The sequence below is a fragment of the Physella acuta genome, unplaced genomic scaffold (genome assembly GCF_028476545.2).
Source record: "Physella acuta isolate Inbredline_101_S28 unplaced genomic scaffold, ASM2847654v3 ptg001929l, whole genome shotgun sequence".
Classification (NCBI taxonomy): Eukaryota; Metazoa; Mollusca; class Gastropoda; family Physidae; genus Physella; species Physella acuta.
Window position 1 is genome coordinate 72,493 of NW_026733434.1, and position 51,910 is coordinate 124,402.

General features: G+C 35.7%; 3 protein-coding genes and 1 long non-coding RNA gene across 4 annotated transcripts; 2 read left to right on the top strand and 2 right to left on the bottom strand.

The window, feature by feature from the left end:
- The first annotated feature begins 4,935 nt into the window (after nt 1-4,935).
- On the top strand, nt 4,936-11,020 carry LOC131931253 (histone-lysine N-methyltransferase PRDM9-like). Its single transcript, XM_059287974.1, has 10 exons — nt 4,936-4,957; nt 5,433-5,579; nt 5,926-6,051; nt 6,272-6,345; nt 6,580-6,721; nt 7,033-7,109; nt 7,291-7,500; nt 7,710-7,889; nt 8,941-9,043; nt 10,248-11,020. Exons 1-10 carry the CDS (start codon nt 4,936-4,938, stop codon nt 11,018-11,020), a joined length of 1,854 nt encoding a protein of 617 aa, XP_059143957.1.
- A 3,222-nt stretch (nt 11,021-14,242) lies between these two features.
- Nucleotides 14,243-16,725, bottom strand: LOC131931249 (uncharacterized). The gene is made up of 4 exons (XR_009384266.1): nt 16,683-16,725; nt 16,273-16,326; nt 15,053-15,130; nt 14,243-14,875 (listed from the first exon to the last, which is right to left on the bottom strand). It is a non-coding gene; the product is annotated as an uncharacterized LOC131931249 (long non-coding RNA).
- A 7,556-nt stretch (nt 16,726-24,281) lies between these two features.
- On the top strand, nt 24,282-28,894 carry LOC131931254 (uncharacterized). The gene is made up of 5 exons (XM_059287975.1): nt 24,282-24,364; nt 26,500-26,617; nt 26,808-27,001; nt 27,931-28,138; nt 28,587-28,894. Exons 2-5 carry the CDS (start codon nt 26,569-26,571, stop codon nt 28,892-28,894), a joined length of 759 nt encoding a protein of 252 aa, XP_059143958.1. The 5' UTR covers nt 24,282-24,364; nt 26,500-26,568.
- A 2,347-nt stretch (nt 28,895-31,241) lies between these two features.
- Nucleotides 31,242-36,141, bottom strand: LOC131931255 (uncharacterized). The gene is made up of 10 exons (XM_059287976.1): nt 36,117-36,141; nt 35,682-35,866; nt 35,400-35,483; nt 34,967-35,218; nt 34,238-34,659; nt 34,009-34,129; nt 33,719-33,923; nt 33,474-33,545; nt 32,884-32,961; nt 31,242-31,333 (listed from the first exon to the last, which is right to left on the bottom strand). The coding sequence occupies exons 1-10, from the start codon at nt 36,139-36,141 to the stop codon at nt 31,242-31,244; spliced, it is 1,536 nt and encodes a 511-aa protein (XP_059143959.1).
- Between the last annotated feature and the right edge of the window lie 15,769 nt (nt 36,142-51,910).

Genomic DNA, 51,910 nt, shown 5'->3' on the forward strand with positions numbered 1-51,910 from the left:
CCCCCCCCCTCCCCGAAGAAAAAAGTCTGGAAGAAACACTGATTGTAGGAAACAAAATTCACAGGGAAAAAAAACCACAGGAAATAAACCGAGAGTGATCTCCCGTAAACTTTCTCGAATATTCTTTTATGAAACAACAGGGGATGGCAACATACGAGACTTTTTACTTGAAGAGCCCAGTGCTAAAAGTCTTTCTCGTAGGCCTATGTACGAAATTTAAAGTCTTGTAATCGTGCAAAAAAAAAAAAAAAAAAAAAAGAGATTTTTGCAAATCTCAACGTTTTAGGGCTCCCTGAGTCGGAAAAACATAGGTTTGCAATCTTGTCCGTATGTCTGTGTGTGTATGTGTGTCTGTGTGTGTGTGTGTGTAAACACGATAACCTGAGTACCGTTACAACTTGGTGAAATTTCATATATACGTATAGTATTATATCAAAATCGTAGATCATAAGCCTATAGAGTCCTTGCATATGACGTCACGGAGCGTTCAGTGTGAAAACATCCGCCATCGCGGTGTACAGGTCCGCATTCAAAATGGCGATCTGTGCTGCGGAAGGTTGTGATACTCGAAGTGGCAGATCTAAAGTGTTATAATTGGGATTAGCTTAGGATAGAGAACTGTGATAGAATATCGTTCAAATCTTAATTGTATTTATGTCCACACTATTATATTGTTTATTAATTGTAGATTAGACAGATCATAGCTGTAATAGGAATAGTCCTTAGTGTATTTGATTGAACGTCCCCTCACTAGATACAAGTCTCAATAGCCTGTAGTTGTCCCAGTCGTAAAAAGTTAACGAAGTGTCTACTCGGAATAAGATTTTTCGGCAAAAGATAGTTCTGCGCATGCGCAGTGACCTATGGCTAGGGTTAGGGATAGAATGAGGGTTAGGGGTAGGATTAGGGATAGGGTTAGGGATAGGATTAGGGCTAGGGTTAGAGATAGGATTAGGGCTAGGGTTAGGGTTAAGGATAGGATTAGGGTTGGTATTAGGGTTCTGCGGTTGTAAACACACGCATGCGCAGTACCATCGAAAACATCGCCGCAAAGTCGTAGTTTCTCTCCATTGCGCATGCGTATCGCATGCGTATCTTATTCCGACTAGAATCGGCCAAAAGTTAATGCATACACAGGTCAGGCGCCCCGCCCCTCGCAGGACTACTGGGGTTAGGCAGGGGTTGGGTTACCTTAGGGCGAAGTTGTGTCCGCGTGAATCAATTAAGTTCGTTGAATGCTAGACTTGTGGCTTGTGCTCCGTGGCAGAACTCTGTGTTAGTGCGGACCGGGTTACACCATTTAGGGGGGGGGGGTGACACCAAGGCACAAAATATCAAAATAAATACAGAAAAATGATAAGTCCACTTAATTAAGTGATTTACTAGAGTGTTAAATAGTCTTTTAAGAGCAAATTTGACTAATCCAGACAAGGGTAGATTGGAGGGGGGGGGGGGGGGGAGGTGACACCATGACGTAAACCTGCTAATGATAGAGAAAACATGCTACATCATGTTGTGTTTATAACCGATTATAGATAAAAATCGTTAGTACTATGTCTGACCACCGTTTAAAGCAATTGCCGTGGGGGTGGGGGAGAGGGGAGGGGGGGGGGGGGAAGTTACATTAACTAAACTTTGCAAAATATGCCTAAGGTAAACGTTTCGGTTGAGAATCCTGATAAACTATATGTAAATTCATATATATATATATATATATATATATATATATATATATATATATATATATATATATATATATATATATATATATATATATGTGTGTGTGTGTGTGTGTGTGTATTACATATATGTATATATAAAAAAATTACGGGGGGGGGGGGGGGGTGACACCATTAAGTACCGCACCGGGTGACACCCGACCTCGCTACGCCACTGCCTCAACTCACTCCAGTCATCAACGACAACAAATCATATAGGCTACCAACTATACTGATAACTTCATACCATAAAGGGATTCCTTTATTTCGACTACCAAGGGTTATATTAAACCAAGGTGATAGAGATCGGCAATGAACAGAACGTAGACGCTGTCAATTTTTAGCCAATAGGCCTATTTATCGAGGTGAAAAAGTCACAGGAAAAAAAACACAAAAAAGTCACAGTTCTTGCTAGGAAAAAAGCCACTGAAAAAAGTTGCAATAGAAAAATTTTATCGGTTAAAAAAAAATCACAGAAATAAAGTCACAGAAAAAAGTCACAAAAATCTTTTCATATTTTATTTTTTTTTTAAATTTTTTTTTGTATGTATATTGCAGTGGCGTAGCGAGGTCGGGTGTCACCCGGTGCGGCACTTAATGGTGTCACCCCCAGAGGCGTAGCGACCCTTCCCGGGGACAAACTTTCAAATTATCGATTTGCACCCCCCCTCAAACTTTTGATTTTTCACCCCCCCTCATGTTTTTCTCTATATATTTTGCTATTTTTTGCCTTGGTGTCACCCCCTAAATGGTGTCACCCGGTGCGGTCCGCACCCCCGCCCCCCCCCCCCTCGCTACGCCTCTGGTATATTGTATGTTGTATTTTTTATAGCTTATATTATTTATAGACGTTAATAGCATTATGGTTTAATTAAAACAATTGTAAGTAAAAAATACTCTAAGATAATTTACACACCAATCTCAACGTTTGTTACGTATTTAGTTAAATACGCGGTAGAAAAGTTAATTATAAAAGAAACGTAGGCACATCATTGCGTTTTGCATAGGCTATTCTCTGGTCGGCCTACCCACATTATATTAGATTTAATTAAGCCTTGCTGGAACCTGAGGGCCATAAATTACATAAAAGATGCTAACTATGGTTGGCTGAGATCTAAGGACTAATTCCATGTTACCTACAAAGAGATAAAGTTTTATGGTGGGTTAGATACAGGTGGGGGCTGGGTATCATGTAGGTGAGAAATGTTGAGGCAGTGGACCACTGTTCCGACGCAGCTGGGAAAGCGGGAATTTTGATGAATAGCCGGGAAAAATCTTTAAAAAACCGGGAAAATCTTGCTTCCAGTCGTTTTTTGTTTTGTTTTTAAATTGACATAGGCCTAGGCCCTACCTGTTGGCTATCGCGAGATTTCTACAGGGCATTGGAATATATCAAATCGCTGGTTAGGCCTACCTAGCAGAGTCTCGCCGCGTCTCGTGATCTAGGCGCACAAAACTAGATCTCGACGGTTCTCGTGGTGCGATTTAAGCACATCAACGGATTTTCTCATAGATCTAGAATAATCTAGATCTAGATCTATTCTTGGCGATGCTTTAAAATTTATCAAAGACCTAGAGTCTACTTGTTTTCAAACTTGTATTCAGGGAATTGACTTGGTAAGTTTTTTTTTAAATTACATAATTTAATTTGGATTCTAAATTAAATTTTTGGTAATCTATCGTTTTAGGTACGTAAAATCGCCCGCGACTAGTAATGTGAAAAACAGGTGACTCCTTACATTTTAATAATTATTTCACATTTTGAGGAGGATTTATGTTTTGAAAAATACAAAAATGTTTCCTTGTTTCATTTATGTACCTGTTTTTAAACAATTGAATTAAAACTTTTCAGTAATAAATGAACACCAGCGATGTTTCCAACAGATGCAACCATGCTCATTTACTATAGCAGCCATCTTGTTTAAGTTTTATTTTTATAGACATATAGCGCAAGATTCAGGCGGAAGTCACTCTATTTTACAAATGGCTGCTGTTTATATAGCAAATCTTGCTTGCAGTCACCGCTGTTTAAAGTTAATTTCTGGCCTATATTGATATATTTAGCCATTGATTTAGGTTTATTATTCATTTATCTATAATATTTGACACAAACATATCACAATACACTTCTATTACAGCCTTGACAATGACGTAACGTTTTCGTACATTAATAGCCGCGGGCGATTTTACGTACCCAAAACGATAGATTACCAAATTTTTAGTCTAGGCTTTTTCTATACTCTACTACTAGATCTAGATCTAGTCTACTACTACCAGACTAGATCTAGATTCTAGAATCTAGATCTACTCTAGAGAGTAGAGATCTAGATCTAGACCGGAACAGACTACGCCATGGTTTTACTGGTTTTTTTAATGCTGTACAGTTCCGGAATAATAGCCGACGCTATAGGCCTATCGTGAATTTAACTCTCGAACTATTAATGTCTAATCTTAGGTAAAATCACGATCTAGATCTAGATCTAGCGTCGCTTATTATTCGGGAATTGCACAGCAGTAAAAAAAAAACCCAGTAAAACGATGGCGTAGTCTGTCGAGCCGTTCCGGAAACCACCGGAAATACTGTAAACCATAATTTATTTGCCGCCATATTATATTTAATTCATAATGTTTAAAAATGTGCATGAGTTGATTTTAGCTGCATTTTAAATACTGTTTTGCAAATTATTTTGTATTTCTAATTATTTAAGTGTATATTCTAATGTTTGCTGCTACTAAGTACTAAACATTGTTCTAGTTCTTCTTACTAATGTTACTACTTTTAACTTTAGTAAATCTAATCGGAATCGTCTTATTTTACTAGATCTAGATCTAGAGTTTTCTAGATCTAGATCTTTTCTTAGAATAGATCTAGAAAACTCTAGATCTAGTCTAGATCTAGTTGGGGGTCTTCCATAAATAACGTCACACTCGGGGGGGGGGGATCCGTAATTACTGACGTGTAATGAGGGGGAGGGGTCAGATAGTGTGACGTCATATTTTTTTTATTTTAAAAAAGTAATGTTAGAAACTGAATTTTAGCCGCTATTACGCGTTTTAGAAAACTTTTTAAAAATTGTAATATAAATTGATAAATTAAATAAACCCTATGTTGGTCGAGCTCAGTCAATATTTTAGAAGGAAAAAAATCGATGTTTAAAAAAAAATTCAAATTCAATTTTGATAATAGAAAATTCTAAGTCTGGCTCTGAGATTTGTGATGGTCACTGCTAAACAGAATGGTAATTAGATCTATTTACTATTTAATACAATGAGATCAGTTACAAATGAAGGAATGTTATTTAATTCATTAAGAGAGAGCAAAAGTAAATGTGCAAAATCAAGAGAGAGGTCTACTCCTTCACATATGACATTGTCATTTGTTGTTTAGTTGGCCTAAAGAAACAGGGCTAGTAAGGGAACAGTGGCTTAACTTAAGATAGTTCAATGTAGGTGCTTGAAATCTATTGCTCAATGGTGCTACTAGAAGAACCCTCAAATGCAGAACATGAAAACTTTTTACAGTTTCATAGGTTATCATAAGGAATAAATTTATAAAAATATTTTAAACATTAAAGTTGTAAACCAAAAAATCATCCTTTTTTTTTTTTAAAAAAAACCACTCTTTAAAGATTAGCAATAAAATGTTAGAAAAGGTTTCCTAAATTTAATGAAATATGTTTATAACTGATGAAAGAAATACTATTGTATTTTCAGCTATGGATAATATGAAGCTAAAAGTAGAACAATTGCCCACATCAATAAAAGAATTTTTTACACCTGAAGAATTTGCTGCTATACCTGAATATGAAAAGAAGCATCTCAGCAGCTTGAGACAAAATTATGAAGTGCTAAGAAGTGCAGGTAAGATTTTTATTTGCCATTTAGTTTTAGTATGTATTTTCTGTTGTCCTTTCTAGGCTTATCTATAGACTTTTATGGTAATGTTGTTATATAAGGCTTCAATTTTCAATAGTCATGAGCAGTGCTGTATATAGGTTTTTTAAGAACATTTTCTTATCTATTTGTTACTTTTCTCTTGATTTTATAGCACTTCCTATGCAAGTTTAATGTAGTTCTTAAGTAGAGTTAAATATTGGAAATGTTCTCATTTTTTGTTTCACCAAAGTTAAAAGTCACTGTTCTGCCATGTTTAATTTCTCTTAGAAATAGCTTTCCTTTACATAATTTTTATAAATTTATTTTTCAGGCCTTTCAGTAAAACCTCCTGAATTTATGCTTAAGAAAAAGAAGAAAAAAGTGGTGCTAGACTTATCCTCAGATTCTGATGATTCTGATTCTGACTGGACCCCAGCATTGGAAGCTACACCACGAAGTAAAACTTTAAAAAAATAGAATCAATTGTTTGTTGTCTCAAATGTTTTATTGAATTAACATCTGATTGTGCTAATATGTGGAGAGAGAAAGAGAACAAGAATGAATTGTTTGATGTGTCAAATGTTTAATTGGCTCAATAACTATGTGTATATGAGTGGAGAGAGAAAGAAAAGAAATATTTTCAGTGCATCAACATTAACAACTATATATGTAAATAGGTGGAGAGAGAAAAAAGACAACAAATGTTGCTCTGTGTCATCCTGAGATGAGTAAAGAGAAAACCAAACCAAAGGTTGAGATTTTTTTTTTTTTTTTGCATCAATTTAATAAAACTTCCTTTGCAAAAAGTATTCTTACAAAACTTCATCAAACCCATTGCCCTATAAAATCCAACCAGAGTAAATAAGATGGGGATAGGGGTTCAAAATCAACAGCTATCTTCCTCTTTACTTAAATTATAACACTTACATAAACTGTATGCATCATTAACATATAATGTTAATCTTTACAATTTAAAACTTTTTAGGCAGTACACGTTAAAAAAAGGCAGCATTGTTTTCCATCAAAAACTGCTGTAGAGAAAGAAGCAAGGCACACATATTCTCTACGTAGGAAAAGAGTGACAAGCTACATGTCTCTGCACATTCCTGAAGATGATGAGTATCTCTGTTAGTTTATTTGTTCATGATAAGTTTGTTACTTTGTGTTTTAGCTATTTTGTATATGATGAGCATCTTTGTTAGTTCTTTTGTGCGTATGCTTTTGTTAAAGTTGTTTACAAGTTAAAAAAATAGTCTACACATAAAGATAAAGGTTTGCTGAACTAAAATACAAATGCTTCTACTAGTTTTACACCTATTGTCCTTTTATTTGATTGTTATATTATTAATCGGTGTATCATCAAGTTAGTAGAACTAGACAGTTGCTTGTGCAACTATATACCACTTTGTAGTTTAGATGTTTTACATTTGTGTTGCAGTTTGTGAAGAGTGCAACATTGAATACATAGGGGATTGTACGAAACATGGTCCTCTAAATATTTTATCGGATTCACAGGTAAATAAAACAGTGCTGCTTTGAGTTTATATTTTCTCTGCACTATTTGTGATGATTAAATGCCTTGAAAACTTCATTGTCTAAGGCCTGGGATGTTTACCAGACCGGGTATTGTTGTATAACAAATAAGATTAGTAATAACTAATAGAAAAATGATATACAGTTTTCTATGGTGAAATAGGTTCCCCCAGACTGCATCAGGGGCAAGGACAAAGATTATTGTAAGAAAACTCTGCCCCCCGGTCTAGTCATTAAAACATCAAACATACCTGATGCTGGACTTGGTGTTTTTGCCTTAACATCCTTTCCTGCGCGGACAAGGTTTGGGCCATATGGTGGGAAGAAAGAGAAAAATGAGCAGATGGCACATGACTCTGGGTATTGTTGGCAGGTGAGCAATGTATTGAAAGAAACTGTTTGATGCTAGTACAAGTTTTTATCCATTTGTTGCCCATTTTATTTGTAGATGTTCCTATAAGGAACTTTGTTAGTTTAAACACTTTCCAGAATTTGTAAAGTACATGTATCAATGTTTTTTTTTATTGAACACATCGTTTCCAAGCACAAAGCATTATTTCTTTAATTTATATGCTTCCTCAGATTTTCAAGGATGGGAGACCATCCCATTTTGTTGATGCCAGTGACAGCTCTGATTCAAACTGGATGAGATTTGTAAACTGTGCTCGCTGTGAGGATGAGCAGTGTGTCACAGCATACCAGCACAAAGGTGAAATCTACTACAGAGCTCACAGGGACATCAGTGCTGGCACAGAAATACTGGTAACTAACAGATCATCTCATCATCTTTTCCTGTTCATGTCCAAGACGTAAGGGGCAAATGTAGTAGAGTTCATCTGTTTCAATAACCTTGGCCAGCCGCATTAGTTTCCCAGATGGGAGTCAGGTACCCATTAGAGCTGGGTGGATTCAGAGACGTTCTACAGACTCGAACCGCTGATCTTAGCTCAAGACATTTAAGTTAACAGTCATAAATTTAACCATTCAATCAATCCCATCCCTTACTAACTTAGATACTTCATCAAAACACTCAAAATTCACTTACATTCAGGGGCAGGCATAGCCATAGAATTAATTTTTTCATCCATGTTGCAATTTAAGAAGTGCAACACTTAAATTACTAACTGCAAAAATAAAGATATTTTATTGGTCTTGACAGTAAGTTATTTCTTGTCAAAATAACCCAATCACATCAGGTGTAGATCACTTTTTTTTAGCTTGGATTATTAGCATTGCTTGTAATTAAAAATAATGTAGAAGAAATGTGTTAATAACAAAAATTCATAATTAACTAATATTATCTAACCATTGCTAGTTTATAACTCTCTCGGAAAAAGGTGATGAGATGAGATTTTGAAAAGTTTTTGAATTGTGAGCCTGGACTAAAGAAGAAAATGTTGAATTTATTCCTGCAAGTGAATTTGAATGTATTGACTTTCAATAGAAATGAGATAATAGTAATTTACTACAGGATATATATATATATATATATATATATATATATATATATATATATATATATATATATATATATATATATATATTAAAATAATTACTTTCTTATGTTTTACTTATTAATCTCTTGTTTAAAGTTACTTGTGTTATAAGTTATCAAGAGGTAAGTAGCACTTCAATAGATTTAAGTAGTAGCATTCTAGTGTATGGTGTATTACTATGACTTTTAAATTGGAAACTATTTCCTAGGCTATTGTGCTAGCAATCCTTTCCTAGACACACCCAATGATTCTAATAGATTGAATCTTGTATTTAAGTTGACTAGTAGGCTACTAAACAGTTTTTTTTACATTTTCAGGTGTACTATGGTGACAGTTATGCCAGAGACCTGGGTATTCAGGTACAGAGAGTTGGTGTTGTAAGCAAGAACAGTTTAACAAACATGGAGAACAATGACTCTGGTAATAAGCTTACTCAGTACTTTACACTGATCATCTCATCACTGTTATCTAATTTTTAGTCTTTATTGTTGTGGCAATTAACTTGTCATTCTGTTTTATCAGTAGCTATCACTATGTCCACTGTATCAGTCAGTCATCACTGTGTCCAATGTATCAGTCAGTCATTACTGTGTCAGTCATTCATCACTGTGTCCAGTGTTTCAGTTAGTCATGTATGTGTCCATTGAATCTATTTATGCTGTCATCACTGAGTCCAATGTAAGAGTCGGTTACTCATCACTGTGTCCACTGTATTGGTCGTTAATGTATCATTCAGTTATCAATGTATCAGTCAGTCATTTCTGTGTCCTTTGTATCAGTCATAACTGTGTTCACTGTATAAGTCATCAATGTGTCAGTTAGTCATCACTGTGTCCACTGTATCAGTCATCACTGAGTCCACTGTATCATTCAGTCATCACTGTGTCCACTGTATCATTCAGTCATCTCTGTGTCCACTGTATCAGTCAGTCACCACTGCATCTGCTGTATCATTCATCTCTGTGTCCACTGTATCAGTCATCTCTGTCCACTGTATCAGTTAGGCATCAGTGTGTCCACTGTATCAGTCATCACTGTGTCCACTGTATCATTCAGTCATCACTGTGTCCACTGTATCAGTCATCACTGTGTCCACTGTATCAGTCATCACTGTGTCCACTGTATCATTCAGTCATCACTGTGTCCACTGTATCAGTCATCACTGTGTCCACTGTATCAGTCATCACTGTGTCCACTGTATCAGTCATCACTGTGTCCACTGTATCATTCATCACTGTGTCCACTGTATCTGTCATCACTGTGTCCACTGTATCAGTCAGTCATCATTGTGTCAACTGTATCATTTAGTCATTACTGTGTCCACTGTATCAGTCAGTCATCACTATGTCCACTGTATCAGACAGTCATAACTTTGGCCACTGTATCATTTAGTCATCACTCTCCAGCTTTATTATTATTTTCATTGTTTTTATATCCCTGTTGTCATCATCTTTATTCACATTATCACTATAAATAAATCACTTCACAATGTAAACGTTTATGAAATATTAACACTTATTGTCAGGTTAACTGTATTTTTTGTTAGCAATCCTTATATAAGTATAGCTGTCTTTCCTGTATTAGATAAAGTTGTCAGTTATTTTTATAAAAACATTTGTTGCAGATATATATCCATGTCAGCATTGCAGAGTGGCCTTTTCAAAACTTTCCTATTTGAATACACACCTGAAATACAGACATGGAGGTGAAGGCATTGCCAATAGGGGTTTGGATCATATTGATGACACTACTGTACATTCTTCTTCCCAGTCATCAAACTTACATCAAAACCAGATAACTCACATTGGAGAAAAGCCTTACAAGTGTAACAAATGTGGTACATGTTTTACACAGCTTGGACACTTAAAGGGACACCATAGAATTCATACAGGAGAAAAGCCTTACAAGTGTGACAAATGTGGTAAATGTTTTGCAAGACTTGGACACTTAAAGGGACACCATAGAATTCATACAGGAGAAAAGCCTTACAAGTGTGACAAATGTGGTAAATGTTTTACAGAGCTTGGACACTTAAAGGGACACCATAGAATTCATACAGGAGAAAAGCCTTACAAGTGTGACAAATGTGGTAAATGTTTTACACAGCTTAATGATTTACAGAGACACCATAGAATTCATACAGGAGAAAAGCCTTACAAGTGTGACAAATGTGGTACATGTTTTGCAAGACTTGGACACTTAAAGGGACACCATAGAATTCATACAGGAGAAAAGCCTTACAAGTGTGACAAATGTGGTCAATGTTTTACACAGCTTAGTGATTTAAAGAGACACGCTAGAATTCATACAGGAGAAAAGCCTTACAAGTGTGATAAATGTGGTCAATGTTTTACACATGACAAACAGTTATCCAGACATAAAAGTACCCACAGCTGAAATATGACTTTAAATTTAAACATCTCTATGTCTAAGATAAGCATCAATTCTAACGTCAGCTGACATGCCTTGTACTGTGGTTTCACATTTCCTTATGTAAAATAACTCAAAAAAACATTTTCTTTTCTTTTATCATTAAACTTTTAAATATCAAACGTTAGTTTTATGAATTGTTCTTACATATACTATATAGCTAGGGCCTACTTAATTCTAGTCAAATCGATGCAGTTTTATTTCAAATAGCAAGATCAAGAACAATCAGTTAGTTGAATTCGCTACAAAGTTTGAATGTTATTATATAGTTTGAAAATGTTAGGTAGGTTGTTACGACTGCTCATGTGTCGTGCTATGCCAGAGCTTTGTGTCACTTGATTCGATGCTATGAAGTATGAAATACCACCACCGGATTGAGGTTACAACCCTAAGCAACCATTAGGCTATTTCACATCCAGATGACTAGATGACAAATTGTAGATAAGACAAACTCAGTAATTCCTTCCTTCACTTTGTTCTTGTATTAGACTTCTTTATAATCTTTATTTCCATTCACATCTCACAAATCTTGAGTCATACCAGTCAACAAATTGAACAAACGTCCTTTCACACCGACGCTCAAGATCAGACGGCAATAACGCATTCACACATAAACGTCACTTCCTTGCGTACCGCGTCACACTTTCACTCGTTCAATACACGGCCGCACCATCAATCATGCGCACCAATTTGCCTAGTCAAACACACATAGTTTTTTTTTTTTTTGTAATAGACTGACAAAAAAATGGGTTTATAAGATTTCATAATTACAAAGTTTTACCTAATTAAAAATCAAACCATTGATTAAATTTAAAAGTGCATGTTGGGGAAATGGCGAGGCGGTAAATTGCGAGAAGAAAATGCGAGACACCTGCGGAATCACGGGTAAATAGCAACATTCAATTTTGAGGCTTTTGGGTGTTATGTTTTCTCACCAGAAGTGCGAGGAGAAAAGTCGTAAATTAAACAAATATATCACGCGCGTTGTATGTTATTTTTTAAATTCTTGATCTAGATCAGAATTTGTTTAAATATTTTAAAATCAATACTTCTCCTACGTTCGCCCGCTCACGTGTTCTTGTCAGCGGCAGAAAAGTCCCGTCTCGGTCGACTCAGAAAGAGTGGTCTGTGTAGGTGCATATAAAAACTTTAATATAGGTCATAGCTTAAGCAGTCGCAATATAACAAATTTGCTAGGGTCATAGTGTTCATATAAATTATAATGTAGTAGTCAGTGGAAGGAATATCCAGGCATATTGTTTATTTATTAATGCCAACACCTACCGATCTCTAACACTTTGTATTTTGTTGTACTTGTAGAAATCGTAGAAATATAGGCCTAATAACACTTTAAAAATTGTAATTGTATTTTTTATTAAGTAACTTTAACTATATTTTTGAAAATAAACAAAATTGATATTTGCTTTATTCGATTAAAAAATAAATCGTAGGATGTCGGTAATAAAACAAAATTTCAACAGAACAACGTTTGTGGCGTTTGTTCGTTCCACTGCAAGTGCAATGCTATTGGTTCTGCTTGACCAAATATATAGCTGACCTTCGCTAGTATTCTACTTGCCGCCTATATTTGACCTATATCTGAATCTTACCTAACATTGCGTTATCTCAGGGACTCTTAACAATTAAGCAGTTAGTTGTTGTTTTGTTAAGTTATGTTGGAACCTGAATTAATAGCCTTTATTTTGCGTTTTTACAGGGGGTATTTTGTAAATTATAATAGAAACTCAATAAATTATTTAATGATAACTGAGTTCAGTAATCATTTTTAAAAGAAATTGTTTTTTAGTTGTTTAATTTAAAAAAAAAAAACCAACAGCAAATTGAAAGTTTTCTAAGCTGAGGTGCGGGGTCATTTCTTTGCCTGGGTGGGATTCTGGCTTTTTGTGACGATGTGTGACGAAGCGGAGGGGGAGGTAAAAATCGTACCAAAAATAGATAAAGTGGATGGCCAGTGGGGGGGGGGGGGCATTTTGTTAGCCATCAAAAATGACTATGAAGGAATACAAGGGACAGGGGCGCAAATTCAATAGTTCAAGCCGGGCGCCGGAATGTGTCGCTACGCCTCTTTTGTTCTCGTTGATCTTAATTTAACAATATAGTGCCTTAGTGATAGTGATCCAGGAAACGCATCTGCAAGCGAAGAAAAGGTCTTGTAATGCCTGCAAACATATTGCTAGCATGGAAATATGGTCTCTATATTATACCTGATGAGAAGCACAACCCATCTGGTAACTTTCAGACTTCCAATAGAGAAATAAACAGGATTTTTTTTTACCACAAGTTCACAATAAAATTAACTTGGAACAAATTAACCATTGAGAATGTCGTTTTTGACATTTAAACTAATTAGCTCTTATTTGTATGCATGTATTAAGCACTAACATTTACAAATAGAAAAATAATTAACCAAAAAATAAATTTAGAAGAGCGAAGTTTTATTAAAGGCGGTTTAAAATAACAACATAACATACAATGGATCATAAACATTAGTTTAGCAGTAAAGTGGCCAATAATTTGAAAGTTTTTAGATGTTTTTTTTTAATATAGGCCTACATTCTATTTCTTGACACGAAATTTTTTAGAGTAGGCCTACCCTCTTATACACAGCACCCCTGTTACTTACTAAACTATAAACTGTATTTGGCGATTTGTTTCTTTAAAAAAAAAGACACAACAAACATGGTTTAGTAAAATTTTAATGTCTAACAAGCCGACCCGCTGCGTATCATACGCCGCTATTTAGTTGTTTTTTTTTCTACTTTTCAGTAATTTATAATTGGTAAATTCGACAGTAGCAATGCTGCCACTGAAAATATTTGCTTAAAAACCAGAGGCGTAGCAACCCTTCCCGGCGCCCGGGGACAAACTTTTCGATTTGCACCCCCCCTCAAGATTTTGATTTGCACCCCCCCCCCCCTCAAACTTTCGATTTGCATCCCCCCCCTCGAGATTTCGATTTGCACCCCCGCCCTCAAACTTTCGATTTGCACCCCCCTCAACCTTTCAATTTATTTTTCCTACCCATTTTGGCGCCCCCTAAGGTCGGCGCCCGGGGACATATGTCCCCCCCCCCCCCCGCCCCCCCCTCGCTACGCTACTGTTAAAAACACTAACCCCCCCCCCCCCCCACCACATCAAAGCAGCCTCCTCTTAGTTACCTCCTCTAAGTTTAAAATCGTTTCAAAGTAAATTATCTGCCACTAATAGCCGTTATCAAACCCGTCTCTATGATTGTAAAATGTAAACAGCGTGAACCACAGCTCACCAGACCACGCGAGGGGGTGGGGGGTGGTAGCGATAGAGAGGAAGAGAGGGGACTGTAAGGCGCGCTTGCAGCTTGTTTTCTAACGGCTCCCAGAAGAGAATTATATATATAGATTATTGCGATATCTGCATAATGTTATTGTCACATGTTAATTTAACTGTCAATTTTTAGAGTTGTATGGAAAACAATATACTTATGTAAACCAAACAGAGACCTCTCAATTATCACATTTTCTATTTATAGCGATGTAATAAAACTACTCAGCTTAAGAGATCTTGTTTTTAAATCACAAGTTAATCACATCAATTGTAATGTATGTAGTAACCAACATTTTGTGTAATTATCCCAAAAATTACCCAAAAGAATTAGTTACAGATATATTGATTCTAGGTAACTCTTACTACTATGATGCATAATTAAATCATAAGTCTTCAACCCCTAATTAAACTTGTGATTGTATAATTAAATACTTGACCCTATGGTTACATTTTGATAGTGACTTTTTGGCGCCACTGAAAATTGCTCATACTTGGAATCTGAAACAAAAGAAACATGATTATATGAGAGCATGTCATAATTTTTTTTTAAATCCAAATAATATGATGGAAACCAGAATTGTTAGTTTTTTCTAAAATAATTGTTTTTAATGTTTAATTTTTTTCTTCTAATTTATCGTTAACAAATAAATTACACTAAAAACGAAACATGCATACTATCAATTTCTTGAGTAACAACATCGATTTCGTCATAATCGTGTCTTTGCCGTATCTTCAATGAAGTGTCAGTATTCACTGTGAGAAAAAAAAAAACACTTTTTAATTGCATTGTTTTAACACATTATATAATAGTGGACTATACTCTTTTTAAATACAATAATTTACATTTATTACGATTATAAATATATGAAACTTTTTAGTTTTAGTTTAATAAAATGAATTGGCCTACTTTTACTTGCAAACTTCATTTTTGTGGTTACGGATATAGTAAACCCAAAAAAAATATTTTTGCAACTTAAATATTACAAATTAAAAAAGTAAAATAAAATTAGGCAAAATCTAATGTAGAGAAAATTAGGATTAATTAGTGCGAAATTTAATGTTTTTTTATTTTTTCCCCCCATATTTAATCACTTACGAGGTTACTTACAAACAGAGATAAATTAATAAATTATTCAAATGTAGGCCAATTTGTTGAAAAACCTTGTCATTAATTAAATCATAGATTAAGTTGCGATAATTAAACATACGTATAACTAATTGCAATGGCTGATGTGGCAAAACTAAGATTTCACACAATTAAATATGGGAACTGGGCATTACCCCCCTGCCTATTTAACCCCCGGACATCCCCCCCCCCGGAGTAATTACCCCCATGTCTATCCCCCCGTCAATTACCCCCCGCCCAGTCGGACATTACCCCCCTTCCCCCCCCCCCCCCGGTCATAGCTTAAGGTTCAGCTAGATTTAGAGCTAGGGTTTGAATTTGGGCTAGGTCTAGGTTTAGGTCTAGGGTTAGCGCTAGGGTTAGAGTTAGGAATAGGGTTAGGATTAGGGCTAAGACTAGGGCGAGCGCAAGGGTTGGGGTTAGGGCTAGGGCTAGGATTAGTGCTAGGATCAGGGTTAGGCTTAAATGAATGTCTAGAGTTGGGTTTGGTTTTGGGTTTATTTTAAGGTGAGGTGAATTGTTAGGTTTTTCGTCTTTGTCTTAAGGTTAGGATTAAGGTAATATAATGGTATAGAGTTGGAGTTAGAATCAGGATTCTATCTTGATGAATGGGGGTGGGGGGGGGGGGAATTCTCCAGGGGGTAATTGACAGGGGGGTAATTGCTCCGGGGGGGGGGGGATGTCCGGGGGTAATGTCCTGTAGCCATTAAATATACTGCACCGTTTTGAAATTAAATTCTACATAATTAGGAATCCAAACCGTTATTACCTGCCATATTCATATACGTGTTTGACATTTCTCTGCCTTCGTTGTTAGTAGAGCCTACGAAATTGAAAAAAAAGCCATTAGAATATATACTAAATACATTACACCTCATTGTGATTTACATTTCTGAAGCCTAACATTCAATATTATATTTAAAATTTGTTTAGCACAACAAAGAGGACAATTTTTGTTATAACAGATTATAACACACTATTTCTTTTCTATCATCTGTCGGTTGTCGTTTTTTAAAGAATGCATTCCTAACACAAAACACCTTAAAACATTTGGTTTAAAACCATCATATTTTTAAAATGTATTTTTTAAAATAAATAGGTAATTATATTTTGCAAATTGTAATTCATTTTATATTTTATTTTAAATGGTATATTTTATATTTGTGTGATATGCCATACCTTCATACATATCCTTCTTTTTCTTACAAAACACAAAACATCTGCAAATTTAGAACATTTTAGATTAAACTAAATAATTAATAATTGCCAATTTAACATAATTGTTTAACTTAGAAGCTCTGTGCTCTATAATGTTAATTACTATTATAAAAAATAATGAGTTTACGTATAAAAAAATAACAGTTGAAGTTTACCTTGTTTTACTGAACATTCGACGTAAACTTTTACCTAAAAATAACAGTAACAACTCTAACAGTAAGAAAATGAATAACTATTTTAAAAGTGCCTAAATCTAACATTGGTCATTCGTTTTACTATTTATCATAGTACGTATGTCTCTTTGTCTAATGATTAGCATTTTTATTTCACATGAGGGGAAACAACTTACGTTTAACAATGAGTAGAATAACAAGACCAACGATAACCAATCCTGCCAAAACCCCACTTATTATTGCAGGAAGCTGATCAATATCTGCTGTACTTATTGGTCCATTTATGTGGTTGTCTATAGAAATTAAACATAGCATAGCTTATAATTAAAAAGGTAGGTCTAGCTGTAGCGTGTGTGCTTGGTAACAGTGGGTTTTTTTTCAGTTAATTTTTCTCTGAGGTTGGGTATCTTGAAAGGTATGAGTGGCTTACTTATAATTTTTCGGGTGGTGTCGACACATGTTTGCTTATATAGTTTTATATATATTTAATTAAAATTTCGTTCGTGGGAGGGAGTGGTAGCCGTGTTTCCGTGGTGGTTGGGGAGGCAGGGGGGGGGGGGGGGGTTACCCTGAAGGTGGTAACAAACCAGCCGGTGCAATGTAGCCCACTGGTCTAGCGATGTTTTGAGACCCGGAAATTGTGTGTGAATTTCCCTACGTTATCTTTAAAATTGTATCCAAAAACAATGAACAATGTTTTTGTACTACTATTTTAAAGAGGTAGCTGGATAAGCCTTATAAGACAAGTAGGTATCCCGTCACATATAGAGAAATGTAATATTATCATTCATAAAATTAGCATGTTAGAAATGTAACTGTACAAATTAATTTATAGGACTATTCTAAACAGCTGTTAATTATATTCATTTTTAGCTAGAATTAGATTTCCTTGTTACATTTTTTCAATATGAATACGAATAAAAAGTGTGTTTATTGAAATTGAATTAAATTAGAGAATCAAATTATTAATAAATAACCAAATACGTTATGAGTGTTAATTTTCCCGACCCCCAACCCTAGTAATTTAGTTAGTTTTTAAATTGTAATTAAAATTAGTCGAAAGTATAATGCACTAACAATAAAAATAAAACAGCTCTAACGATGTTAATACTTATAAAGTCCTAATAAACAGCGTAGCGATGTGGTGAGGACCGCACCGGGTGACATCATTAAGGGGGGTGACACCAAGGCAAAAAATTGTAAAATATATACAGAAAAATGATAATTCCACTAAACAACGTGATTAATTATAGTGTTAAATAGTCTTCTAAGAGCAAATTTGACAAATCCCGACAAGGGTAGGGGAGGGGGGGGGGTTGACACCATAACGTATACCTGCTAATCCTAATATATAAATCCCCACGTTCGCACATCTCTCTCTCTCTCTCTCTCTCTCTGTCTGTCCGCAAAATATTTTCGCCGGACATCACGTCAGAATCGGCAGCGATATATGAAGAACTTTTTACGGACTTTTGTTGAAAATAATATGTTAGATGTTTTAAATGTATAACCACAATTTTAGTTAAAGAAGAAAAATAAAAATTAAAGGCGTATTCGAATGTAGAGAAACAGTATTATTTATGCAACCGGAAAAGCATTAATATATGTGAAAAAAAAAAACGCATAAAACTGTGACGTCACTATTGCTTATACATTAACTAATGACGTCATCTGCCGTGTTTAGAATGAAAAGAAATGAACTATTTCATTCAAATTTGATTTAGATCTACGTACACTATGAAATGTATACAATACAATTTTTCCGGCCTAAACTCATAAAATTTATTTTATGTATTTGGATTCTAGATCTAGAGATTCTAGATCTAGACTAAATCTAAATCTAAATCTACGCAATAACTAGATCTAGACGTAGACGCTAAGATCTAGATTTAGACTCTAACTTCTCTAAAATCAATTCCAAAAATAAATTTCTATATTAGGACTAAACTATTTCAAGACTTATTTATTTTATACAAAATCTTTGTTTGGAACTGGCTAATTTGGGATAAAAAATCAATTTGAAAGAATAGGCATATTCGCGTAAGTTAAGATTTTAAAATACGTGTTTTATTCTCCGTATTGTATAAGGTGCCTAAATAGCGGAGATGTTAGTGTACATTAAACCACGCAGGTGGTGCGGGTTCGAGACACAGCAAGTCAACTTGGTTAATGTATTCTTTTTTATTATGCTCGGGCTAAACTTAAAAAAAAATTCCCGGCGCCGCAGGCGCTTCAAATTTGGCATGATCTTGCCTTGGTGCGACAGAACACGGGGGCCGGTTGGCCGAAAAGTCTACGATGTGGAGGTCAAAACTGACCTCGACTGACCGGTACCTTATATGAGCTATAAATCGAAAAAAATGTCCACGGAGGAACCTCTTCATAACTCTTGAGGTCGTAGACCGACATTCGGGCGAAATAATTAAGCATTCAAATTCTCAATGTTTTCGAAAGCCTAAGCGAAGCTGGGCAGCATGCCTAGTGATATAGAAAACATGCTACGTCAAGCTGTATTTATAACCGACTATAGATAAAAAAAAATTGTTAGTATTATCTGAGCACAATTTAAAGCAATCACCGTGGAGGTGGGGGGGGGAAGGGGTGAGTTGGGGAAAGTTACATTGAAAAATATGCCTGAGGTAAACGGTTTGGTTGAGAATCTTAATAACTTATGTGTTAATCCATGTATATGATTTTTGGACGGGGGTGACACCATTAAGTGCCGCAACGGGTGACACCCGACCTCGTTACGCCACAGGATACAGTCTACTAGACCAGTGGTTCCCAACCTTTTTCGAGTGGCGACCCCCTTTTATAAAAAGTAAGTGACCCACGACCCCCATAGTATTAAAAAGCCGAAATTAGTATGGAAATTAATAAGCACTAAAATAAGATTTTCTAAGAGACATTCAATGTGAACTACTCTTGATAACTGTTTTAATAGCATGAGTAAAATTGCATACTATTCACTAAACCTTCGTGGTTAAGTTTTTAATTAAATTTTTTTTTAACGTTAACCTATGTCATTATAATTATCTTAATTTTGTTTTTAATCGAAGAATAGTGTTGAAAATATATTCTCGAAAAGTCAATCAATTTTACGTTTGGGTATGAATGGTGAATACTACACCAAAATTGTGTCTGCAGTTTTTCATCTTACTCGGAATCATTCTGCAAATCAAAGAATTCATCTTGTAATTCATCAGGGATGCTGGCAACATCAAGGGAAGGAGAGAATGTGTAATGCGTAAATGCAGATTCTTCTTTTTTCAGCTCAGAGAAATAGCGATGCAGTTCGTTTTCAAGAGATTCAAGATGCCCAGAAATCGCTTCTTTCAAAATTTTAATTATCTCACAAGCAGATTCATCTACCACACTGCAGAGTTTCTCAAATTTACAATATTTCCAAGATTTGTTTTCTTTACCGATTTTGCAGCTTTGATAAAAATGCCCCGAGATTATCATGGAAAGTTATAGTATTCGTTCATTTTCCCTGAAGCTTCAGGTTAAGCTTGTCTTGATGCTCGAACACATCTGCAATGTATGATACTCTCTCCAACCGCTCTATGTCGTTTTAAGTATACCAAAAAGTCTTGTTTCCTTTGCACTTCCAAGAACAAATTTGATTTCAGATTTCAATTAATAAACACAATTTACAAATTTCAATTCAAAAACACAATTTACAACATTTCGTTTGACAGCTAGCGTGCTGTAGTGTAGAAGAGCAGAACCTCGTGATCTATATTAATGTTTTTGCTCTTATCTTAAATTAGCCAAACAAAGATTTATATAAAATAATTAAGGCCTGAAATAGATTCTAGATGTATTAAGGCCTGAAATAGATTCTAGATGTAGAATTTACATTAAGTCTAGATCTAGAATTTACATTGAGTCTAGTGACCTAGATCTAGGCTAGATCTAGATCTAAATCTAGGCTAGATTCATAACTTTCCTTCGACAGCTGATCTTTAGATCTAGAGAAATTTATTGTAAAACTAAATGAAAAAAGACAGTTGAAACTTGATATAAGTGTTGGAACGTAATAAATACAGCAAACGGACGTATTGTTAAAGTTATGACCGACAGAAAATTAGATTTAGAACGCGTTAAACTTTTGAATGGGAACACAATTTTCTTCGATAGACGCCGCCATTTTATTGTACTAAAGAGTAAACAAAAAACTGTGACGTCACGGTCCCGCCGAGTGTAGTGGTCGTTCTAAACTTTAAAAAAAAATGGGTTACTCTGCTTATGAATAAATCAATAAATTAATTAACGTCTTTAAATAAATGTGTGATTAACAGTCTGTCTTAAAACAAAAATTTTTCTCTACCTACATACTATTTTACAGCTTTCCACGATGAGTGCAACCATGAGCAATAGTCAATCAGGCAAACAAAAAAACAAACAAATAAATATTCAAACATGTAAACAAACTTGACTTTTAGTAGTATATAGATGGGACGGCGTGGCCTAGCGGTAGAGAGCTGGACTGCTAACCTGAAAGTCTCGTGTTTACATCCGGGTTCAAGTCATTAGAATGTCCCAGAGTCCACCCAGCTTTGATGGGTACCTAACTCACGTTAGGGAATACGAAGGCGGCTGGGCACTGTATTGCCCACACTATTTCTGCATAGGCCATTGTCTTTGAAGAATATGATGTCTACTTCATCTACCACGTGTGTTTTGGGCACGAAAGAGAAAAGATGATTATATACAACGAGCTGACCCGCGACGTAGCACACGCCACTATTTAGAATGATTCCTATTTTTCATTAATTCATAATTTGTGAATTCGACACTACCAGTGCTGCGACTGAAAATATTTTGCTTTAAAACACTATCAGTATCTAGTGAAGAACGATTATCCTCACCCTCCCTCCCCACCCTCCACCCCCCCCCCCGCCTCAGTGAAAGCTGCAGTCTGTGACGACAGTTTACAGACGACACTTAAAAGAGTAAGCAGAACATGTTATTAGCTCCCATTCCTTTTAAATCGTTTAAAAACTAAATTATCTGCCCCTAATAGCCGTCACTACTATTGTAAACAGCTCACCAGACTGGTGGGGGTGGGGTGGGGGGTGGTAGCGATATGGTCTGTTGAGCTTAAAGCTTACATCTTGGTGGTGTCTCGCATGGTCCCCACGTATAGAATTATATAAATAGATTGGCTTATATTTCTTATTTATTGAAATAGAATAACTTACTAAACACTTCTAGATCTGTGCAAACATCATGGATATCTGGATATGCAACAAGAGTGAAATTGTTCTTATCATAGCCCTCAATGACTATATACAGTGTTAAATAGGTAGTAATGATGCCGTCGGGGTTTCTGCTGATTTGCCGGTCAAATACAGTACTTCCGGTGGAGCAATGCTCCGTGTCCACAAAACAATTGGCTAAAATGTTGAGAGAGTTACTGCGCCAGGTTACCGTATTTGTGGTAACATATCCGCTCCATGTGAGCGTGTAGCTGTCACCAAGTGTAGCAGTGGGTGGATCGCATTTCAAAGCTCCTGTAAACAAATAGTTTTATTGCATTATTTCTAAACGACATGCAGTGTTTCTTCCAGACTTTTTTCTCCGGGGGGTGGGGGGGAGGCACTTGAAATTTTCGGGGGGGGGGGGGTCGGTAGACTTTCCTTGGGGAAGGGGGGTGGGCGGACACTGTTAAAAGTATATATTTTCTATATACATTATATAAATTTCATTTCGTTCGGGGGGGGGGGGGGGTAGAATTTCTTTTGGGGGGGGGGGGGCTTTGCCGAAGAGATGCCTGGAAGAAACTCTGACGACATGACACAGAGGTACATGCGTTTAATCATAAATAAAGTTTCTTCCAGACTTGTTTCTCAGGGGAAGGGGGGAGGGCTTAATACCCACGGGGGATGGGTAGGGGGGGGGGGGGGTCGGGCGTAGACTAAATTTTCGAACAGATGCCTAAAAGAAACACTGATTTAAACTGACACGAACACTCCCAAACACGAACATTTCTAAGCTAGCCAACCTTAAATACACTATAGCCTATTCCAGGACTAAACATTTTATTAGTTCAGTGTTAAGTACTCTTTTAACTGAATTTTACATCCATTAATAAAATTAATGGATATATATATATATATATATATATATATATATATATATATATATATATATATATATATATATATATATATTATATATAGGCCTAACAACAGAGATGTGTGATCCTTACATACCTGTAGCAGAGAATGCTGATACTGCTAGCACGATAACAACATTAACATTCATTTTTTTTCTATTCGCTGTGTGTTGTTAAAATAAATACACATGTTTAGTTATTAAATCTAACAAGAAATAATATAATAATATATATACATATATATATATATATATATATATATATATATATATATATATATATATATATATATATATATATAAAATTACGTATATAAATATATATAGCCTATAGATGTATCTAACCTACATATCCATGCGTGGTTTCATAAAGAAAACACAGATCATTACTAACACATTGTTAACACAATTATTTCACCTAATTACTTTTACCATCCAGAAAGTGTTAGTTTGTTACCAGATCTACATAACTCATACAACTCTAACACATTCGAACATGAAAGGCGTGTCTATAAGGAAGTGAAACATAACCTCTTATCTCTGTATAAATTCCATCTCTGTATGCCGTAGCTTAGGGCAGGCTTTTCCAAGAATTGTTTTGTTATAGAGTAGGATATTTTTATCTGTAACATTTCCATACATGGACTTCGCTTACATACAGGTTGCTTATTCTCTTAAATCAAGAAAACCATCCCTCCCCCTCCTAATATATAGTTATTGGGTACATGAACTTAATACATATTTTACCAACATGCTGTACCAATTATCTAAAACAGCAAAGAACAGTATGTTTAGAATATATATATATGTTTATATATATATATATATATATATATATATATATATATATATATATATATTTATAGTTGTAATTTATTTTCTTACAACTTGTAGGTAAAGGCTTATGCCTTTTAAATAATATGTAGCATATCATTCTTTTAAAATAATAATTTGTTTGTTGTTTGAAAGGATAACCGACGTATCATGTTTCTTTGTATCGGGTTTTTCGTTAAAACTGACAACTTTGCTAGGCCAAACGTGGGATAGTTAGAGCTAGTATTGCATACCCTTGATAACGCGGCACACATTGAATGTTGCTATCTATTAGACGGGCTGTGTTTGCAATAGATGGCATTTTCCTCTCTCCATGTATAACTATAGCTACTACAGGAACATTCGGTAAACCCGCAGAACTTGTTGCGGCTGTTAAGTGTTAGGGATATTTTTGGTACGTTTAGCTGTAGTGCTGTAGGAAAAAAATATGCTTTAAAAACATTCCAGTTCTTTTTATTGAAACAACCTAACAACGCTGGAGCATTCAATATTTTGTACAAGTCAAACAGTCGGGTAAGATATTTAGAGTTAAATATTTGAATAAAATTGAATAGTAGGCCAATATTTACTTTAAAGTAAACACATTTTAAAACGGTAATGGTTAAGGTGTTATTTTAATTTGAAATTTCACGTGTTAGTTTTTTGTCTGTTAATATTTCAAAATTGCAATATGTAAAATGTTAACAGTATAAATGTTTGTTTTACATATTATACTCAGCGGTTTTAATGTGAGAAAAAAAAAACATATTGTATATAATTGAGAGTAAAGGAAATTAAATATAGTTTTAAAGTTTTAAAAACAACACTGACTAATGATGTGTTCTGTTTACTTTTGGGAAATAAACTCCCAACATTTACCCGCTGGTCGTTTCCCCAGTCATTATCCAATGCCAATCACCCCACCATCCGTAGTTACCCCATTTTATAATACGTATCAAATCTATCTCTATAAGCTTGTCATTGATCTCTTTTTTTTCTATACATTATACCTAAGTGTTATGATGCATGTCTCAAGTATAGATTGTCACCTTGTCGTCTGAATGTGAAATGGCACAATGACTACGTAGAGTGTCTGATATTGCATAGTAGTGAACTAGTAGATCAAACCTCTCACACAGTCGCAGTGGCGTAGCGAGAGGGGGGGGGGGGGGGGCGGACCACACCGGGTGACACCATTTAGGGGGGTGACACTAAGGCAAAAAATAGCAAAATATATAGAGAAAAATGATAATTCCACTTAATTAAGTGATTAATTCGAGTGTTAAATAGTCTTTTAAGAGCAAATTTGACAAATCCCGACAAAGGTGGACAGAGTTTGTTCCAGGCATCTCTTCCGGGGGGGGGGGGGAGGGGGCGGGGCCCGAACGAAATGAAATTTATATAATTTATATAGAAAATATATACTTTTAACAGTGTCCGCACCCCCCCCCCCCCGAAGAAAGTCTACCGCCCCCCCGAAAATTTCAAGTGCCCCCCCCCCCCCGAGAAAAAAGTCTGGAAGAAACACTGACGGTGGAGGAGTGGGGGGGGGGTGCAATTCGAAAGTTTGAGGGTGTGCAAATTGAAAGTTTGTCCCCGGGCGCCGGGAAAGGTCGCTGCGCCACTGGGGGGGGGGGGGTAGACACCATTAAGTGCCGCACCGGGTGACACCCGACCTCGTTACGCCACTGCACAGTCGTAACACTAAGCCTAACCCTAATCTTATCACTAACTTATCTTTAACCTATTCCATATCGTTGACAGCGATCGGGTTATAAAATATAGATCTATTCCAGAAAAGTCCAGCCTGAAAATTGACCCCCGCCATCAAAAAATAAAAAACATTATTAAAAAAAACATTTATAAAAAGAATATACGAAACTTAGTTTCAGATTTTATTGAACAGAGTTATTGGGATATGTCGTTAATATTTCACATGAAAAGGTTTACATTTTGGTACCTTTAATCCTAACCCCAACTTTAACCCTAGAGGCGTTGTTTTATGGCGTGTCATTAAAATTTTCGCTGTGCACTTTTTGCATTAGTGGCGGGCCTTATGCATTAGTGGCGGGCCTTATCTGAACAGTACAGTACAGTACAGTACAGTACAGTACAGTACAGTACAGTACAGTACAGTACAGTACAGTACAGTACAGTACAGTACAGTACAGTACAGTACAGTACAGTACAGTACAGTACAGTACAGTACAGTACAGTACAGTACAGTACAGTACAGTACAGTACAGTACAGTACAGTACAGTACAGTACAGTACAGTACAGTACAGTACAGTACAGTACAGTACAGTACAGTACAGTACAGTACAGTACAGTACAGTACAGTACAGTACAGTACAGTACAGTACAGTACAGTACAGTACAGTACAGTACAGTACAGTACAGTACAGTACAGTACAGTACAGTACAGTACAGTACAGTACAGTACAGTACAGTACAGTACAGTACAGTACAGTACAGTACAGTACAGTACAGTACAGTACAGTACAGTACAGTACAGTACAGTACAGTACAGTACAGTACAGTACAGTACAGTACAGTACAGTACAGTACAGTACGCTACACTACACCCACACACACACACGTGTGTGATAATATGTTAAGCAAAGCTATATATATATATTGTTTTCTATTTTTTTCTTTTTTTTTTTAGACAGATCACGTTGGAATACTTTGGTTGGTTAACTCAACAGACGTCACATTTGCACACTTACATGAAAACATGCATCGGATACTTAAAATAGGATTCATGTTTTGCATGACTATTGTTGGTAGGTAGCGTGACCTCTACTTTTGAACTTATTAATATTTGCCACTTTTATATGGAACAAACACATATATTTTTTTTCGGATTAACATGTATCTTAAATAATGTTTACAAATAAAAGTATCTTCGATGTCGGAGCATATCTTTTTGAAATCAGTTCCTAGTGTAACTAGACGTCCTTATATATTTTCCAGCATGCGACAGTCAAAGAATCTCACTAGAAGAGAACAACGCCACTGCATTATTTACCAGCTGTGTACGGGGGGTGCAGGTTAATGACACCTTTTATTTCTCTGGTCTATTGGACGCCTCAAACACTGATCCTGAGGACTGGCCACGATTTGCTTCATTCTTTCTCAGAGAGAGTCCTTCTTTGCCTTACTATTGGGTAGGTTTTACTTGATCATTCTACATGAGAGAGAGAGTCCTTCTTTGCCTTACTATTGGGTAGGTTTTACTTGGTCATTCTACCTGAGAGAGAGAGAGAGAGAGAGAGAGAGAGAGAGAGAGTCCTTCTTTGCCTTACTATTGGGTAGGTTTTACGTGATCATTCTACATAAGAGAGAGAGAGAGAGAGTCCCTCTTTGCCTTAGTATTGGGTAGGTTTTACTTGATCATTCTACATAAGAGAGAGTCCCTCTTTGCCTTACTATTGGGTAGGTTTTACTTGATCATTCTATCTGAGAGAGAGTCCTTCTTTGCCTTACTATTGGGTAGGTTTTAATTGATCATTCTACATGAGAGAGAGTCCCTCTTTGCCTTACTATTGGGTAGGTTTTACTTGATCATTCTATCTGAGATAGAGTCCCTCTTTGCCTTACTATTGGGTAGGTTTTACTTGATCATTCTATCTGAGAGAGAGTCCCTCTTTGCCTTACTATTGGGTAGGTTTTACTTGATCATTCTATCTGAGAGAGAGTCCTTCTTTGCCTTACTATTGGGTAGGTTTTACTTGATCATTCTATCTGAGAGAGAGTCCTTCTTTGCCTTACTATTGGGTAGGTTTTACTTGATCATTCTGAGAGAGAGTCCCTCTTTGCCTCACTACTGGGTAGGTTTAACTTAGATTCAGCTAATGTTCCTTATTCTGTACACAAGTACACAAACACGCACACACCTACTTAGCAACACCCACACATACACACACGCTAAAACACACACAAACACACCCACGCTAACACACACACACACACACACACACACACACACACACACACACACACACACACACACACACATATATATATATATATATATATATATATATATATATATATATATATATATATATATACACTCATTTTATTCTATTTTCAGTTTTGCGATTTAGATTGTAGATTTAACGTTTACACACCAACGTCATCAACTTGTGAATGTTTTTTACAAGACGATTCGATGTACAGTTACACTATCGAAGGGGAAGCCACACTTTCTCTCAGCAAAAACGAGATTCAAGGAACTTGGACAAATAACTATGGCACATCATCGACATTTACACCTGTTAGAACACTACCTGAAATTTTTGGTAGGATTTATTTTTTTTTCTTCCGCCGTTATTAATTCTTGTGTTGGAAAGGAATTCCCTTAAACACAAGTATTGCACGTCATTTGTTATGAACCGTATAGGCTTTTGACTCCGATTTCAGCCTGCTTTTCTTTTTGGATTTGCTTCCATAGCCAGAGTTTCTTCCAGGCACCCTTCGCTGGTGCGGAGCCCTCTCCCCCCCCCCCCCCCCCCCCCCCCGAAAATACCAAGTGCCCTCCCGGAGAAAAAAGTCTGGAAGAAACAGTGTCCATAGCCTTTGTCCAACCAAGCACTAACTACAAGGCAGCAGTTGGTTGATTTGGTAGTTGTTTCTGATAGATAATTGGCATCTACAGCCATTTAGCCTTACCTGTCCTGTAGTCATTCATTAAAAGAGCTAATTTAAGCAGAACCTTCGCCGCATTAAATTTTTTTTTTTAAATTTCAGATAAAGTTTTGCAAACCGCAACAATAAATTCCCAAGTGTTCCCATTGACCATCGATCACCCAGACACGACCATTCATGTGATGTATAATGATACTTTAGATTTGAACTATTGTGTTGCCAATGTGGACTCTCAGTTTACTATTTCAATACACGTCAATGGTTCTCATGTGCAGACTTCCTACAGTTCATGTGTTTCTATGGTTTATAACACTAACTCTTCTTCTGTCGGAGTTAATTTTTATTTTACTGAATCTAGTGGGTGTCACAGGTCGATTGCATCACATGTAACTATAGTTCGAGAAAACTAGCTATATATATATATATATATATATATATATATATATATATATATATATATATATATATATATATCCCGAAGTAAATTACTTTTATTCCATTTCTATTAAAAGTCAATATATTCAAAATCCCTTGCAGAATTAGTTCAACATTTTCTTCTTTAGTCAAGGCTTACAATACAAAAACTTTTCAAAATCTCATCTATTGTGGAGCAGATTAAGTAGAGTTAATCTGTTTTATTGACCTAAGCATACAATGGGGTAGTGTAGTCAGCGTTATGCCCAGCCGCCATTGTTTCCCTAACTTGAGACAGGTACCCATCAAAGCGGGTTGGACTCTTGTTAGCCTAACGTGAGACAGGTACCCATTAAAGCGGGGTGGACTCTTGTTTGCCTAACGTGAGACAGGTACCCATCAAAAGCGGGGTGGTCTCTTGTTTGCCTAACGTGAAACAGGTATCCATCAAAGCTAGGTGGACTCTTGACGTCCTACAGATATAAGCCTGGGATCCGAACTCAAGACTTTCACGTTAATAGTCGTAAGCTCTACCATTCGAGAACACATTCTCACTACCAAATTATGACTGCAGTTTTTTTACTTAGGGGATGGTGGGGGGGGTGGGGAGGGATAGGGGGTCCAAAATCCAAAAATATTGTGGACGTCATAAATAGATGAATCCTTATTAGAGAACTAAATTTGTCATTAGTTGAATAAAATATGTTAAACGCTATTCACTTTGTGAACAAAGTTTGTGTTTCATAAATCAAGGTTTAAAATATAGGCCTACAATATTGCCATGTGATTCTGTTTACAGTGGTTGTTAAATAAATCTTTTATGACAATTGAATGCACATATTTTGTTACGATACGATTAAAAAATCAGTTTCAAGAACATAATTTACAACTCATTTTTTTGTACTTTGATCTTTTTTTTTGTTATAAGGGCGGTCACTCACTCACGCTACTCTAGAATTAAAATAACGCGGTTATCTCCTTTGTTAAAATAAAAGGAGAAAGTTTACCAACGATTCTGCAGGGGGTAAAATTAAAAATCGTGAAATCGGGGAAACACACAACTAGTTCAGGGGTTGTGAACCTGAGGCTCGCGAGCCTCACGTGGCTCTTTGAAGACAAGAGGAGGCTCACAAGTTTTGTACACAAATATTAATAATTATTTTATTTCATTTTCAAAATTCATAAGAAAATATACTGTAAAAAAAAACAAAAAACAACGTTAAACAGAATTAACACACTCATCAGAGAAAAATGAGAGTAGGGGGAGTAGAGCGTATACGAATTTTTTTAAGTTGCAACTTTTAGCTTTTCCGCCTCAAAAGGTTGCAGACCCCTGAATTAGTTGATTGAGATAATTTCAGCGAGCGTCATAGGATGGTACAAGTTAAATAACTGTTTATAAAAGTTGTACAGGCCATAAGGGTAGTCTATTAGCTGACCCGTGGCCAAAGTTGTTAATGTCCTGGGGTGGGGATTGTGAGGAGATTTATTAGTTTACAGCCGGGGGCTCATTGTACTATCTGGGTAGCAATGGAGGATTTGCCAGTGGCGTAGCGAGGTCGGGTGACACCGATGCGGCACACCCCACCCAACCCGGAAAAAATATATATATGTATGTATATACGCATGGGTATATGTATTCACATATTTTTTAAATGTATTTAATTCCCCCCCCCCTATACATCGATTAACACATAAGTTATTAAGATTCTTAACCAAACCGTTTACCTCATGCATATTTTGCAACGATGAGTTAATGTTACTTCCCTCCCCCCCCTCTTCCTCACGGTGATTGCTTTAAACTGTGCTCAGGTAATACTAACGATTTTGATGTATAGTCGTTATCAATACAGCTTGATGTAGCACGTTTTCTCTATCATTGACGGGATTTGTCAAATTTACTCTTAAAAGACTTTACAAAAGACTATATTAAACAATTAAGTGGAATTTCCATTTTTCTGTATATATCTTGCTATTTTTTGCCTTGGTGTCACTCCTAAATGGTGTCACCCGGTGCGGCCCCCCGCTCCCCATCGCTACGCCTCTGGGATATGGTAAGCATACTCAGACCATACCACAGGGGGTGGGGGAAGGGTGGGGGAGGATAGGGTAAGGATATACAAATCGTACAAAGTCGAAATATTTTCAGCAACTTATTTTTTATTTCATTTTCAAGGCTGGGGGTAAATACACAGGCGTTCATTAGAGTCATTTTCAAGGCTGGGGGTAAATACACAGGCGTTCATTAGTGTCATTTTCAAGGCTGGGGGTAAATACACAGGCGTTCATTAGAGTCATTTTCAAGGCTGGGGGTAAATACACAGGCGTTCATTAGTGTCATTTTCAAGGCTGGGGGTAAATACACAGGCGTTCATTAGTGTCATTTTCAAGGCTGGGGGTAAATACACAGGCGTTCATTAGAGTCATTTTCAAGGCTGGGGGTAAATACACAGGCGTTTATTTGAGTGACTATGAGTCTTCTAGCTACGATGTGAAATGTGTTAAATTAATTAATTAAGAAATCCGAAGCAAACAATACATTTTTATTACAATAAAAAAAATTATACACACACAAAACAACATCTATAATTTTAATGTAAAAAATCTTTTTTTCCAATTGAAAACGTCACACATTTCGATCCCTTCCCCTTCATGCACACCAAAACAAAAATCCCACCCCTCAAATGTAACATCAGTGATCCATTGGGCAGATGAAGTAGAGTTCATGTTTATTGACTTAGGCATGTGAAGTGATGGTGTGGTCAGCACTATGCTCAGCTGCCTTTATACTTTCCCCAATGTGAGTCAGGTACCCATCAGAGCTGGGTGGACTCAGGGACATCCTGCAGTCGTGAGTCTGTACCAAGCTCCGAACTCAAGACATTCGGGCTATGAGCCGAACGTTCTACCATTCTAACACGCCTTCTATCACTTTTCTGAACACCAGTGTTTCTTCCAGACTTTTTCTCTGGTGTTGCACTTGAAATTTTCGGGGTGGGGGGGGGGGCGGACAACAATTTGGGGGGGGGGGGGGCGGACACTGTCAAAAGTATATATTTTCTATATAAATTCCATTTCGTTCAAGGGGGGGGGGGGCGGTAGACTTTCTTCGGGGGGGGGGGGGGGTGGTGGTGCCCCCACCGCCCGCCCCCCCCCCCCCCCCCCCCCGATGAGATACCTGGAAGAAACTCTACTGAGCGCTGCCGCTAATGTCTAATAGGAATACAACAATTGAACAAATGTTAAAAAGATGGATTTATATTTCAGATCACAATGTAATAGATTAAAAATTAAGTTGAGATATTACAGTAAATATTTGGTCAAGGGATGTAGGCATACATTGTAATTAAATATTTCAAGAGTTGTATCCCTTGTATAGTTGAGAAATTGAAAAAGACATGACAATTACTAGAATTAATTTGAAGAGAAATGAAAAAAATTAGCAGGACACAAAAAAAAAAAAAAGAAATATTTTATAAACTGCTATGCTACAATGAGAGTTAATGAAGGTGAAGAGTTGAAGACAACTGTCTTAGAAGTGAGTTTCAGTGGGAAAAAAACGATCTCACTAATACCTAATGTTCTAAATTAAAAATATTTTACATCTAAATTTCAAAACCATTATATTTTGTAAGGCTTATATACTCTTTTAAGTATAACAAATAGATTGTTATACATAGATGTTACACCAGAATGTAAAATGTTTAAACTAAAAGTATTAAGTTTAAAAATAAAAAAGCTTAGTTTAAAAAAAAAAACTTTAGAATCAAATTAATGATTTAGGAAATATCGGTCTTAATTAATTGATGTTGATCAGTTTAATTTTCTAGATCAATTGAAAAAGAAAAACTGTATCAAGTCTACCAAATAAATAATATTTTGCCAAAAAACACACAAAATTATTCTATAAATCAATTATATTAAAAACAGTTTTTCTTAGACGGAATTGTAAATACTCCTGACTTTAATATTCACTTAACCTTACGGCTTCTTCTAGACATGGAACCTCCATATGGACTCCATCCACGAGCTGAATATCTACCTCCTTTCATTGTGCCACCACCTGATAATTGAAAAGATAAAACACATTAATACTGGGAAAATGTATTTATAAATCGAATATTTACAGAATTTTGCACGCATTTCAAAAATATAACGCCGCAATTGTTGTACCATGTCAGCCTCACAGTGATTTATCCCTCTTTTAACCTTTTAATTTCCATCACCTATGGAGATTACGCTATCAGTGAAATGTCCTGAACAGATGTTTAGAAAATGGAAGCTTGGCAGGGGAGATAACTATAATGGCCTTACCTGCCTCCTGAGCCTCCCCAGCCCTGTCCATATCCTCAGCAGTAACCTACTGTAACAAAGCACATATTTAAATTTAAACTTATTACTAAATATTGGCTAATTTAGCAGTAAAAAACACTGCAGTATATGCCTCCAAATCAAAGCTGTCCCTTTTCAGTTCAGTGACAAGGCACCTGTAAGAGCTATTATACAGCTCCACCTGTGGACTACATTAAACTACTACAGAATTTAGTCTTTTTTATTTATAAAAAAAAAGCCTACCTGTCATTTCTTCTTTAGAAAAAGCTTTTCTAACCCCTACTGTGTGCCCATTCAGGGCATGGGTCTTTATTACTGAGAACAAAATAATATTTAATAATTAGTTTGACTAAAAATGTAATCCCTACACTAAAAAGAAAATGTAATTTAAGCTCAAGAGATCTAGGTGGTAGAAATGTATGCCATCAGAATAATCAGATGTCAAATTTGTTATACATCATAGCTTAGTTTTGACAAAATTTACTTACAAACAGCTTTGTCCACTGAATCATAGTCTTCAAAACTGACGAAGGCAAAAGGTCTAACTTTGCCTGTTCTCTTTTCTCTTATAAAGTTCACAGACTTAATGTTGCCAAAATGTCCAAACACTTCTCTTATTTGTTCTTCTGTTGTGTCTTCTTTCATTTTTCCAATAAACAGTTGCTCCACTGAGAGATGTTCAGTATCTGCAAACTAAATTAGAAATAAATAATTTCAATAGTAGCTTATCTTCATTTAACACGTAAGTTGACATTTGACAATGTTCAAGCATACGTACATCTCTCGGCATTGCACGCATTGTTTGAACCTCCCAGTTATCAATTGTGTGCGGTCTGTTTAATTGGACTATATCAATCATTGCTGAATCCTTGTATGTAACAAAACCAAAACCTTTGGATCTGAAAAAAATGTTATATCCTAAACATAACTAGCACAACACATCACATAGATCTAAAATACGATCAAATCAGGTTACCAAGCAGAGGCTATTAACTATCACTACTTACTTCTTGGTATTGTGGTCACGTATTACTTTACAATGAACTATTTCTCCCCATGTTTCGAAGTGTTTCCTGAGACCATTTTCCTCAGTTTTGTAATTCAATCCTCTTACAAACAGCTTTCTAAATTGTTCTGCATTAGGACCGATATCCGCGTTATCATTGTATCGTCCTCCACCACGGCGCACACGACGCACTCCAATTTGATGCATGCAATAATTGTTCTCTTTCTTTAAATTATTTAAACATTCTAGGATGCCTCGTCTCACCTTCACTTCAGTTAAAACAGCTGTTACAATTTTGTCTTGTTCATTGTTACACAGCGCAGCTTCATCGTTCTTGGACTCTTGTTCTTTTTCCTCTATCAGTTCATCTCTGTCCTTCTTCAGTTCATCATGCGGCTCATCTAGTTGATTCCTCTCTGGCTCCTGAAACTTTTTTTTTTTCAATGTCATTCAACATTTCAATTTCACGTTCTATATTTGCCGTTTGCTCAGCGATTTTATGCCTTAACTTTTCAATGTTTTCTTTCTCTTTTTCTTGTACAATTCTTTCCCTTTCCCATTCACTTCTTTCATAGTCTAGAGCCACTTTCTCTAATTTCACTTTGTGATAGTCTACCTCATTTCTTGATACATCAGTTGTGTTAGGTTCAGCTGTATCTTCTGATTCATGCCCCTAAATTAAATCACTAATCCTGGATCGTTTTGGCTTTAAAAAACTACTTTCAAAAACACTATCATCCCCTTTGAAAGCCCTTGAAAATCTGCGTCGTTTTGAAAAACTGTTGTCAACTTTTTTCCCATTAAACTTAGCTTGGGCACTTTCATCAGTCAACTCCAGCTCGTACTGAACAAAGTTCTCCTCATTGAATTCAAGATTTGACCTGGCGCCACATATTCCCTCACTGTCCTGTTCATCAATGGAAAAATTTGTTTCATCAAAATCTGGTCCAAGACTCATGGTGTAGACTGAGCTATCATTGTGCTGAAAATTGTAATGATCAATTTATTATAAAATATTATTGCATGATGTATTACAAAGACATATTTTTAAACCAGCATTAATAAAAACATGAAACTTATGGGTAAACACTTGGAAACACCCTAAGTCTGAGTATATGTGAAAACTAACCAAAAGTGGAAATGGAACAAGAATATTTACTTACATCTAAGCCTCTATGCATTTCCTGAATCCTAACTTTGAACTGCCTGTTTTCTTTGATCAAAATATTTATCTCGCTTCTCAATTTCTGTCACAAATAAATGCAGTGTAAACAATTGTCTTTAACACTATTTGTTATTGTAAAGAATTAATTCAATTCAAAGGTAACAAAACGTTATTCAGATAAGTTAGCTTAACATTTAAGACCACTGAACACATGATGTCTGTATTTCATGTAACAAATTGTGCTTTAAAGAGCAATTAGAAAATCAAACAAGATACTCACCTGGACAAGAGCTTCTTCAACAAAATATTGTTCATAGTCTGTATATGACAGATCCCTGCATTTACACTCATGTGATCTGTAAGGGGAGCTTAATGAGGGATCAATTGACTGGTCTCCTGCTACTGGAGCTGTAGGGGCATTTATGTTATCATTTGGTGGAAATGGACTGCTTACTGTTGATAAATCTGGAAGTTGAATGAAAACACAAAAACAAAGATTAAACATGGCACTTTAGAATGTATTAAAGAATTAACGACAAGTAGAAAATGTAATCATAAAGAAAACAGTAAGCAGGTTTAGACATTGTTGAAATACTTATTTTAATAAAATGAATGTTATTCAAAACATGTAAAACAAAATATTACTGGAAAAAAATAAAAATAGAACAAAACACTGGCAGTTCATTTACATAAAAATCGAAAGGAAAATTCCTACCTTTCATAGCAGTAAATATCGACATCTGGGGAACACGTACTGTTTGTCTTCGATTCTAACGGATAAAAACCATTATTATTACTTTAAGAAGTAGTGAAATATTGTGATAAAATAAAATGTTTAAAATAATATAATTAGGATTTTTAAAAATATAGAAAATTTAAAATCACTATGTATGTCAACATTGGTAATGAATTCTCCATAAAGAGAAGTAAAAATCTTTGTACCCTTTCTTTTTTTTCAATGTTCACTTTAGACAAAACACAGACAATACTGCGCAACTGTTCAGTCAACTGTTTCATTTTCTTCTCTTTCAGCCCATCGTCAGTTTGTGTAGAAAAGACAGACTCTAACTAAAGGAGAAAAAATACATTGCCAGCTAAACTATACTAAATACCTTTAAATGAAAAGTAATGAATAATTTTTAAAACATATTTAGCATAATTTTTTAAAAGACTTACTTTTTTTTATTACAGCCTTCAGTTTTTCGATTTCCTGCTGGGATTTTTTCAATAGAGCTTGGTCTGTAAGCACTTCATTCTGTTCAGGCTTGTTCTTGACTTTTTTAGCATTTAATCCAAACTATAATACAATATAAAATAAAGAACATTACATAATTATACACATTTACTGTGAAATATAAGTTTCAAGTGTGTGTATGTAAGTTTGTAAAATGTAAAACCCACTTACACAATAATCTAAATGTTTGATAAATCAAGGAAATAAAACATTATAGTGCAAATTTACTCTGAGTGTAGAATGAGTCTCCTCAACACTAGTAGGAGATACTGTACACAAAATAGCTGTCTTTGAGTTACCACCTAGAGCATTATGTAGAATACGGGTCAATTTACTCTCTCTGTAGTTAATAAATGCACTGAAAAACAAAGAGAGAAAAATAAAGTTTGTTCAAGCAAATCTAAATTAAAATATTTTTATGATCCAGCCTTAAAATTTTTCTTGAAGAATTGGTTAAATAAATTAACAATTATTATTTTTGTTTAATATACCATTATAAGCTACAATAATAATTTTTTTGTACCTGTCTTCTTCACTCAACTTGTGGATGACTAATGCTAAAGTTGAGAGAGATTTATTGATACTACATCCTTCTCTCAACCGATCACCACTATTCTCTCCAGCCTTTTCACTCCCAGCAAGATCCACAAGGTTCTGAAATATTGAGACAAGTGGCTTTATTAATGAAAAAAATTTCAAACAATTCACTATACAACACATATGCATTGTTAATAATGAAATCAGCATATAACAGGATTGCTGAAAGTAATTTTTAGCTAGCCGTTAACTAAAAACATGAATTACCAGGTGAGACACATAAACTGAGGAGTTTTCTGCATCTTCTCTTTCTCTGCTTTCTATTACCTAAGAGGAAAAGATAGTTATGGCTAAACATTACAATAACTTTTTTGTGACTTAATTATAACAAATAGTATTTAATTTACCCCCAGAGAAGTAGATTTATACTACTTGGTAGTACCAAGTTGGTACTATTTGACTATAAATTTAACAATGAATGCTTACTAAGATTTCGCTTTACACAAAATTTAATGTATACTAAGTCTGCATATCAAGTTATTGATTTCCAAATTTTTTTTACTCACAATTCTAAAAATAGCATGTGCTCTTGAAGACAAAGCATTAAGCTTTGTTTCAGCTAAATGTCGTCTTTCTATAGCAAAAATAAACAAAATAAATATAAAATTGATAAAGAAATACAGAAAAAAAATTAAGTGGTTTTAACTAAAATGCACTATTTATAATATATTTTTAGACTTACCATTGCCTTTAGCCAGTACTTGAGCAACATGACTTTGTGATGTGATAATTTCTTCTTTTAAGCCTTCAAGGAAAACATTTCTATCCTGTAAATATGACAAAGAATCACCATTTATCTGCATAAAAAAATAATACAATAAAAATATTTAAAAATTACAAAAATATTAATTAAAACATGTTATAAACTTACAAGGTCTTCTCTTAATAGCAAAATTGCATTGTCAGCAATCAAATCATAAAATCTTTCATTATAAAGCTCAACATAAGAAACTCTCAGAAAAAACTCTCTAGTGGGACACTGAAATGAGAATTAATTATGGCTTCAAAACAGGTTGATCAAATTCTACATTCAAACAAATACTGCAAGTTTTTAATATTTACTCATAGGCAACAGGAAAATAAGCAAGAATGTAACATGCAGCTTGTTAAAGGTATACATACATTTTCAATGTATTCATAAATAGTTTTGATGGCAAATGTTCGCAATGCATCGAGAGTATATGTCTTTCCACTGCCAGACTGACCATAGGTAAATATCGTACCTAAAAAGTGAGAATGAACAATTAACAAAAGTGAAATACAGGAATCTCATAGAAGTTTTAGTAAACATATATAATGCTATTTCTGTGTATGTAAAGAGTATTTTTGATCAATACAACTTTTTGTATGTAGCCAACTAGTGAATGTCTTGTTACATACCATGGTCTGTTTCACAATATCTAACGCCATTTCATTATATACTGTGGAACTTGATATTTGCTCACTGAAGACTTGGTCTGTATTAATTTAAAAATATTACCAATGAGTTGAATAAATGTGAGATATAATTTGTCACTGGTATATTTTATTAGAAGTTAATTGTTAATGACTTACCAAATACATAACAAGTATTTGACTGATCTAAAGTGATTGATGAATTGGTGCAAATCCATCGTTCTTTTAAACCTAAAGACTTCTCCCTATTAAAAAAAATTACAAGGGCTATAAACATAAACGGGCAAGCCTATTAACCTAATGACTGATTACACTATTTAAACACTGACAACATATTTAAATTAAATTCTAAACAGAAAATATTTAATTACTACTACCAACAGTTTTTTTTCTCCTCTGTACTATTTAAATTATAACATTATACTTTAAAGCTAAAGAGGGCCTAATCTAATGGGTAGTAGGCTGCTTGCTAGCTATACAGGTGGGAAGGGAATCTGTAATGGCTAATAAACTCAAAACAATCTAGTCTGTTTCCAAAAACCCTATTAATAAAAAAAAGATTTTTTTTACTGTACACTTTCAAGAAAATATTTCAGTCTAGATCTATAATATTTAAGCCATTTTCAAAATACTCACCCTGAAAGTAGTGGACGAACACGCACAGCTACTTTTAACGAATCCATTCCTGAAACCTGTGTAGGAAAAAAAAAGAAATTCTAAATTCAGAAGTTTATTTATTTATTTATTTATTCAATTACGGTAACAATAGTAGGCACGGAGGCCTTTTTTCACATTGGCCGTTTTTAAAATAAACAAATAAAACAACAATTTAATAACAGCATTTAAAAAAGCTATAGCATAGTAACGACATAGCAGTAACATAGCACTAAAAATGTGGAATAAAGAAATAATATTACATAGTTATAATACAAGATGAGATAAGTGTAACGTAGGGGTTGTTTTTTTAACTGATTGGTAGAGAGAGAGAGAGAGAGAGAGAGAGAGATGGTATGATGGCATTGGGAATTATTTTCTCAAATCCGTGCACCTTTGCGTGGTGACAAAGGGGTCTAATAGACCTAAGCGAAACTAATTTACATCTATATAACACCAATATTAAACTAAAAATAAAACATGGTAAACATACATAATATGCATTTATTTATCTTTGTGACGTCAAATATATATATATATATATATATATATATATATATATATATATATATATATATATATATATATATATATATATATATATATATATATGTGTGTGTGTGTGTGTGTGTGTGTGAAACATTACACATAAGACCTGGACAGTCGTTCATGTTCAAAGAAACTTTCTAGAGGGGGTGGAGAAATGACGGCCCTAGCCAGTACTTTATGCAGCACACGTATTGGCGCTATAGTCTTGTTAGATGCGCGCTACACAGACAATTCCCGGTCAAGAAAGATAGTCAAAAAAAGATTTGCAGAAGACGGCTTATTCTTCATTCTTGATCGTCTGTGACTGAGAGTGAGAATAGAAGAGAAGAAAAACGTTACATTTGATAGTAGCAAGAATATTACAATAGAACAGCACATTTTGAGAGCAGTAAAAACGTTACAATAGCCTACATCCAACCAAACCTTTTCCCATACTTTCAAACCATCTGCTGACCCCAACTGGCAGTGGCGAGCTTACGCTCGTAAATTTAAGGAGACAGACACTGGGTAGACAGGACATAAAATCGAAACACAATGCATGCACACACCTAGAGTCCGGTCAAGTCGGTCTCCGGCCACAGTCCACGACTACGAACACTCGTAAATTAATCTTGACACACTAGCAGACCCCGCCCGTGAGAACCGGGCGCCGTCCTGTCGTTTAGGGGTGGGGGAAACATTAACCCCCATCCAGCTACTACCAACCAAGAATACAACTACACAAAAAACAAGCAACCTGTGACAACTATTTAAAATAACAAGCAAACCATAGAGTACCAGCCAACATAAAATAAGAATATAATAGATTCTCTAGATCAGGGGTCTCCAAACTTTTCAGTCCTGGGGCCACATTAACTATCAAATTTCAGTTCGGGGGCCAGTTTCTTCTAGGCATTTTCGTGACTTTCTGAGCAAGTTCCTCAGCCAACTTCAACAAACGTTTTTTTCAGTGGATAAAAAGATCTCCGCGGTCCGCGGGCCGGATGAGAGGAACTCGCGGTCCGCATCCGGCCCGCGGGCCGTAGTTTGGAGACCCCTGCTCTAGATGAATGAGAATTGTTTCAATGAGTCAGTTAGTGAGGTCATTAAATAATTGTTGTTTCAGTTTAGATTTGAGTATATTTTCAGATCTAGATAGTTTTATTTTGTTAGGAAGATTGTTCCATATAATAGAACCAGAGTAGGCGAAGCTATGTTTTTGGAAAAAAAGTTGTATATAGGATCCGTAAATTAAGACGACGATATAATTTTGTGTTAAAAGAAAATAGGTCTGATATGTAAGAGGGGGCTGTTTCGTCGAATATTTTATATATACAAAAATAATCACTCTCTTAATATAAATATGTATATTTCTACAAGTTTAATTGTAAATGCCATAACAGATCAATAATTACTTTAGTATGTAATATAGTAGCTTAACACTTCGATTTTACACAAATATTTTGTCTACAATCAGAATTAATTATACTGTCATCATAAATGCTAAAATATTATAGCATAATGAAAGTTTTTAAAATCTGAGTTGGTATAAAATCAAGCTTTTTAATCGATTAGATAAACTAAAACTAAAAGGTGAAACATATGTCTAGAAAATTGGTCTTATAGTTCAGATATTTCATTTTTTAAATTTTTTTTTTGTTTTTTTTTTTTTTTGTATTCTTTAAATATCCTTTTTTAACAAAACGATAAGTTATTGGTTAGATCACGGTACTGTGCTAACCTGCGAAAATATTTTGCAGAGAGAGAGAGAGAGAGAGAGAGAGAGAGAGAGAGAGAGAGAGAGAGAGAGAGAGAGAAGTGCGCACTTGGACTTTTATATATCAGGGTATATTGACTTACTTTATTGGTAGGTTACCGTTATATCCGATAGAAACCTTTCTCCGCTTAAATCTTGATACGAATGATGCCCATCTGAATTCTTCCCTACACATCTGTTGACGGAGAAATGGGCGGGGCTAGACGAGTTGCCGCGATTGCCTGCGACAAGGGGGACAGCAGGGGAAGTAACGGGGGATAACGCGTAGGCCCCTATCCAGTAATGGCGAAATGGAAGGACAGATATTTTTAAACTTGGTCGTACTGGCGAAATCCCGCTAAGGGGTCATCCATTAATGAACTCTGCAAAAATAGGGAATTTTTACCCCCCCCCCCCCCTTCCCAAAGTCCACACCCGTCCACTTTCGACGAACAAATTTAGCAGACCTCTCAAAACAAGCTGCAAAATCACTTATTTAATAACATTAATGTGTAGGCCTACTGTGATATTCACAGCGAGCACGCACGTGTAAATGTATGATATACATGTATAATATACATGATGTTTACAGGATAACGGCATTATGTTTTGATAACCTACATGCATAGAGCAGGTAGGAATGTAGGCCTACAGCATTGACCCCTCTCCCCACACACTGTGTTGGAACGGCATATAACCGACTCATTTATGGAAGTCATAGATAGATCAACGCATGTTAAGGCTGTGGTTTTCGCAATTAAGAAAAATTGGGTTAATGTCGATAATTTTTCTTTGAACGCCTCTCTTAACCCCTGCAATAACTGATGCATTATCATATGAATGATCACGACAATGAGTAATAGATAAACAATCTTCTGCCAACTTTTCTAACATTTTACTTACCAAGCTTACCAAGAATCTTTTTTTATTTACTTAAAAATAACCCAAAATACTTCCATTATTTCAACTTTTTTGTTTTCATTAATGCGCACAAATCTCATAATGTGAGATACCTGATCTTCATGCGAAATATCTGGAGTTGAATCCACCATTATTATATAATATTTTGCAGCCTTTATTTCTAAAATAATTCGACTCTTTATAGTTTTGCAAAGGAGATCAATAATTTCATTTTGAATCCTATTAGATAAGTATGTGACACCTTTAGGCTTGTCTTTCTCTCTCTGCAGGTGATTAGCTAAAACAACATCATATTTTGCCATTAAGTTTACTGCTAGGAAATACCCGGTGTTTTCACTGATTGTTTCTTCTGGCTTTGCTAAACCTTCTCCTCAATGTCCACGAAAAGTCATGTTCTGTTTGGCCATGAATGAAATTATTTCGACAATCCTTTCAGTTATGGCTACCCATTTGTTCATTTCTGTAGATATTTGCTTTTGTAGCTCAGCATCTATTGTGGTGCATTGCCTAATCCGCAGAGGCGTAGCGACCCTTCCCGGTGCCCGGGGACAACCTTTTCGATTTACACCCGCCCCCTCAAACTTTTGATTTGCACCCCCCACCCGCCTCGAGATTTCGATTTGCACACCCCCCCCCCTTCTCGAGATTTTGATTTGCACCCCCCCCCTCAAACTTTCGATTTGCACCCCCCTCAACCTTTCAATTTATTTTTCCAACCCATTTTGGCGCCCCCTAAGGTCGGCGCCCGGGGACATTTGCCCCCCCCCTCGCTACGCTACTACTAATACGAACAACAAGGTTAAAGTATTCCCTCATGTACGCTCTATGACATGGACTTTTCTCGTGATCCGGTATACGGGGATTCAACTTTCTCCATTTGGAGAACCCTTTTTCCGGGCTAAAATTTGATGCTGACGACGACTGCTGGTTTGAAAACAAAAAACAAACAAAACAATAACAAACGTTTTCTATGTGGAGAGTACAGCAGCCATTTTCTCTGCACAACCTCGCCATTTGTCGAGCGCTTCTCAAACCACTGTTTGGTAAAAGATCTGTCATCTTTGTCACATGTTGGGCTGAATGGACCAATTTTTTGCTGATATTTTTCTAGGCCGCATTCAGTATTTCTCAGTAGCGTAGCGAGGGGGGGAGCATATGTCCCCGGGCGCCGACCTTTGGGGGCGCCAAAATGGGTTGGAAAAATAAATTGAAAGCTTGAGGGGGTCGCTACGCCTCTGGTGTTTCTTCCAGACTTTTTCTCCGGGGGGGGGGCACTTGAAATTTTCGGGGGGACGGTCAACATTTTTCTACTTTTTAGTGCATCATTACATAAAAGCTTGTTATTAAAACGTTTTTTATGAATTTTTTTTAATCCATTTTAAATACTTAATGTTTTAAAAATAGAATAAAATCTCGTTGACAAATTAATTGCACACCAAGTGAACGCCCAATAAAAAAGCGCATAATAGTGCGCAATATTATTAGTACTTTTAAAATTTACATTCGTTTTTTGAGAAATCGGAAGTAGCGTAAATTACTACTTCCAGTCAACGGAAATTACTCAAAATTTAACAGAAGGTAGAGAATTAGATCTTTTACTTACATGTGAAATTTCATTTATCTATCTGAAATAGTACTCAAGTTATAGGCTTTTGAAAAATTCAAAGTAGGAAAAGTACCACTTCCGGTTATCGGAAATCGCTCAAAAGTTGATACGGATCTACGATTTTGATATAATACTTATATATGAAATTTCATTAACCTAGCTGTAACGGTACTCAAGTTATCGTGTTTACACACGGACACACAGACAGACAGACACACACACACACACAGACATACGGACAAGATTGCAAAATTATGTTTTTCCGTATCAGTGAGGTGTAAAACGTCGAGATCTGTAAAAATCTCGATTTTTTTTTTTTGCACGATTACAATACTTTCTATATACTTCGTATATACGAGAAAGTAAAAAAAGATAGATAAAGTTTCATTATAACATCAGGTTTAGACTTAAACCTACACCAATGGCATCTACATTGTTAAACTGATTAACTATGTAATGTAGGGCTCAACAGGATCAATGAACTAAACGTAAGCTAAACCAGTTTGAAAGTTAGAGTTTTGTAACACTGTTACCAAGATAGCAAAATGGAAATGTGCACAATCTATATCATCTATACAAACACCCAATCACCTACCTAACAACCCACCCACACATCTACCCACATACCAGTGGCGGAACTAGATAAAATGGGCCACCCCGCAAAAATATTTTTTGGGCCCCCATATATGTATATATGTATATATATGTATATATATATAATTATATATATATATATAAATATATATATATATATATATATATATATATATATATATATATATATATATATATATATGTGTATATGTATATATATATTTATATATATATATATATATATGTATATATATATATATATATATATATATATATATATATATATATATATATATATATATATATACATACAATCACAATACGAACATAGGATACTCATTTCTGGCCTGATCGGGTTTTGAAAAATATATTCAATTAAATCTAATCACAACATGTCATGTGTACATGTCATGTGTATGAGTGCATTGGTATGTTTGCCTTAACACATCAAAAGTCGGTCAAAAGTATATAAATCATGAAGCTTTGTATAAGTAATGGTGTCTCGTGTTATGTTAATAGTTATGATTTTTCGTAATTATTTTATTCTTTTTAACTACATTTCATTTTTATCCTATACCGTTCTTTAGTACTTATTTTTACAAAAATAATAATTAAGATAAGTAATTTCTGTTTAATTAGATTATTTCAAATATATTATGAGCACCAGAGGCGTATCCAGGTTTTCTTTGTAGGGGGAGCGAAACGAGCAAAAAAGGCGCCGAATTTTGAACACGTTCTATATACGTGTATTATATATATATATATATATATATATATATATATATATATATATATATATATATATATATATATATATATATATATATATATATATATATATATATATATATATATATAATATAACGCTGCTGGTAGTGTGTCAGTCCTTCCTTCCGTCATCGCTATAGATTTTGGAACCATAAAAGTAAACATTCGCACCATGCTGTGCTTTTCAGTGCACCGCAGTGTCTTATTATAAGTATTAGAGTAGGGTTTGTTTATATAGCGGCATAGAGCTATTTTATAATTGCCACGGTTTTTACTCTTTCGCATAACGTCAAGAAAATATTAAATACACGCAAACTGCTAAAACGTATTAAAAAGATTAATGTCAAATATCATTTTCGTTTAGGTTCCCAGAAAAAGTGGATACATTTTAATAAGATAATAACAGTACGGTAGAAAAATCAAATTAATTTAACTCTTTTCTAATTTTGACAAAGGAGGTAATTTAAAAATACATTAAACTCACGCTAATAAAAAATGTGAATGCAAATATACGTTCGTCATAGAAGGAATTAGTGTTGCAATAATATAATTAGCAAAATGTGAATGCAAATTATTCGGATGTGTAAGAGGAAATTATTGTTAGAAAATTATAATTAGCATGGATTGATAAAAGGCAATCTTTTATTTATTTTATTCACTGAATGTAGGCCCTACTGTTTATTACTTATAATTTTTAATCAACTATTCAGCTCTATTATAGACGCGTCATCACGTTCATTAGGTGCGCAATGGTTTTAGTTATGAAACTCTATTGTAATTTTTTAAAATTTAAAGTACTGGAAAAAAATGCGTGAATGGATAAAGTGAAATATTGTAGGTAAAACACGGATATTTTAAATACTGCCTATTATTTATACTGTTTTCTAATTATTATTCTATCTTTCAGGTTTTATAGGAGAGGCGTAGCGAGGGGGGGGGAGGGCTTATGTCCCCGGGTGCCGACCTTAGGGGGCGCCAAAGTGGGTTGGAAAAAATGTGCGAGGGGGGGGGGGTGGTGGAAATCGAAAGTTTTAGGGAGGGGGGGGGGAAGGGGTGCAAATCGAAAGTTTGAGGGGGGGGGGTGCAAATCACCGGAAAGGGCGCGATTTGGCGCTACGGGCTAGACTGTGAGCAATATGCCTGTATGATTGCATTTAAATTGTGTCTATGTTATGAGTGTTGTGTTTGTTTTTTCGTGTTTTTTTTGCGTTCGTTTGTGTTGTGTTTAGTTTTGTTCTGTTCAAAGTTGGTACATTTAAAAAAAGATTTACCGTGGCGGAGCACGGGATGCAGCTAGTATATATATATATATATTACTAGCTGTATGACATTACTTCGCTATGATGTAAAATAAATTGAAAGTAGCTCTATGAAGAAATAAGAAAAAACAAAAATTGTATCAATCTAAAACCAAAAAAAAATATACACACGCTACAACCAAAAACAATGAACGTAACACAATCTGTTTTGTAATTCTAGTAAAAAAATTTCTTATATAATAATTCTTGGGAAATTATTTAAGACAAGTGAAATAGGGGAAATAATCACTCTCTTAATATAAATAAATAAATAAATAAATAAATAAATAAATAAATAAATAAATAAATATATATATATATATATATATATATATATATATATATATATATATATATATATATATATATATATATATATATATATACATTTTATTATAAATGTCAAAACAAATAAATAATTACTTTAGAATATAATGAAATTGTTTAACGCTATTCGTGTTTACAAAATGTTTTTGTCTATAATCAGAATTTAATATATCGTCATCATAAATGCTAAAGTTTTTAAAATCAGAGTTGGTATAAAACTGCCCGGTCACTGCAGGTCAATTATCCAACCCAGTGTATACCTAGGTAAATAAAATTTAAAAAAAAAAAAAAAAAAAAAGTGTATACCTAGGTCTGACATTAATGTCGCTCTACACAATTGTGGTGGTGAGGTGGGGGGGGGGGGGGGAGATAACCAACTCAGAGTGAACATAGCGTCCGTTTTCAGATGACTGTTCTAAACATACAAATATATATTACACAAATATATATTACACATATATATATATTACAGAAATAGATTTAAATAGTAACATTGGTATTATGACAATATTTTTTTACAGAGGGGTCCATGTGGGAGGGGTGTTGTCACTGTTTTATATAATTTGTAATCGTAATCACTATCGCCCAAACTGTACGAATACTACTACTTCATCGTGATGACGTTGTTGACCATGTCAAATTTTCCCCACCACTACGCATTTTGCTCATAAGTAAATTTAAATAGAGGTGCCACATCAGTTGTATTTGTTTTCTGTATTGTAATTTTTTTTAATTAATCACACGTTTCAAAGTGTATATATAAAGTAATTATGTGTGAAGTTTTATGTATAACATTTTCTAATTCAATTATTCTTAAGCAAATACATTATACAGTTGCCTTAAACTTAACACCCCTCAACCCCTCTTGCCAAGTGGTACTACCCGTAGAGGTTTTTTAAACATTGCAATGCATCGTAATGGTTATTTTTAGAATGGCAAAGTGATGCAGTTGTTAATACGTGTTGTAAACGTAGACACTACTAGACTAGTACAATAATGCTTAATTGCCGCATGAAAAGAAATTTTGTGATTTACATAGATGTGCCGACCAAAAAAATTTTTTTTTTAACAAATATCATTGTTTAAAAAAAATTCATAAAAAACGTTTTAATAACAAGCTTTTATGTAATGATGCACTAAAAAGTAGAAAATAAATTATAGACTACTATTTAAATAACTATAAAGAAAAGCGTGGGTCACTTTAGTATCTATTGGATACCTTTACTAATGTTAAGGAAGACACCCACGCTTTTCTTTATAGTTATTTAAATAGTAGTCTATAATTTATTTTCTACTTTTTAGTGCATCATTACATAAAAGCTTGTTATTAAAACGTTTTTTATGAATTTTTTTTCAGTACTTTACATGTTTTATTTACAATAGAGTTACATGACTAAACACCATTGCGCGCCTACTGAACATCACGTTCAGTAGGCGCGCAATTGTTTTTGAACGCAGCCATTACGTGATGGCGCAGCTATTGAAGGTGATGACGCGTGTGGTGTGGTTGGCTAGACATGCCTACTAATTCGGTACAAATTTTAATTAATTCATAAAAAATTAATTAGGCATCCAATTAAGTCAAATTTAGATTCAGATTGCATTGTCTTCATGTCTTGACCCACGTGCCAACTGTGAATCGTATCGGTCAAGTAGAACTGTCCGAATTTTCACTCCTGCGTTTCCGTCTAGACTGACGACTGACGAGGAAGTGAGTTAAATAAAAGCTTGTAAAAACTTTGAGTCTAAAAAGTTCCAAAAAAAGGCGCCACTTTGCTGAAAATGACCATAGGGGGAGCGGCCGCTCCCCCTGCTCCCCCCCTGCGTACGCTACTGATGAGCACCCCTATTTGACTATTTGAAAAAGGGAAATAATTTATGGAAGTGATTTGAACGTTTGCCTATCTTTCATACTACACCTCATGTGTATATTTTTAGCGCAATTTCCATACGGACCATTGCGGTTATTTTTTCACGCAACAGCATGTCTTAGCTGATATATAACATCTCTACAGTATTCGATCTGTTATCTGTTTGTTATTTTACAAAACCACTATCAAGGTGCCAGGGACACACACACACACACACATATATATATATATATATATATATATATATATATATATATATATATATATATATATATATATATATATATATATATATATATGTACATATATATATATATATATATATATATATATATATATATATATATATATATATATATATATATATATATATATATATATATATATATATATATATATATATATATATATATATATATATATATAACACTCTATCATTCGTGTATTTATTTGAGACGTTTGCCTTGTTTTCTAGAACAGTGGTATTAAACGTAAACAATGTCGGTACTTTATTTCTTGGCAATTAGTTGTTGGAGCGCTAGTTTGTCAACATTACCACCGATACGAGCCAGCTTAGTTGTTGAGGCGATATCTATTCGCTTATTGTAAGGCTAAGAGCGGGAGGGGAAGTCTGAGAAAGGAACTTTAAAGAAACAACAAAGCACCGATGTGCTTTTATCCATCAGTACCAAATTTGGGATGGTCTCAAAAAGCGGTCTTAATATCTAGCGGCCTCTCGCGCAATTGATGTTTTTTCAAAAGAATTTTGCCGACAAAAGCGTGTTTGATTGTAGGAAAAAGAATATACAAGAGCGTGGGATGGTGTCTATAGAATAAAGATACTCAACCGCAGCTACAGTATTCTTTTTTTCAAAACAACCATCAGTTCAAAAATGAAAGAAAATTAACTTTAACAATTAAAAAAATGATTATGGGCGGCTGTGGGCCCCCTAAACATCGTGCCCCCCCCCCCGCATTGCGGGGTCTGGCGGCACTGTAGTTCCGCCCCTGCCGCATACCCACCTGACAACCTACCTACCCACCAACCCCACCCACTTAATCCCCTACCCATAAATAAATAAATAAATAAATAAATAAATAAATAAATAAATAAATAAATAAATAAATAAATAAATAGGTAGGTAGGTAGGTAGGTAGGTAGGTAGGTAGGTAGGTAGGTAGGTAGGTAGGTAGGTAGGTAGGTAGGTAGGTAGGTAGGTAGGTAGGTAGGTAGGTAGGTAGGTAGGTAGGTAGGTAGGTAGGTAGGTAGGTAGGTAGGTAGTAGGTAGGTAGGGTAGGTAGGTAGGTAGGTAGGTAGGTAGGTAGGTAGGGGTAGGTAGGTAGGTAGGTAGGTAGGTAGGTAGGTAGGTAGGGTAGGTAGGTAGGTAGGTAGGTAGGTAGGTAGGTAGGTAGGGTAGGTAGGTAGGTAGGTAGGTAGGTAGGTAGGTAGGTAGGTAGGTAGGTAGGTAGGGTAGGTAGGTAGGTAGGTAGGTAGGTAGGTAGGTAGTAGGTAGGTAGGGTAGGTAGGTAGGTAGGTAGGTAGGTAGGTAGGTAGGTAGGTAGGTAGGTAGGTAGGTAGGTAGGTAGGTAGGTAGGTAGGTAGGTAGGTAGGTAGGTAGGTAGGTAGGTAGGGTAGGTAGGTAGGTAGGGTAGGTAGGTAGGTAGGTAGGTAGGTAGGTAGGTAGGTAGGTAGGTAGGTAGGTAGGTAGGTAGGTAGGTAGGTAGGTAGGTAGGTAGGTAGGTAGGTAGGGTAGGTAGGTAGGTAGGTAGGTAGGTAGGTAGGGTAGGTAGGGAGGTAGGGAGGTAGGGAGGTAGGGAGGGTAGGGAGGTAGGGAGGTAGGAGGTAGGGAGGTAGGGAGGTAGGGAGGTAGGGAGGTAGGGAGGTAGGGAGGTAGGGTAGGTAGGGAGGTAGGTAGGTTAGGTAGGTAGGTAGGTAGGTAGGTAGGTAGGTTAGGTAGGTAGGTAGGTAGGTAGGTAGGTAGGTAGGTAGGTAGGTAGGTAGGTAGGTAGGTAGGTAGGTAGGTAGGTAGGTAGGTAGGTAGGTAGGTAGGTAGGTAGGTAGGTAGGTAGGTAGGTAGGTAGGTAGGTAGTAGGTAGGTAGGTAGGTAGGTAGGTAGGTAGGTAGGTAGGTAGGTAGGTAGGGAGGTAGGGAGGTAGGGAGGTAGGGAGGTAGGTAGGTAGGTAGGTAGGGTAGGTAGGTAGGGAGGTAGGGAGGTAGGGAGGTAGGGAGGTAGGGAGGTAGGGAGGTAGGGAGGTAGGGAGGTAGGGAGGTAGGGAGGTAGGGAGGTAGGAGGTTGGAGGTAGGGTAGGTAGGTAGGTAGGTAGGTAGGTAGGGAGGTAGGGAGGTAGGGTAGGTAGGTAGGTAGGTAGGTAGGTAGGTAGGTAGGTAGGTAGGTAGGTAGGTGTAGGTAGGTAGGTAGGTAGGTAGGTAGGTTGGTAGGTAGGTAGTGGTAGGTTGGTAGGTTGGTAGGTGGTGGGTGGTGTGGTAGGGAGGTTGGGAGGGTGGTGGAGGTGAGGTTGGTAGGTAGGGTGGTAGGGAGGTGTAGGGAGGTAGGGTAGGTGGTAGGGAGGTAGGGAGGTAGGGAGGTTGGGTAGGGTTGGTTGTGGAGGGGTAGGGTGGTTGGGAGGTTGGTGGGTGGGTTGTGGTGGTTGGGTGGTGGTGGTGGTTGGGAGGTAGGGTTGGTGTTGGTAGGGTGGTGGGTTGTGGGTAGGTGGGTGGGTGGTTGGAGGTAGGTAGGGTAGGTTGGTTGGGTGGGGTTGGTGGTGGTGTGGTTGGTAGGGGGTGGGTTGGTTGGTGGTTGGTAGGTAGGTTGGTGGGTGGGTGGTGGGTGGTTGGTGGTGGGTGGTGGTTGGTGTGGGTGGTTGGTTGGTTGGGTGGTTGGGTGGTGGGGTGGGTGGGGTTGGGTGGGTGGGTGGGTGGTAGGAGGTAGGTAGGGTAGGTAGGTTGGTTGTATGGTGGT

Excerpts from the sequence above, each read along its gene's own strand:
- LOC131931253 (XM_059287974.1), top strand. The coding sequence starts at position 4,936 with ATGGTCACTGCTAAACAGAATG. Across the intron at positions 4,958-5,432 it reads GGTCACTGCTAAACAGAATG|CTATGGATAATATGAAGCTA; the intron begins GTAATTAGATCT and ends TTGTATTTTCAG. Across the intron at positions 9,044-10,247 it reads CATGGAGAACAATGACTCTG|ATATATATCCATGTCAGCAT; the intron begins GTAATAAGCTTA and ends CATTTGTTGCAG.
- LOC131931254 (XM_059287975.1), top strand. The coding sequence starts at position 26,569 with ATGCATCGGATACTTAAAATAGGATTCATGTTTTGCATGACTATTGTT. Across the intron at positions 26,618-26,807 it reads GTTTTGCATGACTATTGTTG|CATGCGACAGTCAAAGAATC; the intron begins GTAGGTAGCGTG and ends TATATTTTCCAG. Across the intron at positions 28,139-28,586 it reads AACACTACCTGAAATTTTTG|ATAAAGTTTTGCAAACCGCA; the intron begins GTAGGATTTATT and ends TTTAAATTTCAG.
- LOC131931255 (XM_059287976.1), bottom strand. The coding sequence starts at position 36,141 with ATGTCGATATTTACTGCTATGAAAG. Across the intron at positions 33,546-33,718 it reads TTCAGTGGACAAAGCTGTTT|TAATAAAGACCCATGCCCTG; the intron begins GTAAGTAAATTT and ends TTTTGTTCTCAG. Across the intron at positions 32,962-33,473 it reads TTCTAAAGAAGAAATGACAG|GTGGTGGCACAATGAAAGGA; the intron begins GTAGGCTTTTTT and ends TTCAATTATCAG.